This window comes from Ascaphus truei, chromosome 8, assembly GCF_040206685.1.
Source record: "Ascaphus truei isolate aAscTru1 chromosome 8, aAscTru1.hap1, whole genome shotgun sequence".
NCBI lineage: Eukaryota > Metazoa > Chordata > Amphibia > Anura > Ascaphidae > Ascaphus > Ascaphus truei.
The window spans coordinates 73,725,831-73,797,113 of record NC_134490.1 but is presented as its reverse complement, the minus strand read 5'-3'; the positions used below and the strand labels follow the sequence as shown (position 1 = coordinate 73,797,113).

Below are 71,283 nucleotides of genomic sequence, written 5' to 3'. Positions count from 1 at the left end.
GGTCAAGGCAGGCGGCACAGGAGCGGTGGTCGAGGAAACAAGCCGAGGTCATCAACAGGCAATCTTGGGTGAAGGTACTTCAGCACAGGAGGCTAGAACCTTGAGAGAAGCCACTGCAGCGGAGACGCTTCAGCGAAGGTGCTGCAGTGCGTCAGGAAAAGGCCAGGAGTGACTCCACTTGGAGGAAGCAGGAACCAGAGGTGCAGACACGCCACAGGAAACGCTGGGGAAACCAGCGTAGCCGCATCCGCGCGGAGAAGGCGAAGTCTGCCAGGAACAAGGAAGCAGCGCCGGGGCTGCTATGCAAGAAGCCCTAGGCAGCAGGGGACTGGGCGCAGGATACAAGACACAAGGAGCCCAGCAGGCCAAACAGGGAGTCTGTGACAAGCACAGTTACTTGCAACTAGGATTGCAAAGTCTATGTCCAGCCACTTCCTGAGGGCGGGGCAGGCACTAAATAGCACAGGAGGCCAATCAGGCCAGAGCTGCACAGGAGGCAGCAAGAGGCAGGTGATTGCAGAAGCAGGGAATAGATTGTCTGGAACCTGCAAAGCTCCGGATGGAAGGGCTCCAGCCAAAGCCAGGAGTGGATTCCTGACAATGATACATATAGCTTGGCCCCCTGCAGACGCACTTACCAGAACTCCCTCCTACTGTCTCTGTACGTTCTCCCTACCTACCAATTAGAGTATAAGCTCCTTGGAGCAGGGACTCCTCTTCCATAATGTTATTTTTGTCTGAAGCACTTATTCCCATGACCTGTTATTTATATTATTTGTTATTTATATGATTGCCACTTGTATTACTAATGTGAAGCGCTATATAAATAAAGACATACAATACAATGTCATAGTCTTTTGCTGCAGTCAAAGCACTGTATGATAAGAGATAATTAGAGTTGCTTGGTGTCTTATCCAAAAATACTGGACACAATGGTGGCCCCATCATCATCATCATCATCATCATATTCCCCTCCCATCTTCATCAACTCATTTCCCCCCCATCATCATCATCTCATTCCCCCATCATCATCTTATCCCTCCCATCATCATCATCATCATCATCATCTTATCCCTCCAACCATCATCATCTTATCCCTCCAACCATCATCATCATCTTACCCCACCTATCATCATCATCTTACCCCACCTATCATCATCATCTTATCCCCTCCAATATCATCAATCTTCATCATCTCTCAGCCCGAATTGTATTTCAACTTACCCTATCTCCTGGCAGACAGCACCGGAACCTATCAGTGCAGCAGTCTCTGGCGCTGGCGTCGCCAGGGTACGGGCTCCGCCCCTGCCATCCTCTGACTGGTCATCCTCTCCTCCACTCAGCACTCGTCTCCTCACTGCTCCCGGCCACCGTCCGTCGCCTACCTTGCTCAGCACAGCCCCGATGCCATAGTCAGAGGCATCGGTCTGCACCAGGAACTGCTTGCTGTAGTCAGAAGTTGCCAGGATTGGAGCACTTGCCAAGGCGGACTTCAGAGCCTAAAATGCCTCCCCACATGCGGGAGACCAGGCTACCAGAACCGAGAGTCTTTTCTGAGTCAAATCAGTCAGGGGTTTGGCCAGGGCGCTATACTGGGGTACAAACTTTCTATAGTAGCCGGCGGTACCTAAAAATGCCATTACTTGCTTTTTGGTATGTGGAACCAGCCAGTTAACGATTTCCTCCACTTTAGCAGGCTCAGGTTTGAGATGCCCCCCCTCCCGGTGACCGAGGTACAATACCTCCGCCATGCCGATCAGGCACTTAGATAGTTTGACTGTTAACCCGGCTTCCCTGATTCTCGCTAGTACCGCCACCACATGTCCTAGATGTGCCCCCCCGGTATCACTAAATAAGCCCTAGCAAAACCTTGCATCCCTTCTAGTAAGCGATTAACCAGACGCTGGAAGGTAGCCGGGGCATTTTTCATCCCGAATGGCATAACCGAGAATTCATATGCGCCACTCGGGGTAATGAAAGCCGACTTGTGCTGCGCCTCCTGGGTCAAAGGAATCTGCCAGTACCCCTGGGACAGATCCATGGTAGTCAGATACCTTGTCCCGACAAGCTCATCTAAGAAATCATCCATACGGGGCATGGGATAGGCATCTGACACAGTCTGAGCATTGAGCTGCCAGTAGTCCACATAGAACCGGGTGGTCCCATCCTTCTTAGGCACTAGAACTACCAGTGAAGGACTCTGAGACTGCACTATAACCCCTAGGGCCAGCATCTCCTATACCTCCATTCCCTCTCTATGCTCCGCTTCACCTCTGCAGAAACCCTATAAGCATTTTTGTGGAGAGGTCTGTGATCCCCGGTGTGGACCGGGTGATCGGTGAGATGGGTCCTGCCTGGCTTATCTGTGAATAGGACCCGGTACTCCTCTAGCATACAGTAGCTCTCACTGAGGAGCTGCGAGCTGGGGACCTTTCTCTATCTGCTCTACTAAGACCCCCTCCCTGGGTTCTCCCAGGAGATCGGGCAAAGCTTGGCTTGCCAGGTCGCCCGATTGTGGGGTACAGATAGCCAGCACCGCCGGCTCACTTGTATGATATGCCTTCAGAATATTGATATGATAAGTCCTATGTCTGTCTGCTTCTGGATCTAAGTTCACTACATAGTTACACTTATTCATCCTCCGGTGAACCGTATATGGCCCAGTCCAGGCAGCTAGCAATTTGTTCCGCTGAGTGGGCTTCAGAACAAGCACTTGCTGTCTGGGATGAATTCTCTGCTACGGGCACTTCTATCATACCAACGCTTTTGCTTAGTCTGAGCTGCCTGTAGGTTAGCCTGTGCTAATCCCATAAGTCTTTCTAACTGGTCTCGGAGCTCTACCACATATTGTAGCATTGAAGCATCAGTATTGGTAGTCTCCCCTTCCCATCCCTCATGGAACAGGTCAAGCTGTCCCCGGACATGGCGCCCATACAGAAGCTCAAAAGGGGAAAAACCGGTAGCCTCTTGCGGTACCTCTCGGTAGGCAAACAGCAAGTGCTGCAAACAAGCTTCCCAGTCTCCCGTTTCAGCTTCTAGAAATGCTTGCAGCATTGGCTTCAACGTCCCATTAAACGGCTCACACATTCTGTTTGTTTGGGGGTGGTAAGGGGCAGAGCAGAGGGCTGTCACCCCGCATGTAGCCCAGAGACACTAGAGCAATTCAGACATGAATTGTGTCCCCTGATCGGTTAGACTCTCACTTGGGAAACCTATTCTAGTAAAAATGTCTATCAGAGCCTCTGACACTTTTCTTGCCTCGATGGAGGACACTGCCGCAGCCTCAGGGTACCTGGTTGCAAAATTAACCACTGTGAGGATCTAGCGCTTCCCTGATCGACTAGGTATCAGAAGCGGACCCACTATATCCACGGCTATTCTCTCAAACGGCTCACTGATGATCGGTAGTGGTCTCAGGGGGACCTTCTCATGGTCACCTGACTTTCCTACTCGCTGGCAGGCATCAAAGATGCGGCAGAACACCAATACCTCCTGAGATGCCACCGGCCAGTAGAAATTCTGAAATAGGCGGGCTCTGGTGCGGCTGAACCCCTGATGCCACGCTAGCGGAATGGAAGGGGCTACCTGCAGTAACTGCTGCCTGTACTCCCTTGGTACCACTAACTGTCTCCTACCAGTCCACACTCTGACCGGAGCTTCAGGGGCTTGCTCTCTGTACAAGAGCCCATGTTGCCAGAGGAATCGTTCCGACCCACTCTGAGTCAGTCTCGGCCGACCGCAGTCTCATGCCCTCCAAGTCGGGATCGGAATGTACAGCTTCCCTGAACCGCTCACTGAGCTCCAGTAACCCACCCTACTAAGTCAGAAGATAAGTTGGAAGGTAGGTCAGGACACTGTAAGGACTTGTTCTGGCTTACCTGCCTGGTCTCCTCAGGGACCCCCATATCCACTGTCTCCAAAAGCTGTGGAGCAATGATCTCCTCGTTGGACAGGGGTACCAAAGGCTCCCCTGCCTGGGCAACTGCCTGAATTTGGCTCCATGTGACTGCTGCCACAGGAGCATCCTCTTCTGCATAAGAGCAGATAAAGTGCCCCAGGTCATTGCCAAGCAAGATACCGGTGTCTAACCCAGGCAACACACCGACATTCCTCACCCCTCGACCGACACCCCAGTCAAAGAACACTCGGGCAACTTGTAGGGACCTGGGCGCTCCATCCGGCATTGCCACCTGCATCCCCGTCCCTGGGAGCTGATGCTGTGGGCTGACCATATCAGGTCGCACCAGAGTTACCGTAGCCCCGGTGTCCATCAGGCCAGCCACCTGCTGATCTCCTATGGTCACCGGATTCAAGTGCCTCCACCGCACATCATTCAACTGCAGCCCGACTACAGCAACGTAATGCTCGTCTGCATCCTCTGCTGCTCCGCTGGCTGCTGCTGCTGTAGGGACCGCCGCCTGGGTCCACTGCTGTACATGCTGCATGGCTGCCTGCTGCTCCGTGGTTGATGCTAATCCCACGCAGGAGATCAGCTCAGGTGCTGGGGTACGTTGCCCCGGATTGGGGTTGCTGGCACGGGGAAGGTGGGGCAGTCTAGCCGCAGATTCCCGGTGCGGTTGCCCTGATAGCACTGGTGCTCATGTACAAACTCTGCCGGCTTTACTGCCTTCCCTCCAGCATGGGGTCTTTGTCCTCCATGTTGCAGTAACGGAGGACAGATCAGCAGCTCTAGGTGCCTGGACTGCGGGCACCACAGGGGGAGTAGGACTCGCTTCCTATACTGTGGCCAGGTGGACACATTCATCAGCCACCCGGGCAGCCTCGTTGAAGTTGGAGGGTTTATGGTTCATCACCCACTCACGGACATCGGAAAAAAACTCTACGTGAGTCTCCATGGCTGTCTTGTCCTCTGTCCGGAACTGTTCCCAGTATGCCTCAGCATTGATAGCAAATCTGTTCAGCAGGATGGCTTTCACATACCCATAGTCCTGGCCGTCTTCTCATTCAATCTCCTGGAACGCTTTCAGTACCTTCCCGCTTAGCTGGGGGACAGGTACTTTACCCACTCTGACTCTGGTAACGCGTGCCGCACGTACTGGTTCTCGAATGACCTCAAGAATCCATCGATGTCATCGGTGCCATCCACAAACTTGCCAAAGCTGTGGTAGGATACCCGGGGTGGACAGGCTTGGAAACCGCCGTTGCCGCACATTGAGGTAGTCTGAGGGGGGTTAGAGGCATGTAGGGTAAGCAGGGCAAACAGGATCCGTTGCTCCGCTATGTACATATATGGCGCTATATAAATAAAGACATACAATACAATACAATCAGGGGCTGGGTCATATTGCAAACACCTTGGGGGAGACCCCTAGCTAGATGAGATAAGATCAGCTCAGCTTTAGCTGTAAGTTCAGAGTTCTTTTAGCTGAAGCAGCTATGAGATGTAGTAGCTGGGAGTAGCTGCAGCTGGATCTCTGCTGAGTAACGAGGAGAAGCTGCAGTTGACTCTGCAGGAAGGAAGAACAGGGAAATTCTCTTTAGGGAGGTCTCTGCACCTAGATTTATAGGGTAACCCTAGTTTCCCAGTTGTAAGTGTGTGTATTCATTTACTGTAAATTGTTGTGTATTTCTTTTTCCAATAAATTAATTTTATAAACTTTGTGTTTCTGTCTGGCGAATTGATCCCTGGTATGATAGTCCTGGTCGCCCGTGACAAGTACAAGGAGCTTTCAAAAGAACTATTCATCCCAAGGGCAGTACAAACTACACAGGGTCATACATTAAGGTAGGAGGAAAGGAGATTTCAACAGCAATAAAGGAAAGGGTTCTTTACAGTAAGGGCAGTTACAATGTGAAATTCATAACCCATGGAGACTGTGATGGCAGATACAATAGATATGTTCAAAAAAGTTTGGACATCTTTTTTTTTTTTAAGAAAGGAAAGGTATACAGGAATATACCAAATAAGTACACATGGGAAGGATGTTGATCCAGGGAGTAATCTAATCGCCATTATTTGGAGTCAGGCAGGAATTTATTTCCCCCTTATGAGATATCATTAGATGATGTCACTGGGGTTGTTTTGTTTGCCTTCCTCTGGAGCAATATACTGGAAGTACAAATATAAGATAAGTATCTGTCTAAATTTAGCACAGGTTGAACTTGATGGACAAATACCTTTTGTCAACCTCATCTACTATATAACTATGTAATTCTATTTGTAAAAATATTAACACTCAGTTGTGCGCATTTCGATAGCCAAATTGGACAGAAAAAGTTACAAGTTTGGTAACAGACCCATGAAAATATGCAGAATAAATGTTGTTGATTTTCACTCTCAATAATACGTGTAAAATGAACTGGATAAAAAATGTGCTGTATCCAGTCGTGTGTTTCCATGCTCTGCTTCCATCTATTGGTTGGTATTAGAATATCTGTTTATCTGCTTTCTGCTGCATCAATGTATGTAATTATTATTCTCCTGCTTAGCTCTGCGCTCTGCAGCTAGCAGTTTTGGGACTTAGGTCGCGCTTCTAGTGCCGGCAACAGCGAAGTCACGGCCAAACAAACGTATATTACTGCGATGTAAGTCATTTTGTTGCGGCCGTATCGCCACCACCAAATGACAGCTGGCGCTTCGCATCAACCTGACGCCGGGACACGTTGCCGCCGGCCACTTCGATGTGCCTAAGCTAAACCCTTACCTAAAAAAACCCTAGTACTAACGCTAAAGCCTACCCTAATAACCCTAATAACCTTAAACCATTAACCTAAAACCCCTTACCCCCAATGCTAACCACTACAACCCCTAAAGTTAAACCCCTACCCTAACTGCTAAAACCCCTAAAGTTAAACCCCTACCCTAACTGCTAAAACCCCTAAAGTTAAACCCCTACCCTAACTGCTAAAACCCCTAAAGTTAAACCCCTACCCTAACTGCTAAAACCCCTAAAGTTAAACCCCTACCCTAACTGCTAAAACCCCTAAAGTTAAACCCTTACCCTAACTGCTAAAATCCCTAAAACCGACCACTTACCCCAACTGCTAAAACTGACCACTTACCCCAACTGCTAAAACCCCTAAAACTGACCCCTTAACCTAACTGCTAAAACCCCTAAAACAGACCACTTACCCCAACTGCTAAAACATTCTGTCTCCTAGAAGTGGGCGGCGGAGGTTCCAGCAGCGGATTGGCTGCGGCCGAACACTGGCCGTCCTTTGGCCGAGGCGAAACGGCAGCGAGGAAAGGTCCCGCTCCGTCTTTCCTCCGCCTCATTAAATCTCATCTTTCATTTAACAGCTGTTTCCATATATCTGCTCCTGTGCCCCACATGGAAGGCCCCTCTATACCAAGCGCTCAATATAATAACGTACTTATATGGCCCGTGTTTTGACATACCGGTGCCGTATACCCAGAGCCCGGCTAAAATGACGTGTATTCCACATAATTAGATGTTACAAAGAAGTATTTCCATTTAAGCTATTAATTTATATTAGTAACACTTTTCTCATCTAATACTTAGATTAGTGAGTAATTTATTCGTACGTCTATTCCCTTTACCAATTTACTCCATTTATTGTTTATAGATGTATATTTAACATAACCATATCATTCTTAGCCACTAGTGTTCTAATAATGTGGCATTCATTTCTTAATTTAAGTTATATAAACGGTTTATAAAAAAAACTCTGTTTATTGGGGGGGGCGGGGGGGGGGTGTGTGTGTGTGTGTGTGTGTGTGTGTGTGTGTGTGGCCAGGCGGCTTCTCTAAAAATACCGGACACAATGGTGAAAGGTGCGACGCGCTCGAGAGACGCACCCACTCGCCACCAGGGCCGGCGCCAGAAATCTTGGGGCCCAGGACAAATTAAAGGAGAAGAGCTCCCCCCCCCCACCCCCCACCCAAATTCATAGCGCACCCACCGCAAACATTATTTTTTTATGTCGCAACTTTTACTTAAATGTTTTCTTGTTATTGGAATACTGAAAAAAACATTACAATGCAATCTGTTTATTTTAATATTTACAACAAAATAGGCCTTGGGAGGGGCATTAAGTATGGGCCTGGGGGGGATTGAGTAAGGGCTGGGGGGGGATTGAGTAAGGGCTGGGGGGGTTTGAGTAAGGGCTGGGGGGGGGGGATTAAGTGTGGGCCTGGGGGGGATTGAGTAAGGGCTGGGGGGGGGGGATTGAGTAAGGGCTGGGGGGGGGATTAAGTGTGGGCCTGGGGGGGATTGAGTAAGGACTGGGGGGGGGATTGAGTAAGGGCTGGGGGGGGGGATTGAGTAAGGGCTGGGGGGGGGATTGAGTAAGGGCTGGGGGGGTTTGAGTAAGGGCTGGGGGGGGGATTAAGTGTGGGCCTGGGGGGGATTGAGTAAGGGCTGGGGGGGGGGGGATTGAGTAAGGGCTGGGGGGGGGATTAAGTAAGGGCCTGGGGGGAAGGCCCTGATTGGCTCTCCTCCCCAAGCTACTATTAACCAAGCGTCAGTGTTTTTTCCTGACACACACCCTCAGCACTCCACACGAGCATGAGGAGCAGAGCCACAGAGGGTTTGATTACTGTTTTCATTTGCTATTCCCATTAACCTTTTATTGACTGTGGACTCCTGGTGCTTTTTTGCAAGCTGTGTTCAGCCTTTACTGTACCATTGCCCACAGTTTCTTGTGGTACTTGAACTACTGGCATTGACTTTAGTGGATTCTTGCTGCCCTGCTATTAGCTGTTTAGCTGTATTTAGCCTACACTGTATGTTTGCTATCTATTTTCAGGGGTGTCTGATTTGACCAGTTATAGGGGAAGGGAGGCTTAGGGAAGTACCTCTGGGACCTTTTGGACCATGGGGAATGGGCCAGATGAAGAGGTAGTCCCTCGAAACGTCGCCCCCCTAGCATACTTTCCGTTCTCATTTTTTTGTGAATATTCCTTGTGTTTCATGTTTTTTTTCCCCTTCTCCTTTCTCCCCCCCCACCCCTCACTTTGTGACATGCCCATTTGTGACACTGGTTTCTGCAAACACATTTGATTTATTTCTGGTTTGTTTTATTATTAAATGTATTTTCTGCATTACAACTGTTTTCATCATTTAGCCATTAGACAGTGAGTGCTGGTACTCACGTAGATCTGTTTATTTTAATATTTTCAACAAAATAGGCCTTGGGAGGGGGATTAAGTAAGGGGCTGGGGGGGGGGGAATGAGTATGGGCCTGGGGGGGGGGGTTGAGTAAGGGCTGGGGGGGGATTAAGTAAGGGCCTGGGGGGATTGAGTAAATTGTACCTCCTTTTGGAATCATAAAAAGAGGTTGTTTTTATTATATGTGCCGATTTAGGCAAAAATGTATGTAAATAATGCCCCTTTTTAATGAATGGAGGTGTATGCACCTAATCAATGCCCACTATCTCTGTTTGCCTGTGAGTCATAATTGTTTGGCCAATAGAATGTTACAGGGAGGGAGGGCCTTAGAGTATTTAATACCCAGTTTAGCAGCCAACAGACACTCCTGATGAAGCCGTAACAACGGCGAAACATGTAGAGTGTTTCAGCCCATACCGAAGAGGAAGAACAACTGAGGTCCACCCCTGTCATCAGATCCGGAAGTTCGCAGAACAACCGGAAGTGACGCAACGGGAGTGCCTGGCGTGGACGCGAGAGTATTGCGGTGGAGCAGAGGATAGTGAGGAACTCAAAAGGATCGCGACCAGATGATCACCCACTACCTATAATATCATACTGCCTACCTCCATCATATGAAGTGTAAGCCTGCATTTTTTGAATCCCTTTTAATACTAAATACCATCTGCACTATATGGTCTCTTTTCTTCTTTTTTTTCTCCTTGGAGGTTGGGGGCTGGTGGCTGCTGTATACACAGGGAACATCCACCCCTTAAGTTGGATGACTGCCTGAATTTGACGGCTCTATTGTGAGTAGTCATTTTTGAGCTTTGTTTGCACAAATTTATTCACAACAGTATTACACTATGTAGTGTTTCTTTATTTCATAACTACGAGACGAGCTCCCCTGATTTGTTGAGGGACTGAGAAAGGGCCTGGGAGGAAGGCCCTGATTGGCTCTCCTCTCCAAGCTACTATTAACCAAGCGGGTCAGTGTTTTTTGCTGACACACAGGGCCGCCGACAGTGACACATGACCGGCAGCGGGCCTGGGTCCCCGGGACAACAATCCCGGCTGTCCCCCCTGTCGGCGACCCTGCTCACCACTCCATGCTGTTACCTCCTCTCCTTGGCCCCATCCCCAGGCTCCCAACAACCCATCCTGATTGGCTGCAGTGTGTGTGTGTGTGTGTGTGTGTGTGTGTGTGTGTGTGTGTGTGTGTGTGTGTGTGTCATAGCTGGAGATATGGGGGGGAGCAGGGAAGAAAGATGTGGAGGGGGGGGAGTGGGGAAGAAAGATGTGGAGGGGGGGAGTGGGGAAGAAAGATGTGGAGGGGGGGGAGTGGGGAAGAAAGATGTGGAGGGGGGGGAGTGGGGAAGAAAGATGTGGAGGGGGGGGAGTGGGGAAGAAAGATGTGGAGGGGGGGGAGTGGGGAAGAAAGATGTAGAGGGGGGGGAGTGGGGAAGAAAGATGTGGGGGGGGGGAGTGGGGAAGAAAGATGTGGAGGGGGGGGAGTGGGGAAGAAAGATGGGTGGGGGGGGGAGTAGGGAAGAAAGATGGGTGGGGGGGGAGTGGGGAAGAAAGATGGGTGGGGGGGGGGGAGTGGGGAAGAAAGATGAGTGGGGAAGAGGAGTGGGGAAGAAAGATGAGTGGGGAAGAAAGATGGGTGGGGGGAGTGGGGAAGAAAGATGGGTGGGGGGGGAGCGGGGAAGAAAGATGGGTGGGGGGGAGTGGGGAAGAAAGATGGGCGGGGGGGGCGTGGGGAAGAAAGATGGGTGGGGGGGGAAGAAAGATGGGGGGGAGAGTGGGGAAGAAAGATGGGGGGGAGAGGGGAAGAAAGATGGGGGGGAGTGGGGAAGAAAGAGGGGGGGGAGTGGGGAAGAAAGAGGGGGGGGAGTGGGGAAGAAAGATGGGGGGAGTGGGGAAGAAAGAGGGGGGGGAGTGGGGAAGAAAGATGGGGGGGAGTGGGGAAGAAAGAGGGGGGGGAGTGGGGAAGAAAGATGGGGGGGAGTGGGGAAGAAAGATGGGGGGAGAGTGGGGAAGAAAGATGGGGGGGAGAGTGGGGAAGAAAGATGGGGGGGAGAGGGGAAGAAAGATGGGGGGGGAGTGGGTCAGAAAGAGAGGGGGGAGTGGGTCAGAAAGAGAGGGGGGAGTGGGTCAGAAAGAGAGGGGGGAGTGGGTCAGAAAGAGGGGCTGGGTATGTGCAGCGGGCGGCAGTGCCTGGGGGCTGGGTAAGTGCAGCGGGCGGCAGTGCCTGGGGGCTGGGTAAGTGCAGCGGGCGGCAGTGCCTGGGGGCTGGGTAAGTGCAGCGGGCGGCAGTGCCTGGGGGCTGGGTAAGTGCAGCGGGCGGCAGTGCCTGGGGGCTGGGTAAGTGCAGCGGGCGGCAGTGCCTGGGGGCTGGGTAAGTGCAGCGGGCGGCAGTGCCTGGGCGCTGGGTAAGTGCAGCGGGCGGCAGCGCCTGGGGGCTGGGTAAGTGCAGCGGGCGGCAGTGCCTGGGCGCTGGGTAAGTGCAGCGGGCGGAAGTGCCTGGGGGCTGGGTAAGTGCAGCGGGCGGCAGTGCCTGGGGGCTGGGTAAGTGCAGCGGGCGGCAGTGCCTGGGCGCTGGGTAAGTGCAGCGGGCGGCAGCGCCTGGGGGCTGGGTAAGTGCGGCGGGCGGCAGCGCCTGGGGGCTGGGTAAGTGCAGCGGGCGGCAGTGCCTGGGGCTGGGTAAGTGCAGCGGGCGGCAGTGCCTGGGGGCTGGGTAAGTGCAGCGGGCGGCAGTGCCTCGGCGCTGGGTAAGTGCAGCGGGCGGCAGCGCCTGGGGGCTGGGTAAGTGCGGCGGGCGGCAGCGCCTGGGCGCTGGGTAAGTGCAGCGGGCGGCAGCGCCTGGGGGCTGGGTAAGTGCAGCGGGCGGCAGTGCCTGGGGCTGGGTAAGTGCGGCGGGCGACAGTGCCTGGGGGCTGGGTAAGTGCAGCGGGCGGCAGCGCCTGGGGGCTGGGTAAGTGCAGCGGGCGGCAGAGCCTGGGCGTGGGTAAGTGCAGCGGGCGGCAGTGCCTGGGGGCTGGGTAAGTGCAGCGGGCGGCAGTGCCTGGGCGCTGGGTAAGTGCAGCGGGCGGCAGTGCCTGGGGGCTGGGTAAGTGCAGCGGGCGGCAGTGCCTGGGGGCTGGGTAAGTGCAGCGGGCGGCAGTGCCTGGGCGCTGGGTAAGTGCAGCGGGCGGCAGTGCCTGGGGGCTGGGTAAGTGCAGCGGGCGGCAGTGCCTGGGCGCTGGGTAAGTGCAGCGGGCGGCAGTGCCTGGGGGCTGAGTAAGTGCAGCGGGCGGCAGTGCCTGGGCGCTGGGTAAGTGCAGCGGGCGGCAGTGCCTGGGGGCTGGGTAAGTGCAGCGGGCGGCAGTGCCTGGGGCTGGGTAAGTGCAGCGGGCGGCAGTGCCTGGGGCTGGGTAAGTGCAGCGGGCGGCAGTGCCTGGGGGCGGGTAAGTGCAGCGGGCGGCAGTGCCTGGGGCTGGGTAAGTGCAGCGGGCGGCAGTGCCTGGGGCTGGGTAAGTGCAGCGGGCGGCAGTGCCTGGGGGCTGTGTAAGTGCAGCGGGAGGCAGTGCCTGGGGGCTGGGTAAGTGCAGCGGGCGGCAGTGCCTGGGGCTGGGTAAGTGCGGCGGGCGGCAGTGCCTGGGGGCTGGGTAAGTGCAGCGGGCGGCAGTGCCTGGGGGCTGTGTAAGTGCAGCGGGCGGCAGTGCCTGGGGGCTGGGTAAGTGCAGCGGGCGGCAGTGCCTGGGGGCTGGGTAAGTGCAGCGGGCGGCAGTGCCTGGGGGCTGGGTAAGTGTAGCGGGCGGCAGTGCCTGGGGCCTGGGTAAGTGCAGCGGGCGGCAGTGCCTGGGGCCTGGGTAAGTGCAGCGGGCGGCAGTGCCTGGGGCCTGGGTAAGTGCAGCGGGCGGCAGTGCCTGGGTATGTGCAGCGGGCGGCAGTGCCTGGGCGCTGGGTAAGTGCAGCGGGCGGCAGTGCCTGGGCGCTGGGTAAGTGCAGCGGGCGGCAGTGCCTGGGGGCTGGGTAAGTGCGGCGGGCGGCAGTGCCTGGGGGCTGGGTATGTGCGGCGGGCGGCAGTGCCTGGGGGCTGGGTAAGTGCAGCGGGCGGCAGCGCCTGGGGGCTGGGTAAGTGCAGCGGGCGGCAGTGCCTGGGGGCTGGGTAAGTGCAGCGGGCGGCAGTGCCTGGGGGCTGGGTAAGTGCGGCGGGCGGCAGCGCCTGGGGGCTGGGTGAGTGCGGCGGGCGGCAGCGCCTGGGGGCTGGGTAAGTGCAGCGGGCGGCAGTGCCTGGGGGCTGGGTAAGTGCTGCGGGCGGCAGTGCCTGGGGGCTGGGTAAGTGCAGCGGGCGGCAGTGCCTGGGGGCTGGGTAAGTGCAGCGGGCGGCAGTGCCTGGGGGCTGGGTAAGTGCAGCGGGCGGCAGTGCCTGGGGGCTGGGTAAGTGCAGCGGGCGGCAGTGCCTGGGCGCTGGGTAAGTGCAGCGGGCGGCAGTGCCTGGGGGCTGGGTAAGTGCAGCGGGCGGCAGTGCCTGGGGGCTGGGTAAGTGCAGCGGGCGGCAGTGCCTGGGGGCTGGGTAAGTGCAGCGGGCGGCAGTGCCTGGGCGCTGGGTAAGTGCAGCGGGCGGCAGTGCCTGGGGGCTGGGTAAGTGCAGCGGGCGGCAGTGCCTGGGGGCTGGGTAAGTGCAGCGGGCGGCAGTGCCTGGGGGCTGGGTAAGTGCAGCGGGCGGCAGTGCCTGGGGGCTGGGTAAGTGCAGCGGGCGGCAGTGCCTGGGCGCTGGGTAAGTGCAGCGGGCGGCAGTGCCTGGGGGCTGGGTAAGTGCAGCGGGCGGCAGTGCCTGGGGGCTGGGTAAGTGCAGCGGGCGGCAGTGCCTGGGGGCTGGGTAAGTGCAGCGGGCGGCAGTGCCTGGGCGCTGGGTAAGTGCAGCGGGCGGCAGTGCCTGGGGGCTGGGTAAGTGCAGCGGGCGGCAGTGCCTGGGGGCTGGGTAAGTGCAGCGGGCGGCAGTGCCTGGGGGCTGGGTAAGTGCAGCGGGCGGCAGTGCCTGGGGCTGGGTAAGTGCAGCGGGCGGCAGTGCCTGGGGCTGGGTAAGTGCAGCGGGCGGCAGTGCCTGGGGGCTGGGTAAGTGCAGCGGGCGGCAGTGCCTGGGGGCTGGGTAAGTGCAGCGGGCGGCAGTGCCTGGGGGCTGTGTAAGTGCAGCGGGCGGCAGTGCCTGGGTAAGTGCAGCGGGCGGCAGTGCCTGGGGGCTGGGTAAGTGTAGCGGGCGGCAGTGCCTGGGGCCTGGGTAAGTGCAGCGGGCGGCAGTGCCTGGGGCCTGGGTAAGTGCAGCGGGCGGCAGTGCCTGGGGCCTGGGTAAGTGCAGCGGGCGGCAGTGCCTGGGGCCTGGGTAAGTGCAGCGGGCGGCAGTGCCTGGGGGCTGGGTAAGTGCAGCGGGCGGCAGTGCCTGGGGGCTGGGTAAGTGCAGCGGGCGGCAGTGCCTGGGCGATGGGTAAGTGCAGCGGGCGGCAGTGCCTGGGGGCTGTGTAAGTGCAGCGGGCGGCAGTGCCTGGGCGCTGGGTAAGTGCAGCGGGCGGCAGTGCCTGGGCGCTGGGTAAGTGCAGCGGGCGGCAGTGCCTGGGGGCTGGGTAAGTGCAGCGGGCGGCAGTGCCTGGGGCCTGGGTAAGTGCAGCGGGCGGCAGTGCCTGGGGGCTGGGTAAGTGCAGTGGGCGGCAGTGCCTGGGGCCTGGGTAAGTGCAGCGGGCGGCAGTGCCTGGGGGCTGGGTAAGTGCAGCGGGCGGCAGTGCCTGGGCGCTGGGTATGTGCAGCGGGCGGCAGTGCCTGGGCGCTGGGTAAGTGCAGCGGGCGGCAGTGCCTGGGCGCTGGGTAAGTGCAGCGGGCGGCAGTGCCTGGGGGCTGGGTAAGTGCAGCGGGCGGCAGTGCTGGGGGCTGGGTAAGTGCAGCGGGCGGCAGTGCCTGGGGCCTGGGTAAGTGCAGCGGGCGGCAGTGCCTGGGGGCTGGGTAAGTGCAGCGGGCGGCAGTGCCTGGGCGCTGGGTAAGTGCAGCGGGCGGCAGTGCCTGGGCGCTGGGTAAGTGCAGCGGGCGGCAGTGCCAGGGGGCTGGGTATGTGCAGCGGGCGGCAGGGCCTGGGGGCTGGGTAAGTGCAGCGGGCGGCAGCGCCTGGGGGCTGGGTAAGTGCAGCGGGCGGCAGCGCCTGGGCGCTGGGTAAGTGCAGCGGGCGGCAGCGCCTGGGGGCTGGGTAAGTGCAGCGGGTGGCAGTGCCTGGGGGCTGGGTAAGTGCAGCGGGCGGCAGTGCCTGGGGGCTGGGTAAGTGCAGCGGGCGGCAGTGCCTGGGGCTGGGTAAGTGCAGCGGGCGGCAGTGCCTGGGGGCGGGTAAGTGCAGCGGGCGGCAGTGCCTGGGGCTGGGTAAGTGCAGCGGGCGGCAGTGCCTGGGGGCTGGGTAAGTGCAGCGGGCGGCAGTGCCTGGGGGCTGGGTAAGTGCAGCGGGCGGCAGTGCCTGGGGGCTGTGTAAGTGCAGCGGGCGGCAGTGCCTGGGGGCTGGGTAAGTGCAGCGGGCGGCAGTGCCTGGGGGCTGGGTAAGTGTAGCGGGCGGCAGTGCCTGGGGCCTGGGTAAGTGCAGCGGGCGGCAGTGCCTGAGGCCTGGGTAAGTGCAGCGGGCGGCAGTGCCTGGGGCCTGGGTAAGTGCAGCGGGCGGCAGTGCCTGGGTATGTGCAGCGGGCGGCAGTGCCTGGGCGCTGGGTAAGTGCAGCGGGCGGCAGTGCCTGGGGCCTGGGTAAGTGCAGCGGGCGGCAGTGCCTGGGGGCTGGGTAAGTGCAGCGGGCGGCAGTGCCTGGGGCCTGGGTAAGTGCAGCGGGCGGCAGTGCCTGGGGCCTGGGTAAGTGCAGCGGGCGGCAGTGCCTGGGGGCTGGGTAAGTGCAGCGGGCGGCAGTGCCTGGGGGCTGGGTAAGTGCAGCGGGCGGCAGTGCCTGGGCGATGGGTAAGTGCAGCGGGCGGCAGTGCCTGGGGGCTGTGTAAGTGCAGCGGGCGGCAGTGCCTGGGCGCTGGGTAAGTGCAGCGGGCGGCAGTGCCTGGGGGCTGGGTAAGTGCAGCGGGCGGCAGTGCCTGGGGGCTGGGTAAGTGCAGCGGGCGGCAGTGCCTGGGCGCTGGGTAAGTGCAGCGGGCGGCAGTGCCTGGGGGCTGTGTAAGTGCAGCGGGCGGCAGTGCCTGGGCGCTGGGTATGTGCAGCGGGCGGCAGTGCCTGGGCGCTGGGTAAGTGCAGCGGGCGGCAGTGCCTGGGGGCTGGGTAAGTGCAGCGGGCGGCAGTGCCTGGGCGCTGGGTAAGTGCAGCGGGAGGCAGTGCCTGGGCGCTGGGTAAGTGCAGCGGGCGGCAGTGCCTGGGCGCTGGGTAAGTGCAGCGGGCGGCAGTGCCTGGGGCCTGGGTAAGTGCAGCGGGCGGCAGTGCCTGGGGGCTGGGTAAGTGCAGCGGGCGGCAGTGCCTGGGGCCTGGGTAAGTGCAGCGGGCGGAAGTGCCTGGGGGCTGGGTAAGTGCAGCGGGCGGCAGTGCCTGGGGGCTGGGTAAGTGCAGCGGGCGGCAGTGCCTGGGCGCTGGGTAAGTGCAGCGGGCGGCAGTGCCTGGGGGCTGTGTAAGTGCAGCGGGCGGCAGTGCCTGGGCGCTGGGTATGTGCAGCGGGCGGCAGTGCCTGGGCGCTGGGTAAGTGCAGCGGGCGGCAGTGCCTGGGGGCTGGGTAAGTGCAGCGGGCGGCAGTGCCTGGGCGCTGGGTAAGTGCAGCGGGAGGCAGTGCCTGGGGGCTGTGTAAGTGCAGCGGGCGGCAGTGCCTGGGCGCTGGGTATGTGCAGCGGGCGGCAGTGCCTGGGCGCTGGGTAAGTGCAGCGGGCGGCAGTGCCTGGGCGCTGGGTAAGTGCAGCGGGCGGCAGTGCCTGGGGGCTGGGTAAGTGCAGCGGGCGGCAGTGCTGGGGGCTGGGTAAGTGCAGCGGGCGGCAGTGCCTGGGGCCTGGGTAAGTGCAGCGGGCGGCAGTGCCTGGGGCCTGGGTAAGTGCAGCGGGCGGCAGTGCCTGGGGGCTGGGTAAGTGCAGCGGGCGGCAGCGCCTGGGCGCTGGGTAAGTGCAGCGGGCGGCAGTGCCTGGGCGCTGGGTAAGTGCAGCGGGCGGCAGTGCCTGGGCGCTGGGTAAGTGCAGCGGGCGGCAGTGCCTGGGCGCTGGGTAAGTGCAGCGGGCGGCAGTGCCTGGGGCCTGGGTATGTGCAGCGGGCGGCAGTGCCTGGGCGCTGGGTAAGTGCAGCGGGCGGCAGTGCCTGGGGCCTGGGTATGTGCGGCGGGCGGCAGTGCCTGGGGGCTGGGTAAGTGCGGCGGGCGGCAGTGCCCGGGGGCTGGGTAAGTGCGGCGGGCGGCAGTGCCTGGGGGCTGGGTAAGTGCAGCGGGCGGCAGTGCCTGGGGGCTGGGTAAGTGCGGCGGGCGGCAGTGCATGGGGGCTGGGTAAGTGCGGCGGGCGGCAGTGCCTGGGGGCTGGGTAAGTGCGGCGGGCGGCAGTGCCTGGGGGCTGGGTAAGTGCGGCGGGCGGCAGTGCCTGGGGGCTGGGTAAGTGCGGCGGGCGGCAGCGCCTGGGGGCTGGGTAAGTGCGGCGGGCGGCAGCGCCTGGGGGCTGGGTAAGTGCAGCGGGCGGCAGCGCCTGGGCGCTGGGTAAGTGCAGCGGGCGGCAGCGCCTGGGGGCTGGGTAAGTGCAGCGGGCGGCAGCGCCTGGGGGCTGGGTAAGTGCAGCGGGCGGCAGTGCCTGGGGGCTGGGTATGTGCAGCGGGCGGCAGTGCCTGGGCGCTGGGTAAGTGCAGCGGGCGGCAGTGCCTGGGCGCTGGGTAAGTGCAGCGGGCGGCAGCGCCTGGGGCCTGGGTAAGTGCAGCGGGCGGCAGTGCCTGGGCGCTGGGTAAGTGCAGCGGGCGGCAGTGCCTGGGGGCTGGGTAATGCAGCGGGCGGCAGTGCCAGGGCGCTGGGTAAGTGCAGCGGGCGGCAGTGCCTGGGGCTGGGTAATGCAGCGGGCGGCAGTGCCTGGGGGCTGGGTAATGCAGCGGGCGGCAGTGCCCGGGCGCTGGGTAATGCAGCGGGCGGCAGTGCCTGGGCGCTGGGTAATGCAGCGGGCGGCAGTGCCTGGGGGCTGGGTAATGCAGCGGGCGGCAGTGCCTGGGCGCTGGGTAATGCAGCGGGCGGCAGTGCCTGGGGGCTGGGTAATGCAGCGGGCGGCAGTGCCTGGGCGCTGGGTAATGCAGCGGGCGGCAGTGCCTGGGGGCTGGGTAATGCAGCGGGCGGCAGTGCCTGGGCGCTGGGTAATGCAGCGGGCGGCAGTGCCTGGGCGCTGGGTAATGCAGCGGGCGGCAGTGCCCGGGGGCTGGGTAATGCAGCGGGCGGCAGTGCCTGGGCGCTGGGTAAGTGCAGCGGGCGGCAGTGCCTGGGGGCTGGGTAAGTGCAGCGGGCGGCAGTGCCTGGGGGCTGGGTAATGCAGCGGGCGGCAGTGCCTGGGGGCTGGGTAAGTGCAGCGGGCGGCAGTGCCTGGGGGCTGGGTAAGTGCAGCGGGCGGCAGTGCCTGGGGGCTGGGTAATGCAGCGGGCGGCAGTGCCTGGGGGCTGGGTAAGTGCAGCGGGCGGCAGTGCCTGGGGGCTGGGTAATGCAGCGGGCGGCAGTGCCTGGGGGCTGGGTAATGCAGCGGGCGGCAGTGCCTGGGGGCTGGGTAAGTGCCTCCCTGGAGTTTAATGACATGTTCATTAAGAAGGTGACTGGGCTGGGAGGTGCAGAGGGGAGAGTGAAATAAACGGAGGATCTGGGAGGGGAAACGTGTAATTGTTACCAATGATGTTCATTTCTTTTCTTCTAGTCCTTCCATGCCAGTACAAACTAAAGGTGATTTAAGCTACAACCAATTGGAGCTAGTTCAAAACTTACAACAAATCAGGCTCCATCAGCCCCTACAAGGCCGCTCTGCTCCTCACAGCGGGTATCCCACGTGCCCAGCAACAGGAAGAGCAGTTATGCACTAGGGAGGGAAAGTTGTACTGACACGAGGGGACTAGAAGTAAGAGAACGGCAAGAAAAATGCCACTTTCCTCTCTATGTCCCTCCTATGCGGGTACAAATGAATGGGAACCTACCAAAGCAACCGCCTACACCAGGTGGTATTACAATAAAAAAAGGAACACCAACCATAGGAACACAAGTTTAACAGAGGACACACCTCAGACCTCACGTCCACGAAACGAAGCAGCAGATCACACACATCAGGGGGATCATAGCCCAGCTCAATGGCAGGGTGGAGGCCCCGTATTACTGAGGTCACTGACTAATTCGCTTACACAGAAGAGTCTCATGCAACAGCAGGCCACACCCAAGGGCAAAAAAACGTTTTATTACAGCACTTGCTTCTGAAGTACACATACTGTACCATCATAGAGACGTCATACTAATCCTGCTAGCACTGCATAGAGACGTCATACTAATCCTGCTAGCACTGCATAGAGACGTCATACAAATCCTGCTAGCACTGCATAGAGACGTCATACTAATCCTGCTAGCACTGCATAGAGACGTCATACAAATCCTGCTAGCACTGCATAGAGACGTCATACTAATCCTGCTAGCACTGCATAGAGACGTCATACTAATCCTGCTAACACTGCATAGAGACGTCATACAAATCCTGCTAACACTGCATAGAGACGTCATACAAATCCTGCTAACACTGCATAGAGACGTCATACTAATCCTGCTAGCACTGCATAGAGACGTCATACTAATCCTGCTAACACTGCATAGAGACGTCATACTAATCCTGCTAACACTGCATAGAGACGTCATACAAATCCTGCTAACACTGCATAGAGACGTCATACAAATCCTGCTAACACTGCATAGAGACGTCATACTAATCCTGCTAACACTGCATAGAGACGTCATACAAATCCTGCTAGCACTCTGCATAGAGACGTCATCCAAATCCTGCTAGCACTCTGCATAGAGACGTCATACAAATCCTGCTAGCACTCTGCATAGAGACGTCATACAAATCCTGCTAGCACTCTGCATAGAGACGTCATACAAATCCTGCTAGCACTCTGCATAGAGACGTCATACTAATCCTGCTAGCACTCTGCATAGAGACGTCATACTAATCCTGCTAACACTGCATAGAGACGTCATACAAATCCTGCTAACACTGCATAGAGACGTCATACAAATCCTGCTAGCTCTCTGCATAGAGACGTCATACTAATCCTGCTAGCTCTCTGCATAGAGACGTCATACTAATCCTGCTAGCACTGCATAGAGACGTCATACTCATCCTGCTAGCACTGCATAGAGACGTCATACAAATCCTGCTAACACTGCATAGAGACGTCATACAAATCCTGCTAACACTGCATAGAGACGTCATACTAATCCTGCTAACACTGCATAGAGACGTCATACTAATCCTGCTAGCACTCTGCATAGAGACGTCATACTAATCCTGCTAGCACTGCATAGAGACGTCATACTAATCCTGCTAACACTGCATAGAGACGTCATACAAATCCTGCTAGCTCTCTGCATAGAGACGTCATACTAATCCTGCTAGCACTGCATAGAGACGTCATACTAATCCTGCTAGCACTGCATAGAGACGTCATACTAATCCTGCTAGCACTCTGCATAGAGACGTCATACTAATCCTGCTAACACTGCATAGAGACGTCATACAAATCCTGCTAACACTGCATAGAGACGTCATACAAATCCTGCTAGCTCTCTGCATAGAGACGTCATACTAATCCTGCTAGCTCTCTGCATAGAGACGTCATACTAATCCTGCTAGCTCTCTGCATAGAGACGTCATACTAATCCTGCTAGCACTGCATAGAGACGTCATACTAATCCTGCTAGCACTGCATAGAGACGTCATACTAATCCTGCTAGCACTCTGCATAGAGACGTCATACAAATCCTGCTAGCACTGCATAGAGACGTCATACTAATCCTGCTAACACTGCATAGAGACGTCATACAAATCCTGCTAGCTCTCTGCATAGAGACGTCATACAAATCCTGCTAGCACTGCATAGAGACGTCATACTAATCCTGCTAGCACTGCATAGAGACGTCATATAAATCCTGCTAACACTGCATAGAGACGTCATACAAATCCTGCTAACACTGCATAGAGACGTCATACTAATCCTGCTAGCTCTCTGCATAGAGACGTCATACTAATCCTGCTAGCACTGCATAGAGACGTCATACAAATCCTGCTAACACTGCATAGAGACGTCATACAAATCCTGCTAGCTCTCTGCATAGAGACGTCATACTAATCCTGCTAGCACTGCATAGAGACGTCATACAAATCCTGCTAGCACTGCATAGAGACGTCATACTAATCCTGCTAGCACTGCATAGAGACGTCATACAAATCCTGCTAACACTGCATAGAGACGTCATACAAATCCTGCTAGCACTGCATAGAGACGTCATACTAATCCTGCTAACACTGCATAGACGTCATACTAATCCTGCTAGCACTGCATAGAGACGTCATACAAATCCTGCTAACACTGCATAGAGACGTCATACAAATCCTGCTAACACTGCATAGAGACGTCATACTAATCCTGCTAACACTGCATAGAGACGTCATACAAATCCTGCTAGCACTGCATAGAGACGTCATACAAATCCTGCTAGCACTCTGCATAGAGACGTCATACAAATCCTGCTAGCACTGCATAGAGACGTCATACAAATCCTGCTAGCACTGCATAGAGACGTCATACAAATCCTGCTAACACTGCATAGAGACGTCATATAAATCCTGCTAACACTGCATAGAGACGTCATACAAATCCTGCTAACACTGCATAGAGACGTCATACTAATCCTGCTAGCACTGCATAGAGACGTCATACAAATCCTGCTAGCACTGCATAGAGACGTCATACTAATCCTGCTAGCACTGCATAGAGACGTCATACAAATCCTGCTAGCACTCTGCATAGAGACGTCATACAAATCCTGCTAGCACTGCATAGAGACGTCATACAAATCCTGCTAGCACAGCATAGAGACGTCATACAAATCCTGCTAGCACTGCATAGAGACGTCATACAAATCCTGCTAGCACTGCATAGAGACGTCATACAAATCCTGCTAGCACTGCATAGAGACGTCATACAAATCCTGCTAGCACTCTGCAGAGACGTCATACAAATCCTGCTAGCACTGCATAGAGACGTCATACAAATCCTGCATTAGTACTTTTCACAGCTCTAATCAATAATATAGAATAGATAGATCATAGAAGCATATCCTGCCTGTTGAATACTAGGCAGCTCAAGCAACCTATTTCCAAATATATGTATAGCTATATATAAATATCACAAATGCCCTCTTCCCACTGGCCACCTGAAGATAAGGAGGCATGTGGGGACTACAGGCAAAACTTCACTTCTTTTGGACGGGAAAAGGGAAACCTGGAGGAGCCATGTACCAAGCTGTACTAAAAAAACAAAAAACCCTACAAGAACATACAGTGCCCTCTGTCTGATAGGACAAACAATGGCTGCTGTGAGAGTGGGAACTCTTGTAGCTGCTGATGGTGTCTGCAGGGCCGCTGACCGATTTCTAAGGGCCCAGGACTAGTTACTTCCGGAGCCCTCCTCGTCCCATGTCAGCGGTATCGCGACCCCCCATTTCCCACCTCACAACCCCCCTCTATTCCCCCCCCTCTTCCCATGTATTTCTCTCCCGTCTCACTCCCTCATCCTCAATCACCCCTCACTCGTCTCACATGTATCTTTCCCCTGCGTCTCACTTACTCCCTTTTCCTCCCCCTCACTCACTCCCCCCTCCGTCAATTACTCCACTCACTCAATCCCCCCACAAAATACATATTTTAAAGAACCCCGCTCCCCCCAATACCACTTACTTCCGGCGCACTGGCTTCAGAGGTGGAAGCACGTGGGACACAGTGGGGGGAGCGGCCTGCAGGCAGCTGATGGCGAGCGGGGGGCCCAGCCGTGATCGTCAGGCCCAACTTGCAGCGCCAGCCGGGCCCCCCGCAGCCTCCGGGCCGGGACATCTGTTCCCCACTGTCCCTGGGTGCCTAAGTCGCTGAAAGTTTTGTCTTGCTCCCCCAACTGGACAGGGCTGAAATCCCCATTTGGTTATTCTGGCACAGGAGGGACATAAAGAGAAAAATATTGTTGTGCTATACACCCTCATATACACAAAGTGAATGCGTCAGTGTGGAGCGCAGTGTTTTTCAACAGGGGTTCCCCGGGCACCCCTAAAAGGTTCAATTAAATTTTCATGTCATTTGAACATTTCCAAATACAGAAGACCTTACAATGCATCTGATCTCAGACGCGTTATTAGAGAGGGTTGGGGTTCCTTACAATGCATCTGATCTCAGACGCGCTATTAGAGAGGGTTGGGGTTCCTTACAATGCATCTGATCTCAGACGTGCTATTAGAGAGGGTTGGGGTTCCTTACAATGCATCTGATCTCAGACGCGCTATTAGAGAGGGTTGGGGTTCCTTACAATGCATCTGATCTCAGACGCGCTATTAGAGAGGGTTGGGGTTCCTTACAATGCATCTGATCTCAGACGCGCTATTAGAGAGGGTTGGGGTTTCTTACAATGCATCTGATCTCTGAGGCGCTATTAGACAGGGTTGGGGTTCTACAAACATAATTATAAGGCCCCATAACCCCCCCCCCTCCCCCAAAATAAAAAAATCCAGTTGAAAATCACTGGTTTAAGGTGTATGCTTGTGTAAAGTTTTGCATTTCAGAAAGAAATATGGAGACACAGAAAGGGCTTTATTCAGGATAAGATGAGTAAATAAGTCCCAGGGACAGAGACACAATGTGTTCTCCTTTTATTAATTTAATTTTACAGTAATTATTAAACATTGTGAAACCAAAAAAACCTGTCAAACTACAACCCCTCCCCCCCCCCCCCACAGAGCACTAATCCCTCCGCCCCCCTCCCCCTTGGAGCATGACACCTTTGCTTTTGCAATACATTACTGTTATAATAATAAAAAAAAAAATACAAATTTGGAATATTGATGAGAAAATCAGGAACACAGGAAAGGGGGAGGGGCGCTCGGAGATAAGAATAGTGTTGGTGATCAGGGGTGGAGTGTGTTGGGGGAGGGCGTCTGTGTGGAGGAGAGGGACGGGTGGAGTGCCTGTGTGGGCAGGGGTGGGGCAGGGCGGGTGGTCCCTTTGGGAATATTCATAACGTTCTGTGTTTTTCCTGCACTTTCTTGCTCCGTCTGTTGAGTCCTAATGTGCAGATGTCAAACTGCAAGAGAAAGAGAGGGAGTGAAAGAAAATGGACAGAGAGGCCCCTATTCAGCAGCCTGCAAAGTCACGTCCCGCTCCTGGAGGAGAGATCCTGCTCTCATCAAGAGAGGAAGATAGGAGAGTATACAAGAAATGCGTCAGAGTATACAAGAAATGCGTCAGAGTCCAGCTCTGCCCCGGACTTATCACACACCCTATCACCAGTCGTAGCGGCGGGACGGCCTGGCGGTGGTATCCTCGGGGCCCTGGATGGCGAGCCGTTCCTCGGGGGCGCCTCGTCTTCGATATGAGACCCCCCTCTGCCCTCTGTAACGAGACGTCTCCCTTTGCCACTCATCGTCAAAGCCAGCAGCCTCATCTGTAACAAAAAGGAGGGGAGCGTGAAAGAGCGAAGGACAGAAAGGGGGTAGGGAGCGAGGGACCGAAATGGAGCAGGAGAAAGAAAAGCACAGGAGACACGCAGCGCACATGGGACAGACACGCAGCGCACATGGGACAGACACGCAGCGCACATGGGACAGACACGCAGCGCACATGGGACAGACATGCAATGCTCACTCTCATTCATGTTGATGTACTCCTGACTCTCCTCTCGGTCCCCTGTGCGGTGGTTGCGTGAGCGCTGCATGACGTGGGCGCGCTCCCGGATATGATGTCCAATGCTCATCTGCTCCATGCCACTATTTGAGTCCCTCATCGTGCGACGCGTCTCGCGGATCTGGGGGAGGGGACAGAGGAAGGCGAGGGTCACACGGAGCAGACACGCGGGCATGAGGGAAACTATGCCCCACGGAGTCCGCTAGCGCCACTCTGTGCAGTGCGATGCTCACCCCTCCGGGTGCTGTACGCGTCTGTGAGGTCTCCTGATACACCTTGGGGGTGTTGCTCCCCCCAATGTCGGAGTACGAGATGACGGTGGAAGAGGAGTAGGTTTGACAGTTTGACCCGGAGGAGATCTGCTCCTGTGTGTAGAGGAGAAAGTAGAGAAGGAGTGAGGCGCCACAGAGCAAGAGAAGAGAGAGGGGGAGGGGAGCGAGGAGAGACGCAGCTAGAGAGAGGGGGGAGGGGGAGCGCGGAGAGACGCAGCTAGAGAGAGGGGGGGAGGGGAGTGCGGAGAGACGCAGCTAGAGAGAGGGGGGGAGGGGAGTGCGCAGAGACGCAGCTAGAGAGAGGGGGGGAGCGCGGAGAGCCGCAGCTAGAGAGGGGGGGAGGGGAGCGCGGAGAGACGCAGCTAGAGAGAGGGGGGGGGGGGAGCGCGGAGAGACGCAGCTAGAGAGGGGTGGGGGAGCGCGGAGAGACGCAGCTAGAGAGGGGTGGGGGAGCGCGGAGAGACTCAGCTAGAGAGGGGTGGGGAGCGCGGAGAGACGTAGCTAGAGAGAGGGGGGAGGGGAGCGCGCAGAGACGCAGCTAGAGAGAGGGGGGGAGGGGAGCGCGGAGAGACGCAGCTAGAGAGAGGGGGGAGGGGGAGAGCGGAGAGACGCAGCTAGAGAGAGGGGGAGGGGAGCGCGGAGAGACGCAGTTAGAGAGGGGGGGGGAGGGGAGCGCGGAGAGACGCAGTTAGAGAGGGGGGGGGAGGGGAGCGCGGAGAGACGCAGCTAGAGAGAGGGGGGAGGGGAGCGCGGAGAGCCGCAGCTAGAGAGAGGGGGGAGGGGAGCGCGGAGAGCCGCAGCTAGAGAGGGGGGAGGGGAGCGCGGAGAGCCGCAGCTAGAGAGAGGGGGGAGGGGAGCGCGGAGAGCCGCAGCTAGAGAGAGGGGGGAGGGGAGCGCGGAGAGCCGCAGCTAGAGAGAGGGGGGAGGGGAGCGCGTAGAGCCGCAGCTAGAGAGAGGGGGGGAGGGGAGCGCGGAGAGCCGCAGCTAGAGAGAGGGGGGAGGGGAGCGCGGAGAGAGGCAGCTAGAGAGAGGGGGGAGGGGAGCGCGGAGAGCCGCAGCTAGAGAGAGGGGGGAGGGGAGCGCGGAGAGCCGCAGCTAGAGAGAGGGGGGAGGGGAGCGCGCAGAGCCGCAGCTAGAGAGAGGGAGGGGGAGCGCGGAGAGCCGCAGCTAGAGAGAGGGGGGAGGGGAGCGCGGAGAGACGCAGCTAGAGAGAGGGGGGAGGGGAGCGCGGAGAGACGCAGCTAGAGAGAGGGGGGAGGGGGAGCGCGGAGAGACCGCAGCTAGAGAGAGGGGGGAGGGGAGCGCGGAGAGACGCAGCTAGAGAGAGGGGGGAGGGGGGGGGGAGGGGAGCGCGGAGAGACGCAGTTAGAGAGAGGGGGGAGGGGAGCGCGGAGAGACGCAGCTAGAGAGAGGGGGGGAGGGGAGCGGAGAGACGCAGCTAGAGAGAGGGGGGGAGGAGAGAGGAGGGAGCGCGAGAGACGCAGCTAGAGAGAGGGGGGGAGGGGAGCGCGGAGAGACGCAGCTAGAGAGAGGGGGGGAGGGGAGCGGAGAGACGCAGCTAGAGAGGGGGGGAGGGGAGCGCGGAGAGACGCAGCTAGAGAGAGGGGGGAGGGGAGCGCGGAGAGACGCAGTTAGAGAGAGGGGGGAGGGGAGCGCGGAGAGACGCAGCTAGAGAGAGGGGGGGAGGGGAGCGCGGAGAGACGCAGCTAGAGAGAGGGGGGAGGGGAGCGCGGAGAGACGCAGCTAGAGAGAGGAGGGAGGAGAGCGCGGAGAGACGCAGCTAGAGAGAGGAGGGAGGGGAGCGCGGAGAGACGCAGCTAGAGAGAGGGGGGAGGGGAGCGCGGAGAGACGCAGCTAGAGAGAGGGGGGGGAGGGGAGCGCGGAGAGACGCAGCTAGAGAGAGGGGGGGGAGGGGGAGCGCGGAGAGACGCAGTTAGAGAGAGGGGGGAGGGGAGCGCGCAGAGCCGCAGCTAGAGAGAGGGGGGAGGGGAGCGCGGAGAGACGCAGCTAGAGAGAGGGGGGAGGGGAGCGCGGAGAGACGCAGCTAGAGAGAGGGGGGGAGGGGAGCGCGGAGAGACGCAGCTAGAGAGAGGGGGGAGGGGAGCGCGGAGAGCCGCAGCTAGAGGGGGGGAGGGGAGCGCGGAGAGCCGCAGCTAGAGAGAGGGGGGAGGGGAGCGCGGAGAGACGCAGCTAGGGAGAGGGGGGGGGAGCGCGGAGAGACGCAGCTAGAGAGAGGGGGGAGGGGGGAGCGCGGAGAGACGCAGCTAGAGAGAGGGGGGGAGGGGGAGCGCGGACAGACGCAGCTAGAGAGAGGGGGGGGAGGGGAGCGCGGAGAGACGCAGCTAGAGAGAGGGGAGGGGGAGCGCGGAGAGACGCAGCTAGAGAGAGGGGGGAGGGGGAGCGCGGAGAGACGCAGTTAGAAAGAGATAGGGGGGAGGGGAGCGCGGAGAGACGCAGTTAGAGATAGGGGGGGAGGGGAGCGCGGAGAGACGCAGCTAGAGAGAGGGGGGAGGGGAGCGCGGAGAGACGCAGCTAGAGAGAGGGGGGAGGGGAGCGCGGAGAGACGCAGCTAGAGAGAGGGGGGAGGGGAGCGCGGAGAGACGCAGCTAGAGAGAGGGGGAGGGGAGCGCGGAGAGACGCAGCTAGAGAGAGGGGGGAGGGGGAGCGCGGAGAGACGCAGCTAGAGAGAGGGGGAGGGGAGCGCGGAGAGACGCAGCTAGAGAGGGGGAGGGGAGCGCGGAGAGACGCAGCTAGAGAGAGGGGGAGGGGGAGCGCGGAGAGAAGCAGCTAGAGAGGGGGGAGGGGAGCGCGGAGAGACGCAGCTAGAGAGAGGGGGGAGGGGAGCGCGGAGAGACGCAGCTAGAGAGAGGGGGAGGGGAGCGCGCAGAGCCGCAGCTAGAGAGTTGGGAGGGGAGCGCGGAGAGACGCAGCTAGAGAGAGGGGGGGGAGGGGAGCGCGGAGAGACGCAGCTAGAGAGAGGGGGGAGGGGAGCGCGGAGAGACGCAGCTAGAGAGAGGGGTAGGGGAGCGCGGAGAGACGCAGCTAGAGAGAGGGGGGGAGGGGAGCGCGGAGAGACGCAGCTAGAGAGAGGGGGGAGGGGAGCGCGGAGAGACGCAGCTAGAGAGAGGAGGGAGGAGAGCGCGGAGAGACGCAGCTAGAGAGAGGAGGGAGGGGAGCGCGGAGAGACGCAGCTAGAGAGAGGGGGAGGGGAGCGCGGAGAGACGCAGCTAGAGAGAGGGGGGGGAGGGGAGCGCGGAGAGACGCAGCTAGAGAGAGGGGGGGGAGGGGAGCGCGGAGAGACGCAGTTAGAGAGAGGGGGGAGGGGAGCGCGCAGAGCCGCAGCTAGAGAGAGGGGGGAGGGGAGCGCGGAGAGACGCAGCTAGAGAGAGGGGGGAGGGGAGCGCGGAGAGACGCAGCTAGAGAGAGGGGGGAGGGGAGCGCGGAGAGACGCAGCTAGAGAGAGGGGGGAGGGGAGCGCGGAGAGACGCAGCTAGAGAGAGGGGGGAGGGGAGCGCGGAGAGCCGCAGCTAGAGAGAGGGGGGAGGGGAGCGCAGAGAGACGCAGCTAGAGAGAGGGGGGAGGGGAGCGCAGAGAGACGCAGCTAGGGAGAGGGGGGGGAGCGCGGAGAGACGCAGCTAGAGAGAGGGGAAAGGGGAGCGCGGAGAGACGCAGCTAGAGAGAGGGGGGGAGGGGGAGCGCGGACAGACGCAGCTAGAGAGAGGGGGGGAGGGGAGCGCGGAGAGACGCAGCTAGAGAGAGGGGAGGGGAGCGCGGAGAGACGCAGCTAGAGAGAGGGGGGGAGGGGAGCGCGGAGAGACGCAGTTAGAAAGAGATAGGGGGGAGGGGAGCGCGGAGAGACGCAGTTAGAGATAGGGGGGAGGGGAGCGCGGAGAGACGCAGCTAGAGAGAGGGGGGAGGGGAGCGCGGAGAGACGCAGCTAGAGAGAGGAGGGAGGGGAGCGCGGAGAGACGCAGCTAGAGAGAGGGGGGAGGGGAGCGCGGAGAGACGCAGCTAGAGAGAGGGGGAGGGGAGCGCGGAGAGCCGCAGCTAGAGAGAGGGGGGAGGGAGCGCGCAGAGCCGCAGCTAGAGAGAGGGGGGAGGGGAGCGCGGAGAGCCGCAGCTAGAGAGAGGGGGGAGGGGAGCGCGGAGAGCCGCAGCTAGAGAGAGGGGGGAGGGGAGCGCGGAGAGACGCAGCTAGAGAGAGGGGGGGAGGGGAGCGCGGAGAGACGCAGCTAGAGAGAGGGGGGAGGGGAGCGCGCAGAGCCGCAGCTAGAGAGAGAGGGGGAGGGGAGCGCGGAGATACGCAGCTAGAGAGGGGGGGAGGGGAGCGCGGAGAGCCGCAGTTAGAGAGAGGGGGGAGGGGAGCGCGGAGAGCCGCAGTTAGAGAGGGGGGGGGAGGGGAGCGCGGAGAGACGCAGCTAGAGAGAGGGGGAGGGGAGCGCGCAGAGCCGCAGCTAGAGAGTTGGGAGGGGAGCGCGGAGAGACGCAGCTAGAGAGAGGGGGGGGAGGGGAGCGCGGAGAGACGCAGTTAGAGAGAGGGGGGGAGGGGGAGCGCGGAGAGACGCAGTTAGAGAGAGGGGGGGGAGGGGAGCGCGGAGAGACGCAGCTAGAGAGAGGAGGGAGGGGAGCGCGGAGAGCCGCAGCTAGAGAGGGGGGGGGGGGGGAGGAGCGCGGAGAGACGCAGCTAGAGAGAGGGGGGGGGGAGGGGAGCGCGGAGAGACGCAGCTAGAGAGAGGGGGGGGAGGGGAGCGCGGAGAGACGCAGCTAGAGAGAGGGGGTGAGGGGGGGGGGAGCGCGGAGAGACGCAGCTAGAGAGAGGGGGGAGGGGAGCGCGGAGAGACGCAGATAGAGAGAGGGGAGCGCGGAGAGACGCAGCTAGAGAGAGGGGGGAGGGGAGCGCGGAGAGACGCAGCTAGAGAGGGGGGAGGGGGAGCGCGGAGAGACGCAGCTAGAGAGAGGGGGGGAGGGGGAGCGCGAAGAGCCGCAGCTAGAGAGAGAGGGGGAGGGGAGCGCGGAGATACGCAGCTAGAGAGGGGGGAGGGGAGCGCGGAGAGCCGCAGTTAGAGGGGGGGGGGGGGGGGAGCGCGGAGAGCCGCAGTTAGAGAGGGGGGGGGAGGGGAGCGCGGAGAGCCGCAGTTAGAGAGGGGGGGGAGGGGAGCGCGGAGAGACGCAGCTAGAGAGGGGGGGGAGCGAAGAGACGCAGATAGAGGGAGGGGGGGAGCGAAGAGACGCAGATAGAAGGGGGGGAGCGAAGAGACGCAGATAGAAGGGGGGGAGCGAAGAGACGCAGATAGGAGGGGGGGGAGCGAAGAGACGCAGATAGGAGGGGGGGGAGCGAAGAGACGCAGATAGGAGGGGGGGGGGAGCGAAGAGACGCAGATAGGAGGGGGGGGAGCGAAGAGACGCAGATAAGAGGGGGGGGGGAGCGAAGAGACGCAGATAGGAGGGGGGGGGAGCGAAGAGACGCAGACAGGAGGGGGGGGGGGGGGAGCGAAGAGACGCAGCTAGGAGGGGGGGAGCGAAGAGACGCAGATAGGAGGGGGGGAGCGAAGAGACGCAGATAGGAGGGGGGGGAGCGAAGAGACGCAGATAGGAGGGGGGGGGAGCGAAGAGACGCAGACAGGAGGGGGGGGAGCGAAGATACGCAGATAGGAGGGGGGGGGGAGCGAAGAGACGCAGATAGGAGGGGGGGGGAGCGAAGAGACGCAGATAGGAGGAGGGGGAGCGAAGAGACGCAGACAGGAGGGGGGGGAGCGAAGAGACGCAGATAGGAGGGGGGGGGAGCGAAGAGACGCAGATAGGAGGGGGGGAGCGAAGAGACGCAGATAGGAGGGGGGGGGGAGCGAAGAGACGCAGATAGGAGGGGGGGGAGCGAAGAGACGCAGATAGGAGGGGGGGCGGGAGCGAAGAGACGCAGATAGGAGGGGGGGCGGGAGCGAAGAGACGCAGATAGGAGGGGGGGCGGGAGCGAAGAGACGCAGATAGGAGGGGGGGGGAGCGAAGAGACGCAGATAGGAGGGGGGGGAGAGAAGAGACGCAGATAGGAGGGGGGGAGCGAAGAGACGCAGATAGGAGGGGGGGGGAGCGAAGAGACGCAGATAGGAGGGGGGGGGGAGGGGAGCGCGGAGAGACGCAGCTAGAGAGGGGGGAGGGGAGCGCGGAGAGACGCAGTTAGAGAGAGGGGGAGGGGAGCGCGCAGAGCCGCAGTTAGAGAGGGGGGGGGGGTAGCGCGGAGAGACGCAGCTAGAGAGAGGGGGGAGGGGGAGCGCGGAGAGACGCAGCTAGAGAGAGGGGGGAGGGGGAGCGCGGAGAGACGCAGCTAGAGAGAGGGGGGAGGGGAGCGCGGAGAGCCGCAGCTAGAGAGAGGGGGGGGGGGGGAGCGCGGAGAGACGCAGCTAGAGAGAGGGAGGGGAGCGCGGAGAGACGCAGCTAGAGAGAGGGGGAGAGGGGGGGGGAGCGCGGAGAGACGCAGCTAGAGAGAGGGGGGAGGGGAGCGCGGAGAGACGCAGCTAGAGAGAGGGGAGAGGGGAGCGCGGAGAGACGCAGCTAGAGAGAGGGGGGAGGGGAGCGCGGAGAGACGCAGCTAGAGAGAGAGGGGGGAGGGGAGCGCGGAGAGACGCAGCTAGAGAGGGGGGAGGGGGAGCGCGGAGAGACGCAGCTAGAGAGAGGGGAGGAGGGGAGCGCGAAGAGCCGCAGCTAGAGAGAGAGGGGGAGGGGAGCGCGGAGATACGCAGCTAGAGAGGGGGGAGGGGAGCGCGGAGAGCCGCAGTTAGAGAGAGGGGGGAGGGGAGCGCGGAGAGCCGCAGTTAGAGAGGGGGGGGAGGGGAGCGCGGAGAGCCGCAGTTAGAGAGGGGGGGGGAGGGGAGCGCGGAGAGACGCAGCTAGAGAGGGGGGGGGAGCGAAGAGACGCAGATAGGAGGGGGGGGGAGCGAAGAGACGCAGATAGGAGGGGGGGGGAGCGAAGAGACGCAGATAGGAGGGGGGGGGGAGCGAAGAGACGCAGATAGGAGGGGGGGGAGCGAAGAGACGCAGACAGGAGGGGGGGGGGGAGCGAAGAGACGCAGCTAGGAGGGGGGGAGCGAAGAGACGCAGACAGGAGGGGGGGGGAGCGAAGAGACGCAGACAGGAGGGGGGGGGGAGCGAAAAGACGCAGATAGGAGGGGGGGGGGGGCGAAGAGACGCAGCTAGGAGGGGGGGGAGCGAAGAGACGCAGATAGGAGGGGGGGGAGCGAAGAGACGCAGATAGGAGGGGGGGGGGGGAGCGAAGAGACGCAGATAGGAGGGGGGGGGGGGAGCGAAGAGACGCAGACAGGAGGGGGGGAGCGAAGAGACGCAGCTAGGAGGGGGGGGAGCGAAGAGACGCAGACAGGAGGGGGGGGAGCGAAGAGACGCAGACAGGAGGGGGGGGGAGCGAAGAGACGCAGACAGGAGGGGGGGGAGCGAAAAGACGCAGATAGGAGGGGGGGGGGCGAAGAGACGCAGCTAGGAGGGGGGGGAGCGAAGAGACGCAGATAGGAGGGGGGGGAGCGAAGAGACGCAGATAGGAGGGGGGGGGAGCGAAGAGACGCAGATAGGAGGGGGGGGGAGCGAAGAGACGCAGATAGGAGGGGGGGCGGGGAGCGAAGAGACGCAGATAGGAGGGGGGGAGCGAAGAGACGCAGATAGGAGGGGGGGGGGGCGAAGAGACGCAGATAGGAGGGGGGGGGGCGAAGAGACGCAGATAGGAGGGGGGGGGAGAGAAGAGGACGCAGATAGGAGGGGGGGGAGAGAAGAGACACAGATAGGAGGGGGGGGAGAGAAGAGACGCAGATAGGAGGGGGGGGAGAGAAGAGACGCAGATAGGAGGGGGGGGAGCGAAGAGACGCAGATAGGAGGGGGGGGAGCGAAGAGACGCAGATAGGAGGGGGGGGAGCGAAGAGACGCAGATAGGAGGGGGGGGGGAGCGAAGAGACGCAGACAGGAGGGGGGGGGGAGGGGGGAGCGAAGAGACGCAGATAGGAGGGGGGGGGGAGCGAAGAGACGCAGACAGGAGGGGGGGGAGCGAAGAGACGCAGACAGGAGGGGGGGGGAGCGAAGAGACGCAGCTAGGAGGGGGGGAGCGAAGAGACGCAGACAGGAGGGGGGGGGGGAGCGAAGAGACGCAGACAGGAGGGGGGGGGGAGCGAAGAGACGCAGACAGGAGGGGGGGGGGGAGCGAAGAGACGCAGACAGGAGGGGGGGGGGGAGCGAAGAGACGCAGACAGGAGGGGGGGGGGAGCGAAGAGACGCAGCTAGGAGGGCGGGGGAGCGAAGAGACGCAGCTAGGAGGGGGGGGAGCGAAGAGACGCAGATAGGAGGGGGGGGAGCGAAGAGACGCAGATAGGAGGGGGGGGGAGCGAAGAGACGCAGATAGGAGGGGGGAGCGAAGAGACGCAGATAGGAGGGGGGGGGAGCGAAGAGACGCAGATAGGAGGGGGGGGAGCGAAGAGACGCAGATAGGAGGGGGGGGAGCGAAGAGACGCAGATAGGAGGGGGGGGGAGCGAAGAGACGCAGATAGGAGGGGGGGGGGGAGCGAAGAGACGCAGATAGGAGGGGGGGGGGGAGCGAAGAGACGCAGATAGGAGGGGGGGGGGGAGCGAAGAGACGCAGATAGGAGGGGGGGGGGAGCGAAGAGACGCAGACAGGAGGGGGGGGGGGAGCGAAGAGACGCAGATAGGAGGGGGGGGGGAGCGAAGAGACGCAGACAGGAGGGGGGGGAGCGAAGAGACGCAGACAGGAGGGGGGGAGCGAAGAGACGCAGACAGGAGGGGGGGGAGCGAAGAGACGCAGACAGGAGGGGGGGGGAGCGAAGAGACGCAGACAGGAGGGGGGGGGAGCGAAGAGACGCAGATAGGAGGGCGGGGGAGCGAAGAGACGCAGATAGGAGGGCGGGGGAGCGAAGAGACGCAGCTAGGAGGGGGGGGGAGCGAAGAGACGCAGATAGGAGGGGGGGGGGAGCGAAGAGACGCAGATAGGAGGGGGGGGGGAGCGAAGAGACGCAGATAGGAGGGGGGGGGGAGCGAAGAGACGCAGATAGGAGGGGGGGGGAGCGAAGAGACGCAGATAGGAGGGGGGGGAGCGAAGAGACGCAGATAGGAGGGGGGGAGCGAAGAGACGCAGATAGGAGGGGGGGAGCGAAGAGACGCAGATAGAAGGGGGGGGGGGCGAAGAGACGCAGATAGGAGGGGGGGGAGAGAAGAGACGCAGATAGGAGGGGGGGGGAGCGAAGAGACGCAGATAGGAGGGGGGGGAGCGAAGAGACGCAGATAGGAGGGGGGGGGAGCGAAGAGACGCCGATAGGAGGGGGGGGGGGAGCGAAGAGACGCAGACAGGAGGGGGGGAGCGAAGAAACGCAGCTAGGAGGGGGGGAGCGAAGAGACGCAGCTAGGAGGGGGGGGGAGCGAAGAGACGCAGACAGGAGGGGGGGGGGGGGGGAGCGAAGAGACGCAGGCAGGAGGGGGGGAGCGAAGAGACGCAGCTAGGAGGGGGGGGAGCGAAGAGACGCAGCTAGGAGGGGGGGGAGCGAAGAGACGCAGCTAGGAGGGGGGGAGCGAAGAGACGCAGCTAGGAGGGGGGGGAGCGAAGAGACGCAGACAGGAGGGGGGGGGGAAGAGACGCAGACAGGAGGGAGGGGGAGCGAAGAGACGCAGATAGGAGGGGGGGGGAGCGAAGAGACGCAGATAGGAGGGGGGGGAGCGAAGAGACGCAGATAGGAGGGGGGGGGAGCGAAGAGACGCAGATAGGAGGGGGGGGGGGGGAGCGAAGAGACGCAGATAGGAGGGGGGGAGCAAAGAGACGCAGATAGGAGGGGGGGGGGAGTGAAGAGACGCAGACAGGAGGGGGGGGAGCAAAGAGACGCAGATAGGAGGGGGGGGGGAGCGAAGAGACGCAGATAGGAGGGGGGGAGCGAAGAGACGCAGACAGGAGGGGGGAGCGAAGAGACGCAGCTAGGAGGAGGGGGGAGCGAAGAGACGCAGACAGGAGGAGGGGGAGCGAAGAGACGCAGCTAGGAGGGGGGGGGAGCGAAGAGACGCAGACAGGAGGGGGGGGAGCGAAGAGACGCAGACAGGAGGGGGGGAGCGAAGAGACGCAGACAGGAGGGGGGGAGCGAAGAGACGCAGACAGGAGGGGGGGAGCGAAGAGACGCAGACAGGAGGGGGGGAGCGAAGAGACGCAGACAGGAGGGGGGGAGCGAAGAGACGCAGACAGGAGGGGGGGAGCGAAGAGACGCAGACAGGAGGGGGGGGGGAGCGAAGAGACGCAGACAGGAGGGGGGGGGGGAAGAGACGCAGACAGGAGGGGGGGGGAGCGAAGAGACGCAGATAGGAGGGGGGGGAGCGAAGAGACGCAGATAGGAGGGGGGGGAGCAAAGAGACGCAGATAGGAGGGGGGGAGCGAAGAGACGCAGACAGGAGGGGGGGGAGCGAAGAGACGCAGACAGGAGGAGGGGGGGAGCGAAGAGACGCAGATAGAAGGGGGGGGAGCGAAGAGACGCAGCTAGGAGGAGGGGGGAGCGAAGAGACGCAGATAGAGGGGGGGGGGGAGCGAAGAGACGCAGCTAGGAGGAGGGGGGAGCGAAGAGACGCAGCTAGGAGGAGGGGGAGTGAGGAGACGCAGAAAGGAGGGGGGGGGAGCGAGGAGACGCAGAAAGGAGGGGGGGGGAGCGAGGAGACGCAGCTAGGAGGAGGGGGGGAGCGAAGAGACGCAGCTAGGAGGAGGGGGAGCGAGGAGACGCAGAAAGGAGGGGGAGAGCGAGGAGACGCAGAAAGGAGGGGGGGAGCGAAGAGACGCAGAAAGGAGGGGGGGGGGAGCGAGGAGACGGAGAAAGGAGGGGGGGGGGGAGCGAGGAGACGCAGAAAGGAGGGGTGGGGGAGCGAGGAGACGCAGAAAGGAGGGGGGAGCGAAGAGACGCAGATGTAACGGGTGATACTCACCATACCCCCCATTACGCCACTCATCATCCCAAACATGTCCATGAATCCACCACCCTAGAAAGAGGAACATCAGAATCAAAGGAAGACCACCCAACCCCCCCACCCTCCTGATAATACAATACTTCCCTCCCCCACCTCCACACAATAAAGCCCCATCTCCCCAGCACTCACCATTCCCATCATACTGAAAGGTGTCACTGCGCTGGGCTGAGAGAGTCGGGGGTCACACATCATGCAGCATCATGGAAACAGAGCGATGACATCATGAGACAGTGACACCTTTATAATCCCAACTGCAGATTATAGGGACAGGCTCAGACATTCCTGGTTTATATCTAATGTAGGGCGACCTGACTGCAGATTTTAGGGACAGGCTCAGACATTCCTGGTTTATATCTAATGTAGGGCGACCCTGACTGCAGATTATAGGGACAGGCTCAGACATTCCTGGTTTACATGTAATGTAGGGCGACCTGACTGCAGATTATAGGGACTGGCTCAGACATTCCTGGTTTACATGTAATGTAGGCCGACCTGACTGCAGATTATAGGGACAGGCTCAGACATTCCTGGTTTACATGTAATGTAGGGCGACCTGACTGCAGATTATAGGGACAGGCTCAGACATTCCTGGTTTACATGTAATGTAGGGCGACCTGACTGCAGATTATAGGGACAGGCTCAGACATTCCTGGTTTACATGTAATGTAGGGCGACCTGACTGCAGATTATAGGGACAGGCTCAGACATTCCTGGTTTACATGTAATGTAGGGCGACCTGACTGCAGATTATAGGGACAGGCTCAGACATTCCTGGTTTACATGTAATATAGGGCGACCTGACTGCAGATTATAGGGACAGGCTCAGGCATTCCTGGTTTACATGTAATGTAGGGCGACCTGACTGCAGATTATAGGGACAGGCTCAGACATTCCTGGTTTACATGTAATGTAGGGCGACCTGACTGCAGATTATAGGGACAGGCTCAGACATTCCTGGTTTACATGTAATGTAGGGCGACCTGACTGCAGATTATAGGGACAGGCTCAGACATTCCTGGTTTACATGTAATATAGGGCGACCTGACTGCAGATTATAGGGACAGGCTCAGGCATTCCTGGTTTATATCTAATATAGGGCGACTTCCTGACTGCAGATTATAGGGACAGGCTCAGACTGCCCTGGTTTGTGTAGCGTGGCCCCTGGATGTTACCTGCAGTGTGCGAGGAGGAGCAGGGCGGGGAAGTGCTGGCACACTCCCATCTGTCACCCCCAGGAACGGGGACACCCCAAAGTTTCCAGAGAACATGCGGCTCATGTGCTGACGATGCAACGCAAAAGGATCCCTATGGAGGAAAGGGTTAATCAGACAGGGTGAAATCCTCTGGCCACTGCCCTGTGAGGGACAAGGGCGTGTTGCTGTGTGTGTGTGGGGGGTTCTCCATCGCCCGAAATCAGGGGTCTGAATACATTTGGGGTTAAGATGGTAGGATCAGGTTTCTGGGGCTGAATTTGTAGGGTTAGGGTTAAAGCCAGAGTTGAATTTGTGGGTAAGGTTTGTCATGTTGAGGTTTTAGGGTGGGGAATGTGACAAGAGTTGGGTAAACAGGGTTAGGATTGGATTTGTATAGTCGGGGTTACAGTCAGAGAATGGGTTCAAGGATTACGGCCCTAAGTGTAGGGTTTGCCGCTGACATACAAGGATTAACTACTCCCCCACAAAAAAATATTAATCAGGCTTTGCACTCACATCAGGAACATGTTTGGGTCCTGCGGTTCCCCGTCTCTCATAAAGCGAAACATGGCGTTACCCGCAGCGCGTCGCTCCCCCGACAGAGACCCGCAGAGCGTCGCTCCCCCGACAGAGACCCGCAGTTACTCCGTTGTTTCAAGCAGCCTCTGTGCTACTTTAATCTTAACAGATAGACAACAAATACAACATCACATAAGTGCATAAAGCATCAGACCGTCAGTCTCTACACCACCTCTCTGCTATCCCCCCCCCACACAGCTCTCACTAAACCTCCTCTCTGCTATACACACACTCCACCTCACTGCTGTCCCCCCCCACACAGCTCTCACTGCACCTCCTCTCTGCTATCCCCCCACACACAGCTCTCACTGCACCTCCTCTCTGCTATCCCCCCCACACACAGCTCTCACTGCACCTCCTCTCTGCTATACACACACTCCACCTCACTGCTGTCCCCCCCCACACAGCTCTCACTGCACCTCCTCTCTGCTATCCCCCCACACACAGCTCTCACTGCACCTCCTCTCTGCTATCCCCCCACACACAGCTCTCACTGCACCTCCTCTCTGCTATACACACACTCCACCTCACTGCTGTCCCCCCCCACACAGCTCTCACTGCACCTCCTCTCTGCTATACACACACTCCACCTCACTGCTGTCCCCCCCCACACAGCTCTCACTGCACCTCCTCTCTGCTATACACACACTCCACCTCACTGCTGTCCCCCCCCACACAGCTCTCACTGCACCTCCTCTCTGCTATACACACACTCCACCTCACTGCTGTCCCCCCCCACACAGCTCTCACTGCACCTCCTCTCTGCTATCCCCCCCACACAGCTCTCACTGCACCTCCTCTCTGCTATACACACACTCCACCTCACTGCTGTCCCCCCCCCACACAGCTCTCACTGCACCTCCTCTCTGCTATCCCCCCCACACAGCTCTCACTGCACCTCCTCTCTGCTATACACACACTCCACCTCACTGCTGTCCCCCCCCCACACAGCTCTCACTGCACCTCCTCTCTGCTATCCCCCCCACACAGCTCTCACTGCACCTCCTCTCTGCTATACACACACTCCACCTCACTGCTGTCCCCCCCCCCACACAGCTCTCACTGCACCTCCTCTCTGCTATACACACACTCCACCCCACTGCTGTCCCCCCCCCACACAGCTCTCACTGCACCTCCTCTCTGCTATCCCCCCCACACAGCTCTCACTGCACCTCCTCTATGCTATACACACACTCCACCTCACTGCTGTCCCCCCCCCCCCACACAGCTCTCACTGCACCTCCTCTCTGCTATCCCCCCCACACAGCTCTCACTACACCTCCTCTCTGCTATCCCCCCCCACAGCTCTCACTGCACCTCCTTTCTGCTATCCCCCCCCACAGCTCTCACTGCACCTCCTCTCTGCTATCCCCCCCACACAGCTCTCACTACACCTCCTCTCTGCTATACACACACTCCACCTCACTTCTATCCCCCCCACAGCTCTCACTGCACCTCCTCTCTGCTATACCTACACACAGCTCTCACTGCACCTCCTCTCGGCTATACCTACACACAGCTCTCACTACACCTCCTCTCGGCTATCCCCCCCCCCCCTCCACACACAAAACTATCACTACACCTCCTCTCTGATATATATATATATATATATATATATACACACATACACACACTACACCTCCACTCTGCTCTACCTACACAACTATCACTGCACCACCTCTCTGCTATATCTACACACAGCTCTCATTGCTCCTCTTCTCTAATATTCCTAACACACAGCTCTCACCGACCCTCCTCTCTGCTATTCCTAACACACAGCTCTCACCGCCCCTCCTCTCTGCTATTCCTAACACACAGCTCTCACAGGCCCTCCTCACTGCTATTCCTAACACACAGCTCTCACCGCCCCTCCTCTCTGCTATTCCTAACACACAGCTCTCACCGCCCTCCTCACTGCTATTCCTAACACACAGCTCTCACCGCCCTCCTCACTGCTATTCCTAACACACAGCTCTCACCGCCCCTCCTCTCTGCTATTCCTAACACACAGCTCTCACCGCCCCTCCTCTCTGCTATTCCTAACACACAGCTCTCACAGGCCCTCCTCACTGCTATTCCTAACACACAGCTCTCACCGCCCCTCCTCACTGCTATTCCTAACACACAGCTCTCACCGCCCTCCTCACTGCTATTCCTAACACACAGCTCTCACCGCCCCTCCTCTCTGCTATTCCTAACACACAGCTCTCACCGCCCTCCTCTCTGCTATTCCTAACACACAGCTCTCACCGCCCTCCTCACTGCTATTCCTAACACACAGCTCTCACCGCCCCTCCTCTCTGCTATTCCTAACACACAGCTCTCACCGCCCCTCCTCTCTGCTATTCCTAACACACAGCTCTCACAGGCCCTCCTCACTGCTATTCCTAACACACAGCTCTCACAGGCCCTCCTCACTGCTATTCCTAACACACAGCTCTCACCGCCCTCCTCACTGCTATTCCTAACACACAGCTCTCACCGCCCCTCCTCTCTGCTATTCCTAACACACAGCTCTCACCGCCCTCCTCTCTGCTATTCCTAACACACAGCTCTCACCGCCCCTCCTCACTACTATTCCTACAAACAGCTCTCACTACACCTCCTCACTACTATTCCTACACACACACACACACACACCTATCACAGCACCTCCTCTCTGCTATCACGGCACCTACTCACTCCTATGTACACACATACACACACACACACACACACACACACAGCAATCACTGCACTCCATCATTGCTATCCCTACACACACAGCAATCACTGCACCCCATCGCTGCTATCCCTACACACACAGCAATAACTACACCCCATCGCTGCTATCCCTACACACAATAACTGCACCCCATCGCTGCTATCCCTACACACACAGCTATCACTGCACCCCATAGCTGCTATCCCTACACACAGCAATCACTGCACCCCATCGCTGCTATCCCTACACACAATAACTGCACCCCATCGCTGCTATCCCTACACACACAGCTATCACTGCACCCCATAGCTGCTATCCCTACACACACAGCTATCACTGCACCCCATAGCTGCTATCCCTACACACAGCAATCACTGCACCCCATCGATGCTATCCCTACACACACAGCTATCACTGCACCTCCTCTGCTATCCCTACACACACAGCAATAACTACACCCCCTCGCTGCTATCACTGCACCCCTCGCTGCTATTCTTACACACACAGCTATCACTGCACCTCCTCCTTGTTGTTATTCCTACACACATCAAAATAACACAACCCCACACACAGGAAGTGACGTCAGGCGATGCTCTCTTCCATTGTAGGGGGGAGCTTCAGTTTGCTTCCTCCTCTTACCCGACTTGCACCGGAGGTGGCCTGGGAAGTGACGTCACTGCAGCCCTGTGGGCTCATGGCTGCGCCCTGCTCGCCCTCACTCTATTCGCATGCACTGGGCTGACTGCCCGAAGTGCTTGAGCTGCAGTACCGCCTGCGACCGTTCGGTGTCCCCGTGCAGAAGCAGAGCGCTGACACCGAGCGAGACGATGATGTCATAACCCAGGGATTACCAGTCATAGTGCTACCTCTCATTAACCCTGTCACTGCTGTGCCGCTCAGTGCTGGAGTATATACATGTACACATACAGGGATGCCACCTTCTATTGAAGGCTAACCTGGAGACTTTTTTACAATAACATTCTTTACATTTATTTCTCTTATTTAAATATTTATTTCTCATCTCCCCCTGCAAGGTCCAGTCAGCATGGCCGCGCGACATCAAATGCCGCGCATTGCCACGACAACGGGGCGCTTTATGGCGCAGAGGCGTAACGTCACGTTGTCATGGCAATGCGGCGCCATTTGACGGGATTTGCAGGTGGACATGCCGCCGCCCGGGGATTTTCCAGGTAAACCCATAGCCCGGAGATACATGGCTGAAACCCGTAGTCTCCGGGTCAAACCCGGAGTGGTGGCGACCCTGTGCACACATCCTATGCATGTAACCGCTTCAGTGCTAGTGCAAAGTGCAACACACCACAGAGCCATATAACATTATAATAACACGCAGGGAAACATAATTACATTATAGTGATGTAGCCGGGACCCCTTTTCCACCCTTTTGGTTGCTATGGGTGGGTATGCTGCAGTTAAGGAACACTCCGATAACGGAGGTTCCGCATAAGGGAGCCGCCATGTTGTGGTTGGCGTGAGCGCAGACTTAGCCTAGCAGAGGTTGCGCATGCGCAGAGCGAGGGTGAGGAAAAGCCCGCGAAGGAGGTAGAGCACGACGGGTCCCAGCAGCCCCTGCGGGTCCCCGTGATGCACCTGGACCAATGAGGTGCGAGGCCAGGAGGAAAAGGAAGAGGAAAAGGAAGAGGTTGCGCGCACGTGAGTTCAGAGTTGGTTGGAGAGGAGAGGAGAAGGAGCTTCGGTGTGGGGAGGCAGACCGCCCCCTACCTAGGCCGCATGCCCCAGGCCCAGTTAGGCCCTGCGTCCCCGTAGAGACAAGCGGAGCTAGGGACTGGCCATAGTTAGGTTCCGGTTCCCGTTATTGCCACACTATCACCACCGGGACAGTTCTAAGTGAGCGGGAGGTCTGGGCTCAGACCCCGCTATCGAGCCGCATCGTGTCTGGGTGGGATCGCCCTAGACACCTAGGGGTGACGTCATCTACACCTCGCCGAGCCTTTGTGAAGATTGTAGCCGCACCGGGTACTGGAGTGCCCGGCAGGTAATTCTAAAGTGCCCCAACGGTACCATCCTTCATTCGGGACACAGTGGCTACGCAGTCACACTCATACACATCCATTGACTCACTTGAGGGTGGGAGAACTATTCCCAAGGGGAACTGGACACTGGGTGGGATCACCCGGTGAAGGGAAACGGGAGGGTGAGCGTTTGGCGAGACGCAAGTATAGTGTCTCCTCTAGGGAGGGACACCTGTTGGTATAACATACGGTTCTGCAAGTAAAGTTAATTGGTTAAGGGATATTGCTGTGTGTGTGTGTTATGTACATAAGTCCTGCGAAGACCCACTTCCCCTCGAGCGGAAGCTGTCGCAGGTGGAGGCGCTGCACCAAGTTATAGGTAGTGTGTGTACCCCTGGCTCTCCGTGGCAGAGGCTCAGACCCTGTGAGCCTACAGGTAATACAGCATATGGTAGGTAGGAAGCAGGGCTACACTAACATAATATGGAGAGCCATATAATAACATTGTAATAACACGCAGAGCCATATAATAACATTGTAATAACACGCAGAGCCATATTTTAACATTATTACAACATTGTAATAACACGCAGAGCCATATAATAACATTGTAATAACACGCAGAGCCATATAATAACATTGTAATAACACGCAGAGCCATATAATAACATTGTAATAACACTCAGAGCCAAATAATAACATTGTAATAACACGCAGAGCCATATAATAACATTGTGTTAACACGCAGAGCCATATAATAATATTGTAATAACACGCAGAGCCATATAGTAACATTATTACAACATTGTAATAACACGCAGAGCCATATAATAACATTGTAATAACACGCAGAGCCATATAATAACATTGTAATAACACGCAGAGCCATATAATAACATTGTAATAACACGCAGAGCCAAATAATAACATTGTAATAACACGCAGAGCCATATAATAACATTGTATTAACAGGCAGAGCCATATAATAACATTGTATTAACACGCAGAGCCATATAATAATATTGTAATAACACGCAGAGCCATATAGTAACATTATTACAACATTGTAATAACACGCAGAGCCATATAATAACATTGTAATAACACGCAGAGCCATATAATAACATTGTAATAACACGCAGAGCCATATAATAACATTGTAATAACACGCAGAGCCATATAATAACATTGTAATAACACGCAGAGCCAAATAATAACATTGTAATAACACGCAGAGCCATATAATAACATTGTATTAACAGGCAGAGCCATATAATAACATTGTAATAACACGCAGAGCCAAATAATAACATTGTAATAACACGCAGAGCCATATAATAACATTGTATTAACACGCAGAGCCATATAATAACATTATATTAACACGCAGAGCCATATAATAACATTATATTAATATGCAGAGCCATATAATTACATTACAATAACATTGTATTGACATGCAGAGCCATATAATAACATAATAAGAACATGCAGAGGTATATATTAATATTATAATAAAATGCTGAGCCACATAATTATATTAAAATAATATATTAACACACCGAGACATATAACATTATAATATCACACAGAGCCAAATAACATTATACTTACACGCAGAGCCACATAATAACATTTATTATAACACGCAAAGACACAATAACATTAGAACAACATTATGAAAACACGCAAAGACCTCTGGATCTGGACTTCACCATCCAATGTGGCCAGGACAATGTACTGGACAATGCCGGAGGACAATTTTGCCAGGCCAACCCCTCAGGACTTATTGAGTGCTTCAAGGATGCCAGTGGTATCCCAGTGCCAGGGTAGGCAGCTGGGTCACAAGGCACCCATTGAGCAGGGGAGGTGTCATGGGAGAGGGGGTTTGGGCCCGGTATTAAAGGGGTTACACCCCATTTGGCCACCCCCTGCTCTCACAGGGGAAGCAAGGTGTTAACTGGACTGGGGTCCAGTAATGTGTTTTTACCTTGCTTCAGAATCCAACTGTTTATTCCCCTGTAAAAATGTATTGTCTCATCCCAGTGTTTGCACCAACACTGGGGTTGATGCGGGAGGCTTAAGGGGTTAAAGGGGTGTGAAAAGTACAGAGGGGGTTTAGTGTACAGTATGTTAATACCTAATTTGCAGGCCAAGGGTATATTGCTGGTAGAGACAGCTAGGCCCATGTCTGGAGCATTGGGTGTGAAATATAGCACCTGTGACAAACGTTCTATAACCAGGAGGCCCAGCTTCAAAGGATTTCTTGACAAGGGGTTTATGGGGGCCAGGGGTGCGGCTACAGAAGGAGATATCAGAATGAGTGACCTTATTAAATATAAGAATATTATGAGATGTCCTCGGCTGAACATGCTAAAAATTACATATGTGTATCCGTGGGACCGAGCCGGCACTAAGAGACAGATATTAATATCTCTCTTAATTTTAGTATTACACAGTAATATTTCGTCTCATTGGGAGCGTCATGCATGCCGGAATGTATTAATATGTCTCACGTGCCAGTAAGTATTACTGAACTGAAGTTATGAAGTTATTTAGATAGGAAAAGCAGTTTTTAAACGTCCCGGGGTGGGAGGAGTTTTACTCTGGGGTAAGACTGTCAACCTCACCACTGATTTATGACTGGAATTGCATATAAACCATATGTTGGCGCCATACAAATAAAAGCTAAGAATAATAATAGTAGAGTGCGTCTCTATATCAGGGCATGAATGCCACGTCAGGCACATGGGAACATACCTTACACGAGACATATTGTTGGAGGACCCTATTGGGGATCTCCATGCCAGGACATTAGGATGGGGGAGTGCAGTGACCCCTCGCTATAAAGTCTTTTCTTCATATATTGGTACGTAAGACACACACAGTCTCCCATTTTGTGCCACATCGCAATTATTGCTCACAACATCGCAGAGTTGTAGTAGTAGTATCAGCAAATTCTGCATCATTTCCTTTAAATAAAGCAGTTCATCATATTTATTTCCTCTCGGTGGGAAAGCGACAAATGCTGACATTGGGACAAAGCATCAGATAGTCAGAGCGTGACAAAGATGATGCAGGATCAGCTGTGGGCAGTGGTTTTTGTCTTGGTTTTTGCAACATTTTTGCCGGTAAATCTATCTTGTAAAATCAGTGGTTGAAGCGTTTAATTAAAGCAACGTCACTAACCTGCATTTGTTAAAGAAGGAGGGGTAGGTCTTTGGACTTATTTAGAAAGATCTAAACAATATTTATGCTGTAAAAATAGGAAGGGGAGAGAGGCTTAGTATAACAGACCAATTTTTATTTAAACAGAATTGAAGTAAATGTTCTAAAGTGAGGAGTGAGCAATGACTGTGTCTGAGCCAACCCATAAGGACTCATTGTGTTGGGTTCCGTTCATGGAGTGCCTCATGGAAGAAACCCCACTCAGCTGAGTAGGACTGAATGGGGTGTCCGGGATAGGGTTCCGGACACTTGGGAGTTATGATTATCCTTATGTACCTAAAGAAGTAATGAATGTTGTTGAACAATTTAGACACCATTGGGTTAAAAGTTTTGTGAAACACTACATCACTGAGCACGGGTCTATCCTTCTTATCTCTAGAAAGGACGGTGTAGATAAGCTGGTAGAGATCTGAGATGTAGCATCCACAAAGACCGTGTAGTAGAGTATGTAGATCAGGAGTATGTAGAGCCACCATGTCAGGTTTTCAGGCTATCCCTGCTTCAGCACAGGGGGCTCAGTCAATATGACTGTGCCACTGATGGCGCCACCTGTGCTGAAGCAAGGTTATCCTGAAAACCTAACCTGTTGGTGGCCCTTGAGGACTGGAGTTGACCCCCCCCCCCTGATGTAGATAATGAGGGGTCTAAACGAGATCACTTTGAAGAAGTACCAGATGGGTGTGGGGTGTTAGCTAAAAAAAACCAGATCCAGCACATTATTATTATTAAACACTGGTTATAATGATCAGTTATTCAATTGCCGCAACTGTTATTCTTTTGTAAAATATATGTAGGGTGACCAGATGTTCCGGTTTAGCCGGGACAGTCCTGGTTTTTAGGGCTCTGTCTTGACTTTTGGTGTGCTGTCCCGTTTTTTTATTCCGTTGGCCGCGTATGCGCAATCAGCACTTGCCGGCTGCTCGTGTGCATGCGAGATTGGCACTTGCCAACCAGGCATGCGCGATCGCGTCTGCTGGTCGCTCGTGCACATGTGCGACTGGCAATCTCAGACCGCACATGCGTGGTCGGCAAGTGAAGATCGCACATGCGTGACATTTGTCCCAGTTTTTTCTGGGACAAATATGGCCACCCTAAATATATGTGAAGTTTTATCGTGTTACTGACAATTGTGTTACGTTTATTATGTGTATGTATATAATTAAGAAAAATAAATGATAATTGGTTACAACCAAGCGTGTAAGTTTTAGAGAATGTTGGGGACCAGCATTTATTTTTGAAAGGGGAATATGTAACCCCCTCATAGTTAGCTACTGTGAGGTTAAGGGGTCTAGGTAGTAGAAGGGGTTACATTGTCGGAGTCATGAGATGCTGCCCCTCCTATCAGCTTAGTGATGTCATGATGGGGAGGTGGTAGAAATATTTACACACTTAGTCCCCAGAATAAGTTTTTAGAATAATAATAATAACTTTATTTCCTGATCACCCTGGCAGTGGGCACCATTGGGTTAATCCCTTCTCACTCTAGGTAGGACAGGAAGTAGACTTTTGCAGGTAGGCCATATAAGGCCCCTCCCTCTACCTGCCCATTAGTCTTTTTCCTGTCCTCACAGCTAGGAGTAGGATTTTTTATTTTCTAACAGGACTCACCTACTGCACCTTGTGCAGATAGCCAGGGTCTCAGCCTCTCTGCCCTGAAGCTCCGGTCGACGCGCCCTACGGGTGGCAAGACGGAGACCCCTTAGAGTCGGGGGAGCCCCTGTTGGGGGGGGGGAGCAGCTGCAGCCGCGGGCGGGGAAGCTTAGGTGCAAAGCCCAGGACCGATCGTAGGCGCACAGCAGCTGCAGCTGGGAGCCGTGGAGGCCCAGACTCACCACATAAGCGTCTGGTACGCTGCGGTAAAGTACCCAGGAGCCCGCTACACGCGGAGGGGGGAGCAGCCATAGCTGCGAGCGGAGGAAGGCTCAATTGACCGCGCTAGCGTCTGGGACGCGGCGGTAAACTACCCCAGGAACTCTGCTGCGAACCGAAGGAGGTTCATATTGACCGCGTGAGTATTTGAAATACTGCGGTAAAAGGGTACAGTGCAGGCGGCCGCTCGGGAGCATGCGCGTCACGGCACGCCGGCAGATGCGTGCACAGACACGCGAGCCGTGCACGAGCACTTGATGATGTCAGAGAAGCGATGACCACACTGTGTGTATGTGTGAGTGAAAGCTGCAGCATGGAACGCTCAGCAGGGAAAAGCCAAGTGCTGGATATGGATTCAAAAATGGAAATACCCAAACTTCAGTTCCCAAGACTAGGTGAGTCCTTAGTTTTTAGTTCTACATGGGAAAGAGAGATGGTCTATATACATTAGGGTGTATGTTTAGTATTTATTTTGTTTTTATAAATTAGTTCGGTGGTTACCCTCCCAGAAGCAGGATCTTCAAAAGGGACAGGGGAATCCCTGCAACATAAATGAAAGGTTGCTAAGAAAACTAAATGGTGTCAGCTTGTGAGAAACCAGCCCGAATAGGGAAGTAATTATGTGAAGATTGTCTTAAGACACCTACAGGTGATACCAATGAACAAATGAGCATTTTCCTTATTGATGAAGGAGGCTGTTAAACAGAGTGTTGATGCGGCAGTCCAGAAAGCTGTTAACCCTGCGCAGGAAGAGCTAGATCCCAGACCAGTCTGGATAAGGGGAAAGGTTTCATCATATGAGTCTGAAATTGATTGTCTTCATGTGTCAGAGAGTGAAATGGATTCATCAGATCAAGATATTCAGGAAGGAATCTGAATTTGATGTAGAAAGGGTGGATCCACTCATCAAAGCCATGATACAGGTTTTGGAACTGGAAGACACTGAGGAGTTAACACACAAGAAAAGATAAACTTTTTGGGGCGAGACAAAGAATGTCCTGGCTGCTTCAAGAAATTGGAAATACTGTGAAAGTCAGAATTGTCATGTGGCCTACTGTTGCAAACTAGGCCTGCTGCTGCTGCTGCTGCTTATAAAGATAGAGTCTTTACTATCCATCAAATAATTAAGGACCTCATTCAGGTGGATTGGTGCAACCAGACGCCAGAGTGTTTACGCCTAAAATGTTTGGGAAGATGTATCCATTCCCACAAGAGGAGGTAAATTTTTTGGGATGTCAGCCCAAAGGTGGATACTGCTATTTCCAGAATAGTAGGAAAGACCACAATTCCAATAGAGGAACTTGCGTCATTGGAGGACGCTATGGATAGGAAGATGGATACGTATGGAGAAAAGCATACGTTACTGCAGGAACATCCTCAAACCTGCCACAGCAAATACGTCAGCAGCAAGGGCTATGCGAGTGTGGATTGCCAACATTGAAGAAGCAATATACAAAGGTGTGGGAAGAAGTGCTATTCTTAAAGCACTGTCCAAAGTAAATGAGCAGCAAAATCTATGGTGCTGGCGGTATCAGCAAGAAGGGCTTTATGGCTCAGACAGTGGATGGCTGACACAGCATCAAAGAACAACTTGTGTGGATGACCATTGAAGGTGAGTTCCTCTTCGGTAACAAACTGGATGCAATAATAGCAAAAGAAGAAGATTCGGTTTCCAACAGGCTAATAGAAACCAATATAAGGAAGGCACATAGATCTGGCAGGTCATCCCCAAGACAAACAACATGGAGGGGCGGCCAGAACCGTTTTTTTCGTGACAGTTGCAAGTAGGAGGGCGACTGAAGCAGTTTTCTGCAACATGGGTCCAAACAATACAGGACAATTGGGTATTACAGACCATTCGTCAGAGGTACAGTATAGAATTCAGAGAGATGCCAAGAAGAAATATGTTCTTAATAACATGGATACAGTCCAAGGAAAAAAGAAGGCAGATGAATTCGGCTTTGAAGAAATTATTACAAGCAGAAGTAATAAAGAAGGTACCTCAGGAAGAGGAGGTGGAATTTATTCCAGAATTTTTCTAGTAAAGAAACCTACAGGGGAGTACAGAGCAATCCTAGACCTAAGAAGTGTAATTTATTCTTGAAAATAAGAAAATTCAAGATGGTGTCGTTGAACCTGATTATTCAATAGGTACAACCAGGAGACTGGATGGTGGCAATAGATTTAAAAGATGCTTATCTACATGTGCCATAGGAAAGGGACACCAAAGATGCCTAAGGTTTACAGTAAATCAAGATCATTATCAGTACACAGCACTGCCATTGGTCTGGCGACTTCCCCAAGGAAGTTTACAAAGGTTCTAGCCCCTCTAGTGGCAGAAATGAGAAAGAGGGGTAGAAGTATACCCATACTTGGAGGACATCCTGGTAAAATCAAGGAGTCTGGAGAAACTCCAGCAAGACCAGAAGATGGTAATAACCTTCTTGGAAACACCAAGGTTGGTTAATAAACAGAGACAAGAGCCATCTCATGCCCACTCAGCTGTTAAGATTTCTGGGGGTAGAATTTGATACAGCAAAAGGAGAAGTGAGACTATCAGACGCAAAGAGGCAAGACATAGCCATGCAACAAAGAAGCTCAGGAAAGTTACCAGGACTTCAGCAGAAGAATGCATGAAGCTCCTAGGGAAATTCGCTTCAACATTAAGCGTCACAAAATGGGCAGCAATACATATGAGACCACTGCAAAACAAATTTCTGCAACAATGGAACGGGAATCACAAGGACACAAGACAAAGAATCTTGTTACACCCACACACGAAACAGGAATTAAGTGGTGGGAAGATACCCGAAACCTGTAAAAAGGACAAACACTACAACCAGTGCACTGGGCAAGAATTACAACAGATGCGAGCAACACAGGTTGGGGTGCCCAGATGGGAGAAACATTGGTGCAAGGGACCTGGACAAACCAGGAAAAGCATCTTACATCAAATCTGCTGGAATTAAAAGCAGTACAAAGGGCCTTAGAAGCTTTCCAAGACCATATAAGAGGTGGTGGTATAAAAATAGAATCAGACAACAGGTCAGTTGTCAAGTATATAGCCGAACAAGGAGGAACCTGGAGCAGAAAGCTGATGAACCTCACAGCAGAAATCCTCTTTTTGGGCAGAGTGCCACTTGTCGGAAATTACAGCCATACATATCCCAGGACTAGAAAATGTCACAGCAGACTTTCTAAGTCGGAACATCATACACCCAGGAGAATGGGCATTAGATCCACAGGTGTTTCAAGAACTGGTAGAGCGATGGGGTCAGCCAGACATAGATCTCATGGCGACACACCAAAACCGCAAGGTAAGGAACTACTGTGCCAGACAGTTTTATCCAAGCACACAAGGTACAGGTGCTCTCAGTTTCAAATGGCACTTCAGGTTGGTATACCTGTTCCCTCCAATTTCCCTAATTCCGGAAACAATCAGGAAAATCAGGGAAGACCAAGCAGAGGTGATATTCATAGCACCATACTGGCCAAGAAGGCTTTGGTTTACACACTTGGTAAATATGGCAGTAGATACACCATGGCACATACCAGATAGCAAAGGGCTGATGCGACAAGGGCCAATATGTCATCCGAATGCCAAACAATGGGCTTTGACGGCATGGCGATTGAGCGGGAAACATTGAGACTGAAAGGTTGTTAAGACAAAACAATTCAAACCCTGTTACAAGCAAGGAAAGTTCCACATCAAGAGTATACCATAGAATCTGGCTTTGCTTTGCGATTGGTGTAAAAAAGAGAAACAAAATTTCCTTTCACCAAGAATTGTATCTATAGTGGAGTTTCCTGCATAAAGGATTTGAGAAAGGTCTCAGTCTCAGCTCATTGAAAGTACGGGTGTCAGCTTTGTTGGAAAGAAATCTGGCAATGGAAAGATTGATAATCAGGTTTTTTCAAGCAGTTAAAAGGTTAAAACCTCAAATCAAGAACAGGGTACCTACATGGGATTTGTCTCTAGTGTTGGATGTATTAACAGCAGCTCCGTTTGAACCTATACAGGAGATAGGCCTAAAATGGTTGTCATAGAAAATGGCGTTTCTGATAGCAATCACCTCAGCAAGGAGAGTGGGGGAACTACAGGCTCTATCTACCAAGGAACCATTCCTAATCATACATCAAGACAAGGCAGTTCTCAGACCAATACATCAATTCCTGCCAAAGGTGGTATTACAGTTCCACATGAATCAAGAAATTGTGATTCCGTCAATTTGTCCAGAACCAAAAAATAAGAAAGAAGAAAGACTACACAAGTTAGACGTGGTAAGATGTCTTAAAGTATACCTGGAAAGGATGCGAGATATCAGAAGTCAGACAAATTATTCGTCATTCCAGAGGAACCAAAGAAAGGACAAGCAGCATCAAAGACAACAATTTCCCAGTGGATTGTGTCTTGTATTAAAAAAGCTTATGAAAGCAAAGGACAAGATAAACCTTTGAACATTAAAGCTCATTCTACAAGGGCCATGGCTACTTAATGGGCATTTAAGGCCCAGGCTACACAAGGACAAATATGCAAAGCAGCTGTCTGGTCTTCATTCAATACATTCTTGAAATACTACAGACTAGACGTACAATCATCAGCTGACGCAAGCTTTGGGCGTAGAGTGTTAGAAACTGTAGTGAAATAAGTGTAAAGTGTATTAATAAAGGTCAAACTGATAAGGCATTAAACTGGTGTTGTCTATTCTGATGTATCCCTCCCTAAAATTTGCACTGCTTGGGTATGTCCCAATGGTGCCCACTGCCAGGGTGATCAGGAAAGGAGAGAATTTAAACAACTTACCGTAATTTTCTTTTCCTGGAACCATGGCAGTGGGCACATAGTTACCCTCCCTATGTATGTCTAATGCCTATCAGTTATATTTTTCAGCTATGGAAGAATCGTAAGACTAATGGGCAGGTAGAGGGAGGGGCCTTATATGGCCTACCTGCAAAAGTCTACTTCCTGTCCTACCTAGAGTGAGAAGGGATTAACCCAATGGTGCCCACTGCCATGGTTCCAGGAAAAGAAAATTACGGTAAGTTGTTTAAATTTTCTCCTTTCATATAGCGCTTTTCTCCCAATGGGACACAAAACACTTCACAATTACAATATAGTGCAGAGTACTTCTTCCAGAAGAAGTAGCAAAGGCAATAAAATCCATGAAGGATGGAAATGCCCCAGTCACATGACATCAAGTCACATGACCCCGCGGCAGCATTTCATGCCGCGATGCCATGGCGATGCGTCGCCCAAGGCCAAGGTAAGTGAGTTACAGAAGCCTCACGCGCTCCCCGGCATTTCATTTAAATGCTTTGTGGAAGAGCGTGGGGCCTCAACCTCCGAGCCACTTCAAAAAAATCTTGCGCCCGCTCCCCCCCCCCCTGTTTGCACCCCTATCCTGCATGTTGCTTAAAGAACAGGAGATATAACAGTGCTGCACACCAAATAGAAATCAAAAAGGGGCAAGATACTTGCAATTTTGTACCGGTGCTCCTGATCCAGGGAAAACCTGTCTAAAGAGATCCTGAGCATAGAGATAAGATAGATGATCCAAGGCACTATGGATTTTCAAAAGATGATGAACACTCGCGGGATTTCGGAGCCAATCAGGACACACGGAAGGATGCGTCACAACGTGATGACATCACCAAGACCGGAATGGACACATGCACTGTTTGGAATGCGGAAGGAGATAGGAGTTCCAGTGGGTGATCAGGGGCGATTGTTTGCTTTAATTTGTGGGACTATATATTGGACACTTTTTACATTGTATGCTAGTCACTTGAGAAAGACCTCTGAGAAGGTCGAAACGTCGTGCTGTTTGGACGCAATAAATCTATTGAAAATCCGTTGTGCCTTGGATCATCTATCTTATCTCTATGCTTAAAGAACAGGAACATTCCAGAACAGTAGAGCAATGCCATAGTTATCCTCATCCATAAGAAAGGAGACAAAGAAGATCTCAAGACCTACAGACCAAACAGTTTACTTTCAATCAAGAGTTTTACTAAAATACTCACTTATCAACTGCAACAGACCTTGGACTTGGCCCAGACTAGAGAACAAGCAGGATTTAGCAGTGGATACAACACAATGGACCCACATCCAAGTTGTACAAGGATTGATTTCTAGAAGTAATGGATATTTATTTATTTATAAAATGTTTTACCAGCAAGTAATACATTGAGAGTTACCTCTCGTTTTCACGTATGTCCTGGGCACAGAGTTATGATGACAGATACATGGTTACAAATACATAGTTACATTAAGTGAACAAGGTTATACATTATATACAAGACATTGCATGCACAGTAAGAGATAATATATATTATAGGCGTATGTAACAGTTTCAGACCAGGTTAAAAGGAGAGACAACTTTAGTTTTGAAAGAACTTAGACTGGTGGCGGCTGTGAGAGTCTCCGGTAGATTGTTACAGTTTTAGGGTGCACGGTAAGAGAAGGAGGAACGGCCGGATACTGTGTTGAGCCTTGGGACCATGAACAGTCTTTTGGAGTCAGATCTCAGATGATAAGTGCTGCAAGTAGTAGGGGTGAGGAGCTTGTTCAGATAGATGGGTAGGTAGCTTGCACAGAAAGTATTTGAAGGCAAGACAGGAAAGATGAACTTTGCGCCTAGACTCCAGTGATGGCCAACATATGATCTACCGCTCAATTTAAAATTTGTAGATTAAAAAAAATTATTCGATTCTGTCTACTCCTCAATCATTAGCTTACATGAAGATACAAGCAAAATAATGATCAGCAAGGATGAGCATCAGGGGGACACCATGTCACTAAACAACAGTTGAAGAATTGTTTGACACTAAATTGGAAAGAAAATTGTATAAAAAAATCAATGGTGAATACTTGAGTTACCTACAATTTGCAGACATTATTATTTTTTCGCCAAGTCCAGAAGCCCTTTAGCAACACATTAGAGAACTCGCTGAGGCAAGTAAGAAGATTGGCCTCAATGCGAATCTCAGCAAGACCAAAGTAATATTGAATAAATGTGTCAACTACAGTACAAAGAGCAAAATAGATGGAATAGAACTAGAAGAAGTTGAAAACTATGTCTATCTTGGCCAGCAGGTATCAATAGACGGGTAACTTATTAATGAAATCGATAGGAGAATGAAGATGGTGGGAGCACATTTGGAAGAATCGAGACAATGTTTCAAGAGAACCTTCTACGGTGCCTGAAGAGGAAAGTGTATTCTGCCTGTATGATAATTCATGACTTACCCACGCCTCAAGCTGGACCCCTCTCCCATTCTCAATAAACACACCATACAACTTCTAGGGAGAAATAAACAGCCACAGCTTTATTTATTACAACAGATACATATTTATATTTATCCCCAACTAGGGACCCAACTAGATTGCTCCGTTCATATCTACCAGAGCTCGAGGGATTCCTCAGCTCATGCTCCTCTAGCCATTCAGTACCTTTCCGTATATCGGAGATACAGAGGAAGAGAAGACCCACACAAATATACCACACTATCCACCACCCACCCAAGTTTGGGTTACATGCCTGTTTATTTCCGTAAGGATGTGAGTTCTGAATCTATAGAAATCTACTGATTTGGAGATACTTTTTAAGAGACTGTGTTGCACTATTGTATCTATTTTTTATTTCACATATCCACCACTGAACAAGTTGCGCTCCCCTTCAATTTCCACACGTTCCAGCAAGAAGGATTCCTGTGGACCATCCTTTAAAGGGTTTTTGAGCAGCATATTTTCTTTATATCACTTATTGCACTAATTTGCACTGATTTTGCACAATATTATATTGTATCATCACTGTCTAAGGGCCTCATGCAGTAAGCCCCGATAAAATCTCTTCGGCACGTGTGGCGGATAGGCCTTTTTTTGGCGATTTGCCCTCGCAGTATTCAGTAAGGGCCGAATCCATGCCGATCCCTGCCGAATCACTGCGAAAGCAAAACTGCCGATGAGCCTGTGCCGATACAGCCTGGCTCCCGATAAGCCTTCCGATAGGCCTTTTCTGCCGATAGATGTTTGCAGCAGAGAGAGACAAGCCGCTCTCTCAGCGCAAACATCGGCAAAAAATAAAGTATTTATAAACAACTTTTACTGATAGTGTACATGTGCAGGGGGACTCCGGAGCTGAACCGCATTGGTTTCAGGTCCGGGGACCCCCTGCTTCCCGAGATACAGGCCCCTTTATGAGGTGCCGGTATCCCTCTGCATTTAAAGGTCCCGATCATGTGACCGCGACCTGTAAACAAAGCAGAGGGATACCGGCACCCCATAAAGGTGCCTGTATCTCGGGAAGCAGGGGGTCCCCGGACCTAAAACCAAAGCGGTTCAGCTCCGGAGACCCTCTGCACATCTACACTATCAGTAAAACACACATATCAATAAAGAGTCGTTCCTTACCTTTGCGGCTATGTGCTACGGTAACGAAGCAGCATGAATGTATTTTTAATAATAGTGTACTGTGAGCAGGGGGTCCCCTGAGCTGAACTGCGTTGCTTTGTGGACCAGGGACCTCCTGCTTCCCGAGTTACAGGCCCCGGTATGTGTCATCGGGTGGCAGTGTCGCCGCCATCTTTATTGCACCCCATTCGCGCCGTGTCCGCTATAAATATGGCGGCGACACTGGCACCGGTGCCCCAAACCGGGGCCTGTAACTCGGGAAGCAGGGGGTCTCTGAGCCACAAATCAATGCGGTTCAGCTCAGGGGACCCCTTGCTTCCGCACAATATTATTAAAAATACATAAATGTTGCTTCATTACAATAGCGGATAGCCGCTAAGGCAATGAAGGGGTTAAGGCAGAATAGTATGTTTATTGGGGACATTTGCCCCCAATAAACATAGCAATAAACAACATACACCCCCTGTGTATTTGAAATACATAAACAGCAATAAATACATTAAATACATATAGTACTCACCACCCATGTCCGGCTGCCATGATGAAGGCCATCCTCCTCTTCATCCTGCCCATGGCCCCCTCCGCTGCTGCAAAACAGACACAAGAATGAAAACATCCAAAGTAATGTCCCCTAACCCCTTAATCACCATAGCGGTTATTAACCGCTACAGTCATTAAGGGGTTAACCCACCCTCACCCACCACTCAGGACGCCTACATACCCTCCCACACTAACCCCCCACCCCGTGAGGCCTAACCACCCTCACCCACTACCCACAAGGGAGGCCTACCCACATACCTCCCCACCCCCAGTACCCACAATAAAAACAATACAGTGACCCACAATAAACATCATTATATTTATTAAATACATTACCCACCCCCTGTGCCCCCCATAAATACAAGATTTATCCTTTTACAAACAGGGTTCATAACGCAGCCCCACGCGAGTCCCCGGTGGGCTGGCGGGGCACCTGACAGACCTACAGGGTACCAGCAGCCCTTTTCAAACAGGTTCTGGAGGCCTGTTGGTGGGTCCCGCCAGCACCATGGCCCCCAGGTGGTCTCCTTGGGGCACCGTGGGCCACAATTGGGTCCCCACGGTAGGCCCAAGGATGTCTGGGAGCCCCGGGTCAGACCCACAGGTGTCTGCGGGGCCTCGGGTGGTTCCCACCGGGGTCTGGGGAACTCACGAGTGCTCACTACGGGTCCGCGGTGCCCCCACAGAAGTGGGACCACACATCTTCATCCCCGCACCTATGGGTCAGCGGTGCCCCCACAGATGTGAGGCCACCGCTTCATCCCCGCAGACTACGGGTCCACGGTGCCCCCACAGATGTGAGGCCAGCGCTTCATCCCCGCATGTGTCACCCGTGGAACTACCAGCCTGATACCCGTGAGATACCCGAGGAGACCCGCAGGTGGTCTCCAGAGGTCCCACGCAGAACCACGGAACAAACCCTGAATGTAAAACAAATAAACCTGGCCTATACATTCAATACATACACCCCCCCCAACACTTACAGTACAATAATGTGCAAAATAACTCGTATCCAGATAGGGATAATAGATTATTTGCCCATTATTAAAAACATTAAATGGTATATTCAAATAAATAAAGTACTACTGACCTCATCAATAAGAAGTCTCCATCGCCAGCAACATCCTTGTCTTGCCCACAAAATACATAGCCAAAACAAAGCCAATACATTGCAATTACATTCAGATATCAATTAACCCCTTAAACACCTTATCGGATAATAACCCAAAGGTAATTAAGGGGTTAAGCCACACTGGCCCGATACCCACCCTTCACCCATGAATTTTACATTGGCTTCATCATGTATATATATATATATATATATATATATATATATATATATATATATATATATATATATATATATATACAGAGAGAGAGAGAGAGATATATACACACACACATGATGAACCAATATACAAATAAATGTAGAAGGGTTATCAAACATGCTGTACTCAAAATAACAATTCTCCATAAAGACACACTACAATAAAATTAATTTCCTTTCATAATCCTAACTGTGTAAGGAACATGAGAAAAAACAAATGGGGTGCTCCACCCAGTGACGCTCAATCACATAGGTATAAGTCCATGAATGATCCAATGTTGGATAAGGAGTGGGTATATAAATGTAATGACCTGTGAGTCACTATGGGAATAAGGTCATCCAATTACTCAGCAATAAAAGTAAAAAATAAAGTCTCTTACCAACTCCTGTGACATCCAACGTAGGTAGCAGTGGCGTGCCAGCCATGAAGATTAATCCAGGAACAGCAAAACAGCAGCAAATGGCGCACAGCCAGGGAGCCAGGTGGTATAAAAATTAAACGTCCTGGAGCAGGGGCGCTCATTATGACGTCTCTTGCACAGACCTTAGGTTTGGTAGTGGTGGCGCTTGTTTTGACGTCGCGCACATGCGCAGTGGGGAGCGACCCGATTTCAACAGGTTTGTACTATTTTGTTAATTAACTTAGAGGGTATTTAAGACAAGGAATTGCTCCTTAGATTAGACTCCTTGATAAAGGACCTACAGGTCCGAAACGCGTAAGAGGTGCGTTTGTGTCCCCATGGGGGTTTTTATTGTATCCAGTCATGTACTGAATTTTGATTTTTATAATCCTAACTGAACTTACAATCACAATCTTCCCATCCCAAACTCCATCCCTACTCTGATTGGCTCTAGTATACCATGTGACAGAAGCTTGGGGGAGAACGGATGTGACGTCATTGAAAGCCTGTCACATGGTACTAGAGCCAATCAGAGTAGGGATTGTCTTCCCACGCTCTGATTGGCTACCGTACCATGCGAGGCCGGCCATGTTTCTTTTCATGACGTCATCTTAAAGGCAATTGAAGCAAAGCCATTCTGATTGGCTGTGCTTTCATTGCCTTTAAGTGACGTCATCATTTTTTTTTTCTCGGCCAAAACACATGGTTTTCACGGCCCAATCAGGGCCGTGGGAACCATGACGAAAATGTGACGTCATAGGCCTTTAAAAGCCTATGTCGTCTCATTTTGAAGCCAGCCGCCGAGGAGGAAGGACCTCCTACAGAAGAAGAAGACAAGGGCGTGGCCGAAGACGGGAAGAAGACCCCGGAAGAAGATAGAAGAAAGAAAAATACAGATGAAGAAGGATTACAATTAGAAGACCCGTGGATTGATTTGGATTTTTAGTTTAATGTTTATTTATTTATGGTTTTTTATTTTATGGGTTCCTGTGCCTAGTGGTTTTGTACGTGAGTAACCAGTTCAACGGGAGTCGGTGGGGGCAAGTAATGGTAAGTGAACTAAAGAAATGTATTTTATTTAACTTGTTCATTTTTTTAAAAGCTTTTTTAACATGTGTATTTTTTTTTTTGTGGTATATCATTTCTTGCCACTGTATGTATGTATGTATGTATGTATGTCTAGAGAGATATATACATACAGGGTAAGAAATGATGTTGTTTTAAAAGCTTGATTTGATGTGTTTTAAATTAATTTGTCTATGCTGCTATGCTTTATTGTGTGTTTAAAGTATTTTAAAATTAGATAGATGTAATTGTTGATATTCTATGGTGTTTTTGAGGTCAGGGTTAGCCTTGGTTTTCAATTTTGTATTCTTGTTGGTACATATATTTTTTCTCAGGCTAAATTGTTATGTTAAAGGCTTGAATTTTTCAATTGTTTAATTGTTAGGGATGGAATGTATATTGTTTAGGGATGTCATTAATGCATGGTAATTGATTTATGTTTACTGGATTGGATAAAATAGTATACTTGTTTGGAGGTATTTGTCTTTTGCTTGCAATATTATTGTTAACATTCATTTGCAGAATGTATATGCTGCATAGATTGTATGCATCATATATACAATGTAAATGCAATGTGTTGATTGGCATTAGAGGTATTTGATTGGCATTTGAAGATTGTGATTGTAAGTTCAGTTAGGATTATGAAAGGAAATTAATTTTATTGTAGTGTGTCTTTATGGAGAATTGTTATTTTGAGTACAGCATGTTTGATAACCCTTCTACATTTATTTGTATATTGGTTCATCATGTGTGTGTGTGTATATCTCTCTCTCTCTCTCTCTCTCTCTGTATATATATATATTTGCATGATGAAGCCAATGTACAAATTCATGGGTGAAGGGTGGGTATCGGGCCAGTGTGGCTTAACCCCTTAATTACCTTTGCAGTTATTATCCGATAAGGTGTTTAAGGGGTTAATTGATATCTGAATGTAATTGCAATGTATTGGCTTTGTTTTGGCTATGTATTTTGTGGGCAAGACAATGATGTTGCTGGCGACGGAGACTTCTTATTGATGAGGTCAGTAGTACTTTATTTATTTGCATATGCTAGTTAATGTTTTTAATAATGGGCAAATAATCTATTATCCCTATCTGGATAATAGTTATTTTGCACATTATTGTACTGTAGGTGTGGGGGGGGGGGGGGGGTGTATGTATTGAATGTATAGGCCAGGTTTATTTGTTTTACATTCAGGGTTTGTTCCGTGGTTCTGCGTGGGACCTCTGGAGACCACCTGCGGGTCTCCTCGGGTATCTCACGGGTATCAGGCTGGTGGTTCCACGGGTGACACATGCGGGGATGAAGCGGTGGCCTCACATCTGTGGGGGCACCGTGGACCCGTAGTCTGCGGGGATGAAGCGGTGGCCTCACATCTGTGGGGGCACCGCCGACCCATAGGTGCGGGGATGAAGATGTGTGGTCCCACTTCTGTGGGGGCACCGCAGAACCGTAGTGAGCACTCGTGAGTTCCCCAGACCCCCGTGGGAACCACCCGAGGCCCCGCAGACACCTGTGGGTCTGACCCGGGGCTCCCAGACATCCTTGGGCCTCTGCGTGGGGACCCAATTGTGGCCCACGGTGCCCCAAGGAGACCACCTGGGGGCCATGGTGCTGGCGGGACCCACCAGCAGGCCTCCAGAACCTGTTTGAAAAGGGCTGCTGGTACCCTGTAGGTCTGTCAGGTGCCCCGCCAGCCCACCGGGGACTCGCGTGGGGCTGCGTTATGAACCCTGTATGTAAAAGGATAAATCTTGTATTTATGGGGGGGCACAGGGAGTGGGTAATGTATTTAATAAATATAATGATGTTTATTATGTGTCACTGTATTGTTTTTATTGTGGGTACTGGGGGTGGGGGGGTATGTGGGTAGGCCTCCCTTGTGGGTAGTGGGTGAGGGTGGTTAGGCCTCATGGGGTGGGCGGTTAGTGTGGGAGGGTATGTAGGCGTCCCGAGTGGTGGGTGAGGGTGGGTTAACCCCTTAATGACTGTAGCGGTTAATAACCGCTATGGTGATTAAGGGGTTAGGGGACATTACTTTGGATGTTTTCATTCTTGTGTCTGTTTTGCAGCAGCGGAGGGGGCATGGGCAGGATGAAGATGAGGATGGCCTTCATCGTGGCAGCCGGACATGGGTGGTGAGTACTATATGTATTTAATGTATTTATTGCTGTTTATGTATTTAAAATGGGCACATTCACTATTATCCCTTTGTGGATAATAGTAATTGTGGCCATTACTATACTGTATGTGTTAAGGGGGGGGTTATTTCTTTATAAGTATGTATGTGTTTAGACATTAATTTGGGGGGGGCACATAATTGGTACTGCAGGCCTGCGGGTAACACCTGAGGGCCCCCGCCGGCCTATAGTATCATTGATGTGCATATATGTGTATGTTAGGGGTTGTTGGGGTTATATATATATATATTTATTTATTTATTTATATAGAGATATTTATTTATTTATATTTATTTATTTATTTATTGTGGGACTGGTGTGTGTGATTATTTTTTATTGTGGGTAGTGGGGGTGGGTGAAGGGGGTATTAGCCCCAACGGTGGTTGTTTAGGGCTTGCAGGTGGGTAGCAGGAGGGCTTAACCCCTTCATGACCGTAGCGGTATTAACTGCTACGGTCGTGAAGGGGTTAAGTGCTCCCGCAACCCCGCCGCAAGCCCTAAACTCACACCCAGGGCCAAATACCCCCTTCACCCACCCCCGCTACCCACAATAAACCTGGCACGGTGGGTTAACCCCTTCATTGCCTTAGCGGTTAGCCGCTAAGGTAATGAAGTGGGCTTTACATGCCTTTTTCCTGCCTCGGATGCATGCCGGGGGGCTCCGGTGCTGGTATCAGCTCCGGAGACCCCCGGCATCAGTCACAGGCAGGAAAAATGGCTGATTTTTTCTAAGTGTCGCCCTTGCCGATGCTTCTGCTCCACCAAGTTGCCAACTTTAGTTGGCGGGCTGGATTCCCAATAAACTCTCCAATCTGGAGTGCCGATCAGCACCGAAGAGCTATTGGGGCTACCTGAATTCAGCCGGGTTCAAAAAGTGCCGATAAGTGGGTTATCGGCAGCCGGATGCCGATAATTTTTTATCGGGAAGAAAAGTTCCCGATAATTCCCACTTATCGGCGCTTACTGAATCGGGAGGGCAAAAAATGGCGAAAAAATGCCGAAAAAGCCTTATCGGGGCTTACTGCATGAGGCCCTAAGTCACTGTAATCACCTCCTTAGAGCGCTGTTAGAATTTTTTTCTCACTGCACATTGGTCACTCTCTAATAGCTGCACTTTAAAATGGAGGAAGAGGGAAATACCCCTAATGTATTTAATAGAAGAATGTCAAGAACAAGTAGATTAGGTTCGCTGTTTTCAGATAATGATGAAATATCGGACATGCCAGTCCCCAAAGTAGAGGATGACTTAGATACAGAATTTGTCAAACTAGAAAGATTGTTAGTAAAAGATACAAGGAAGTGGTGTGACAAGGTTTTCTTGGAAAAATATTTGAAAGAAAAAATTATACCAAGAGGTTTAAGATTGTTAAAAAATCCTACCTGCGATTTAGAAGATGAGGCTTTCGTAAAACAGTGGCACAAAGTTTTAGACGAGTGCTCAGATACATTAATGAATCTAATCATTACACAACATAAAATTAATCTAAAGAAATTAGACGAAGAAATAAATACTATAAAAAGAAATATAGAACCTCATAGAAAAACCAATCATTATAAAAAGAATGACGCAGAACTAAATAAGGAAAATTGATGATTTAGAAAGAGAGATAGTGGCAGGTAAAAAGAAACAACTCTTCCCGGATGAAGAGGATTACTCAAAAGGGATTTATAAAAGTTAGGGTACAATTAAGAATTCCAATTATGGACAGAATGATAGGCAGCAAAGGCACTACTGTATAGTAAGCCCTATATTAATTATCAACAGAAAACAGAGAGAAGATATAGCAGTCCCTATGTGAAAAAGCCAGAAAAAAGCAGGAGTGACAGATCAAGTTCCCCTGCTAAAACAGAGTACAGACAACAAGATTAAACTGTAGAAATAAGAAAGGATATAAGAGAAACGAGGGAAGTAAGATTTGATGATTATGATAACTCAAGGATGGTTATCCCAGCACCTAGGCCAAATGATAGAAGTGAAAGATACACTTATAAAGAAAATAAAAGACCATCAGAAGCAGTAGGGGGAGCTAGAAGTAAGGAAAGATCCACTGCACATTTTTTAGATCAGGGAGAGTCTTCCAGCTCATGGGAGACAAAGAACAGATATGCACCCCTAGAAGAAAGAGATCACCAATCAGGGAGTCGAAGGTCAAGAGACTCAGAGGAAAGAGAGGAGGAGGTAAGAGGAAAAAAGATGAAAATAGGAAAAAGAGGAGACTACATATAAATAAGAACATTTTTAATCTAAGTAGAAAGGTTCTCACTACTACTCAGGTGGAAGTCATTTCAAAAGGGTTGACGTTTGCTCCAACGAGAGGGCCAGATAATTTTAGTCTGTTCATTGATGCCAACAGATTTCTAAGGAAATTGACAACCAAAAGGTTTTTTTTTTTATCTAAAAAATAAAGGTATTTTAAGTAATGTAGAAGAAAGGAGTCAGTCTAAAGAAGATATGATCCAACATACAAAATTGAAACAAAAATCCACGTTTTACCATAGTTTCTCAAAAGGCCATCATTTAGAAGTATTTTTCCAATTGATAACTAAAGACTTTGAAAAAATAGCAAGCCAAGAGAATAAATACAGGAATAACCTAAATAAAGAACAAAGAGAAACAGTGTAACAGCTAAGTGAAGATAAAGATATAATTATAAAACAAGCTGACAAGGGGGGGTGGGGGGTTGTAATAAAGGATAGGGATTTCTATATAAAGGAAGCAGAAAGAATATTAATGGATGAGAACACTTATAAGAAATTATCTAGGGATCCAACAAAAGAATTTCAGGCAGAAATAGAGAAGTTCCTACAAGAAGGGAAAGAAATAGGAATACTTACAAAAGATGAGTTAAGGTACTTAAAAAACGAATATCCTATGATGCTGATATTGTATTTTCTGCCTAAAATTCACAAACATAAGACCAATCCCCCCGGTAGGCCCATTATTTCGGGGATAAACTCTATGACAGCAAACATTTCAGAATATATTGATCATTTTCTGCAAAAATATGTGGTTAAAAACAAGTCACATTTGAAAGATACAAGTGAAGTCTTAAGAATTTTTAAGGATATGAAATAGAGTAATGAGTTTATCCTTGTAACATGTGATGTTTCAGCTTTATATACTTCAATTAGACACCAGCAGGGTATAGAAGTGGTAAAGCGTGTATTATCAAGAGATCCAGATATGCTGGAAGAACAGATGAGATTCTTGTTAAAAGGAATAGAGTTTATTTTGACTCATAATTTCTTCAATTTTGATGGCGATCATTTTCTCCAATTATGTGGCACGGCCATGGGGACCAGGTTCGCACCAAGTTATGCTAATATTTTCATGGGAATTTGGGAAGAAGATCAAATTTGGTCCAACCATGAATTCGGTGCGAACCTGGCCCTATGGAAGAGATACATCACTGATGTGCTCATAATATGGAATGGTAATGAATTGGAGTTAGATAGGTTTCTGAAATATATAAATGTAAATGACCGGAATTTATGTTTCACATCAAACAATAGTAGATTGGAGATAGAATTTCTCGATTTGACAATATATGTAGAGGATGGGGTTATCAAAACAAAAAATTATTTCAAGAAAGTTGATGCTAATAATTATATTGACAATTCTAGTTGCCACCATCCAAAATGGATAGTAAATATCCCTTATGGACAGCTGCGTCACATCAAAAGAAACTGTACTGATGATAATGTATACAAACAACAGTCAGAAATTCTTATCGAGAAATTCAGGGAAAAAGGGTATAATGAAAGAAACATAAACAAAGCGATACAAAAAACAAATGAGTTAGAGAGAGAAACAATTCTCCATCTAAATATAATTGATGAGGGGCCATCGAAAGAGAAGATAGACTTCCAATCTACATTCATCACACAGTATAACCGAGAAGCGAATAAGATTAAAGATGTGATTTTTAAACACTGGCATGTCCTTAGAAATGACCCGATCCTGGGAAGTGAGATACCAGAAAAACCACAGGTTATTTTTAAGAAAGCAAACAATCTGAAAAGCAGACTAGCCCCATGCACTTTAAAAAAAGAAAAAAATGAAATTTCTAGTACTAAATGGCTCAATTCACTTATAGGTTTTCATAAGTGTGGCAGATGTAGGGCCTGTGAATTTGGTTCCAAGGAAAAAATACATTTTTATTCTAATATAACGAAAGAAAAATTCAGTACAACAGACTTCATTAATTGCACAATGGATTTTGTAGTATATTTAATTGAATGTCCATGTGGACAGCAATTCATAGGCCGTACCACTCGCCCGCTGAAAACGAGAATATTAGAACATATAGGAAACATACGTAGAAAATTACAGCGCCATACAGAACCGAAACATTTTGAATTATGTCATGGGAGTGACCCAAAAGGTCTGACATTTAGATGGATAGAAAGAGTGAAGGCTCATTGGAGAGGCGGCAACAGAATATCACTCCTATCACAAAGGGAGACCTTCTGGATACACAAAATGAGAACAATGAGCCCTGAAGGCATGAATGCTGATCAAGATATTGCCGCATTCCTATGACCCATTCACTCAAACTATAACTCTACAAGTTTTATATTCAAATGTGGTAGACAGTTTTTCCAGTTCTTCATTATGGTTTTTAATGGCTTCAATATAATGATTTTTAATGCATATGCAATATTGTTGTTATGATATATTTGTATATCTAATCCTGTTTTTTTCCTTTCTCCTTTTTTCATTTCTCTCTATTTCCTCAAAAATACAATATGAGGAACTTGGACCTATAATTATTAGGTTCATAATGTATACTTATGACTGGTGGATGTATGATACAATGTCCATTTATGGAAACTAGATATATGGTTAATGTATAGTATAGTATAGGTTAATGATGATTACGATTCCCTTTTTGGATGATGTGAGATGTTGGCCACATCATATTAACAATGGGTATATTTGTTTGTAGTATCAGATCAGAGGTAGGGGATGAATTATTCCGCCCTATGATAGAAAGATTTTAGATTTGCGCCGAGTAGTAGTAATTAATAGAATGTTGTAATGTACTCCGGTAATACACCGTTCCTATTGGTCCAGTAAGGACCAATCACGGCACTGATAGGTTCATCTACGGGCCAATGAGAGTGAGAGGATTGCTATAAGAATTGGAGAGATGAGAAGCCAACCATTGACTCCTGACGAAGCGACAACAGCGAAACGCGTTGAGTCAGAAGCGCCCTGCTGTTACCACTCACCGGTGCTGATCTGCGCCAGAGGTCCCCTACATTTGGTGAATCCACCCGCGCCGTGATACCGGAAACGAAACGCCGGTAACCGGAAGTGACGCGACGGGAGACTCGAGCAGAGGGGGTGAGAATTGGGAGGCAGAGTTCGCTTTTCCTATGTGTCCAGTATACTTTTTATCAATGTAAGCATACACCTATATAGTCTTTTATAGATTAAAAGTTGTTTTTTATGGTACACACCATGTTTGGCTTTCCGTTTTCTCCTATCCATACGGCTGCCATTATACCATTCTGAGGGATATCCCACTACACCCAAGAATCTTGAGATACAGAGGAAGAGAAGACCCACAAAAATATACCACACTATCACCTACCCAAGTTTGGGGTTACATGCCTGTTTATTTCCGTAAGAATGTGAGTTCTTAATCTATAGAAATCTACTGATTTGGAGATACTTTTTAAGAGACTGTGTTGCACTATTGTATCTATTTTTATTTTCACATATCCACCACTGAACAAGTTGCGCTCCCCTTTAATTTCCACACATTCAATACCTTAGTCTGAATCCACAGAGCTCCCATCAGAAGGCCACTACCACACCAACCGAATCTAGTCAGGAATGGTACTGCCTTCCACAAATTCCACGGGAAGGTCACCACCATTCTGGCCACAGCAGCCTGGAATGGTACCGCCTTCCCCAATTAAAATACTTCTGAGGTCTGCGACCTCCCTCCAGGAGCCAATACTGGCTGAATCCCCCTCCCAGAGTAACATTACTCCAGCAAGGTCATTTATCAGGCCTTAAACTGGCCTTGCGAGCCGCCACTTGCCTCACTGCCTTTTCTAGTGCGCCTTGACACGCTAAAATCAGGATATCATTAACCTAATATCTGATAAATGGACCTCAGCCTCTCGAAACAGGCCTTCCAGCCCCCCTTCTAGGTCGTCATGCCTTACTGCAATTCCCCCTAAATGGCGCGTTCCCAGAAGTAGCCAAGACTTCACATAAACTTCTGGATTGAAGAGAGAAAGAGGTGGCCCAGCCATGTTCATAAAAATATGTTTCCTAGGTGTTCCACATTAAGACTCGCGTGTTGTTGTGACGGACAGATTCATTCCACTGAAACTCCTCTCACACTCTGCAGGGGAAACTGGTATCGAATTAACTGCTTCAATATTTTTTTTTTACGGTCCTTGCGTATCTTAATTCCTTTACTATCCGGGAATGATCTGAAAGCTCTCATTGTCTGTCTTCCATGCAATCCAACATTCTCTTCCAATTCTATCTATTTCATTTTCCCCGTCTGTAAAATTGGAATTCTGTGGACAATCTTCAATGCAAAGTTATTGAGGTATTGAGTCTGATTCGCGTTCACACTTTTCTTTGCATACTGAAGCCGGAGTAAATAACCTGGATTTCATATTGTGTTTTTTTGTTTTTTTTTAAATAATAATTTTTTGTTGGAAATATTTTACATACTGTACATCAGTTACAACATAAAAATTGTCAAAAAAATGCAGGTATGTATCACATTTAGCATTTAACATTCAGTATTGCAAATTGACCACATTATTTCAACTAGTTACCTTTCTGTATACATCGTTCATAGAACACCTGGCACATTTCTTTTATAACCTTTTACACTTTTTAAACATTGTCAACATCTTTGTGGTTGTATTTCCCCCCCCTTTTTTTGGAACATTTAACCAACTTAAAATAACATTTGCGTTTGAACTTCCCCCCACACCCCCTAACTACAATGTGTCTCTCTATGTATTGTATATATCTGTTATTTAAAGTGAAGTACACATTTTCTAGTATTTTATCTCATTGGGGTATTTTGTTTTGGTTCTGTATGAGTAGCTGTCTGGTTAGACATCATGTCGTTCCTGCAAACACTTTTTCGGTGTCTGATTTGACTTTATCCAACAAAGAATTAATGAGCCATCCCCATTTCAAGAATTTTTTGGTCTTGAGCTCTTTTTGGAAGCTCGCTCCTATTTTGTCCATTGTCATCAGTTTAAATAGCTTGGATTTAACTACCGTATATCTAATGTTGGAGGTGATGGAGATAACCACTGCAGCATGATTGCTTTTCTAGCTGCTAGCTGCACCATTTCAGAGGGTTTAACCGCTTTGGTTGTGTTGCCTTTCTTATCTAGCCATGGATCTATGTTGGCCAATAATAATACAATAGGAATCTTGTGTTTTGTCATTTTAAGTACTTTTGTTATATAATCCATAATTTTATCCCAGAAGTGTGCAATGTGGCTACATTACCACGGCCAATGTTTAAGATCTGCCCTTAATTTTTGGCATTTGGGAAATTGGTTGATGGTACCAATGGTATTAATGGATATGGATTTTTATTAAAAGCTATATATGCCCTGTGCGTTATTTTAAATTCAACTTCTCTCCAAATTTCTGATGGTGTTAATTTGTACACATTGTTAGTCCCACAAGAATTTAATCTATATCCTGTATTTCTGGAAAATCTTTGACCAATATATTAATGTGTTCTGTAGTAATTGCTCGAAGTTATCTTCCCTCACAATTCAGAGATATTATGTCTATTTTCTCTTGTATGATCACAATTAGTAATCAAATCTATTGTTACAGTTTGGTATTTTTTCCCATAATCTAACGCTGATTTTGTGGTAGATCTTTTTTCATGCTTAGTTCCTGGAAGGAGAAACATTTTTGTTGTCCCTTGTCTATCAGGTGATCTAGGCAATTTATCCCCTTTGTCTCACAGATTTTAAAAGACTTTTGATCTATTCCTGGGGTGAATTTTGGGTTGTCTTGTAAGTTATGTATCGTACAGTAATCCACATTTTTTCCTTGTTTCTCTCCAAGCTATTCTGGTGTCCCTTACAATCACTGTGTGTTTTATGTGTGTTGGTATGTCACCCCATTTCATGCGTAACATTTCTAATGGTTTTACCAATTGTTTCTCAAGGATACCAGATAAGTAATAGTTTTCCCCTAGGATCCAATCTCCTACGTGTCGCAGAGGACATGCGTGATTGTAGTTTTGCAGGTCTGGCAAATTAGTGCCTCCCAACTCTTTGGGCAGACACGTCTCTCTCCGCACTAATCTTGTCTTAGCTGTATTAAATTATTTTACATCTTTGTGTTGTATCAGCATTGCCAGAGTCTGCATGGGATATAACTGTAGAGGGAGAAAGGGGGTGGCCCGGGATTAAAGGGGTTATACCCCATTTGGCCATCCCCTGACCTCACCAGGGAGACAAGGGGTTAACTGGGCTGAGGTCCAGGACTGTGATTTTACCCCTGTTATGACATGTAAATGTGTATTCCCCTGTTTCCCTGTTTTATTGTAACATCTGGTTTGATTAGTGTCTGCATCACACACACACTTGTATAGTGATTATAGCCATTTGTGTAATTTTCCCGCCTTTTCAGGCACCATTTTGCAGGCTCCCATAGGCCGCCATTGGGACTCCATGTATTTCAATGGCGAATCTTGCTGTTGAGTCCTGTTTTCTGAGAAGACCAGCAGATGGCGTCCGACATGGAGAGCGGCGGTTTCCCATTGTAAGTCAATGGGCCCATTGACTTCAATGGAGAAATCCTCGAAAGAGCTTTCCAGGAACGAGTTGGCTGCCGTCCAAACCGCTTAACCGCAAAGCGGATACATTTTCAATAGGAGAGCTTTGATCACTTACAAGTCAAGTTCAACGACAAGTGGCGTGGGAATAAACAGTTCTAGGGCACCTAGAAATAAAATTCTGTCTCTAGTTCCTAGATCTCCCCCCACTCGACCACAACCGGGTCCCCGTATCCTGGACTCCCGATAAGGGTCGAACCGATAAGAGCGGGCCACGCCATAGGTTCCAATGGCAGCGGCAGAACCGGCTCAGGAAAACGGCTAAGTGTCAAAAGCTGAAATTTGGTAATCCATAGCTCCGGTTCCGGAGGGCCCAGATGATCAGGGTTTGGGGTATCTGTAGCCACTGCTCCGGCATCGCTGCAGAACCATTCTTGACCCTCTTGGACCAACCCGACGGAGTATGGACCCCCTTGAAAGTCATAGACTCCAATGGCGGCCAAACCCCATTGACCGACTACGGCGGAAAAACCCCATTAACTTCAACGGCGGCGTCGCCCCGTTGAAAGTCTATGGTGGGGATTCCCATAGCCGCCAACGGCGGCGGTTTGCCATTGAAAGTCTATGGCGGCGAAGCCCGTTGTTTTCAATGGGGATTTAGTGAAAAACCTTGATTTAATTTACAGCGGAGATTTGTGTATTAAAATGTGAAACGGTTTTAAGTGTATTTGTGTATCTCCGGTTCCGAAGGTCGTAG

At 52.5% G+C, this 71,283-nt stretch overlaps 1 protein-coding gene across 8 annotated transcripts; it reads right to left on the bottom strand.

Annotated features, from left to right (window-relative positions):
- Positions 1 to 24,031: 24,031 nt before the first annotated feature.
- Positions 24,032 to 41,373, bottom strand: MLF2 (myeloid leukemia factor 2). Of its 8 annotated transcripts, none has more exons than XM_075612655.1 (9): positions 41,286 to 41,373; positions 37,948 to 38,111; positions 37,411 to 37,543; positions 36,368 to 36,403; positions 36,197 to 36,250; positions 25,205 to 25,336; positions 24,933 to 25,092; positions 24,568 to 24,732; positions 24,032 to 24,372 (listed from the first exon to the last, which is right to left on the bottom strand). In XM_075612655.1, the coding sequence occupies exons 2-8, from the start codon at positions 37,998 to 38,000 to the stop codon at positions 24,572 to 24,574; spliced, it is 729 nt and encodes a 242-aa protein (XP_075468770.1). In that variant the 5' UTR covers positions 38,001 to 38,111; positions 41,286 to 41,373; the 3' UTR covers positions 24,032 to 24,372; positions 24,568 to 24,571. The 8 variants fall into 8 exon arrangements, with proteins under 8 accessions (XP_075468770.1, XP_075468771.1, XP_075468773.1 ...); XM_075612656.1 differs by having other exon boundaries at positions 41,234 to 41,342; XM_075612658.1 differs by having other exon boundaries at positions 41,261 to 41,335.
- Between the last annotated feature and the right edge of the window lie 29,910 nt (positions 41,374 to 71,283).

What these genes read in the sequence shown, in the direction of transcription:
- MLF2 (XM_075612655.1), bottom strand. Translation starts at nt 38,000, where the DNA reads ATGTTTCGCTTTATGAGAGACGGGGAACCGCAGGACCCAAACATGTTC. An exon ending in CTTTCAGTATGATGGGAATG is followed by an intron (nt 36,251 to 36,367) that starts GTGAGTGCTGGG and finishes TCCTCTTTCTAG; the next exon opens with GGTGGTGGATTCATGGACAT. An exon ending in CGCGTACAGCACCCGGAGGG is followed by an intron (nt 25,093 to 25,204) that starts GTGAGCATCGCA and finishes CCCCTCCCCCAG; the next exon opens with ATCCGCGAGACGCGTCGCAC.